This window comes from Vitis vinifera, chromosome 1 (assembly GCF_030704535.1).
Source record: "Vitis vinifera cultivar Pinot Noir 40024 chromosome 1, ASM3070453v1".
In the NCBI taxonomy this organism is placed as follows: domain Eukaryota; kingdom Viridiplantae; phylum Streptophyta; class Magnoliopsida; order Vitales; family Vitaceae; genus Vitis; species Vitis vinifera.
In genome coordinates this window covers 14,965,520-15,037,608 of record NC_081805.1, presented here as the reverse complement: position 1 = coordinate 15,037,608, position 72,089 = coordinate 14,965,520, and the positions used below count along the sequence as shown (strand labels likewise).

The 72,089-nt window shown below is 36.9% G+C and overlaps 1 protein-coding gene across 1 annotated transcript; it reads right to left on the bottom strand.

Moving 5' to 3' along the window:
- Positions 1–15,192: 15,192 nt before the first annotated feature.
- LOC104878192 (putative pentatricopeptide repeat-containing protein At5g40405) lies at positions 15,193–44,614 on the bottom strand. The gene is made up of 2 exons (XM_010648094.2): positions 44,507–44,614; positions 15,193–15,483 (listed from the first exon to the last, which is right to left on the bottom strand). The coding sequence occupies exons 1-2, from the start codon at positions 44,612–44,614 to the stop codon at positions 15,193–15,195; spliced, it is 399 nt and encodes a 132-aa protein (XP_010646396.2).
- Between the last annotated feature and the right edge of the window lie 27,475 nt (positions 44,615–72,089).

Below are 72,089 nucleotides of genomic sequence, written 5' to 3'. Positions count from 1 at the left end.
TTATATTTTATTTTTTCCCAAATTAATTCCTTTTATTTTAAAATAAAATACTTTTCTCAAAAAATCATTTTAAAAATATATTTCAAAAACTCATTAGAGTCCTCAGGATCAAAATCTCCTTATTTATTTATTTAAAAATAATATGCAACCATATCTTGTTCGGTTTGCATCCTTCTCGGTTTTTAACAAAAATTTTGGTTTTGAACAAAAACACGAATCAAAGCTTGTGGTCCCAAATAAATGGGATAATTCTAGGCTAAATTCGTGTATATTAATTTGGGGAATTGGTGAAACCCCTACATAAGAAAATCATTTCAAAATTTATTTTTGTTGCCACATTTGACACTTGTTGAAATCACGTCTGTCTATTTTTTTAGGAATAATATACAAGATGTATGTGATAATTGATGATTCTGTATACTTTGATCACTTTTGCTATGCTAATTAGATAACGAGCATGCTAGGATTTCTATATTTTATTATTTGTTATCTAACCCCTTACAACTTGAGGAAGCACGTTACAAATTATCTATGCTATCCAGGTATGTCCTCTATCACCTACTTTTTGAATTCTGTGAATATGCTTGTCATTGTGAAATAATGCTTATGTCTAATAATGCTTGAGTGTTCTGATATACATGTTTCATTGTTTGATTATTTCCAATAAAATACATGTTGGATGATATATTGTTTAAATTAACCGTTTATGTTTTATGATAGCGCTTGAAGAGCGGTTCAAGTACGCACCCTAACTCTCCTTTATTGTGATTTGATCTTGTTTAGCATGCAAATTTTTTTGAAATCACCTAGCCTACTTAGGTATCCATAATTAACCGATTAATTGCCATATTCCCCTTAACTTAGTCAGTAGAGACCTTTATAGGGCTTAGAGGGGTGCTACCTTTCAAAGGTACCTTCCTAATAGGTAACCTGATCCCTGGACTTAGACTCGGGTTTTTCAAAGACACGTTTTTCCAAAAATTATGGAGTCATTTTTTGGGGTTTTATTTCTTGTTTTATTTTCCCTTCAAAAATCAAACAAAATAAGTGGCGACTCCAACTTTTTTTTCAAAAAAAATCAATTTCTCACAAATAAAAAGCGAGTCTCGCCGATCGAGTGGGGACGCACGTGAAAAATGCGGGTCCACAGTAAGTTGCTTATGAAATAATTGTCATCATTAGGATTGAGTTGAATGCATGTCACATAGTTATTGTGTCTGAAGACATTAAGACATTCATCTTGCCCATAATAGTTTGGAATACATGATTTTGGCCAGAATATCTCTACTGACAGCTGCAGAATCTGAACCAAACCATTTCAAAAACCAGGTATCTCTTGGTCACTAATTAAACCATGTCTCTTTCTACCTCAGATCAAGACCTTCTCCTTATACGGAATAGGGAGTCCTCATGATAAGATCACAGTAATTATATATCTTCAGCAGGGTCATTAGCAAAATTGTCAAAGCACCTTCTGATTCACTATCTGAAGAAGTGCCCGGGTCCGAATCACTTGATGAAGAGCCTAAATCACTATTGGAGGTACTTGAACTACTGCATCCATTTACTCTTTAATCTGGGATTGAGAGAGCCATCTCATTCCAGGAATAATTGTCCAATAAACATGTCATCCTCAACGAATTTTGTATCAATATTCTCTTTAAGGCATTCATTCCCTAATCTGTTCGGCAATGATATTCTCCCTAGATTCTTCAATAATATATATTACTGCAGAATCTAACTTGGCTAAATGCTTCAAAACTTTAACAGATTCGGAAAGGTCAAATGCAACCTTAGATTGCACTGTAGCATGAGTGATAGGAGAGACAAAGAACTTCATCTTACGACTGGATGACAACAACTTCCTTCTCATTAATATTTGTGACAGTATTCTGAATCTTATGCAAGATAATTCCTAAACCCTCTATTCTGAAATGTAATGCCTGCTTCATAATACTTTTCTGATCAAGCAACTCCTTCAATAGGCTTTCAAATCTTGAGAGCGGTTGGATGAGCATCGTCTAACATAGTGGCTTTGGCCTCGAAGATTTCGCTCCAAAATTTACCATATCCAATACTCCCATGTATATCACTGCACCAAGTCCTAAAAGAGATGAGGACCTCAGCAATCTGGTCTACAGAATTGTCACACCCCAAATTTTTTATTTTTTTATGATTATTATTATTTATTCTTCAACTAAAGAATTGATACTCAAATACAGTATAAGTGCTCTCAAAAATTTAAATGTTGAGTTCCTACTTGAATTTGTTCAAAAAAAGGATATGGAAAACCTGTTATAAAGAGTACATCCTGTAATAAACATTGTGACTATTGAGTTAACAAAATATGTTTTGTTTCACAAAAGAAACTTGTACAACATTAATTTACATATACCAAACCCCATTGTTTACTATGGGTAGCCCATACTACAAGTGTATCTAACAAATATATACATTACATCATTCCAACAAAAGGTGTAGTCTTGATACAAAAGGCATGGCCTCAAAAGACTTTCAATATGAGCAAACAACATCCAATCACAGTAAAGCATTGCTCAAGCATTCTTTCCTGCATAGGTCTTCTGACCTGCATCTATAGGTGGAAGGAATAGGGTGAGTTCACAACTCAGTAGGAAAGTTTATAACCATCCTAAGTATACCCTCAAAAACCTTGAATTAAACGTTTAATAACATGCATGATAAACATTTCATAACCATTAACAAATGTGTAATCATGTCAAACATGTATGCATGTGTTTGTTGGTTTCATCATTGCTTTTCCCCATCCATCCTTTCACAACTGATAATTTGCTGACTCCCAACAATCTACACAGCAGATATCAATGCTCCACAAGACACTCGATCAATATAATAATGACTATTTTGGGACATCACCTAAGGGCAAGTCATACCCCGTGTCTTTTGGGACTCATACCCAAGGGCAGGACCAACCCCGTGTCTTTAGGGACTAAAACCCAGGGGCAGGACCAACCCCATACACCCACATCGGAGTGTCTTCCTCGAGGGCTTTAGGGACTTTCACCCAAGGACCCACGGTCCCACATAAACAATATATCAAATGATAAGGCCTGTAGCATCACATAAGCACTTCGCCACCAATAAATTCTCTGAATATGATCTGTGATAATTCCATATCCTTCTTGCAATGCAATCACACCATAAACCATTTCGACAACACAAAACCACGAATCTTCATACCAATATACGTTCCAACATCATGGTAACATTTCCATGCAATAAACCGAGATGCAATGACACTTTAAAAGATTTTATGAAATCATAAAAATAACATAAAATTCCAACAAATAATTCAAGGAAAGAAATCAGATACACCATAGAATAGCATAAAATTCCCTACCTTACACCGACTTCCTTTTTGTGTTTCTTCTAAGTAGGCGATCTTTGCCTATTACGAGGAACTGAAATGAAACAACATAATTTAGGCTTCCTAACCATGAAAATTTATATAGTTTATTGTTGCAAATTTTTAATTCTCACATTCTCTAATCTATATCCTACATGTTTTCAGATCAAATTTTAAATTGAATTAAACAATATTTACAATGCATATTAATTTCCCTAATTAATTACCAAACACTAATTCTTTTGATTTTCTTAAAGCCCAACCTATTAACAAATCCCAAGTGTCCAAATAACCCAATTCATCACATGTTTACTAATCTATTTTTCAATCAAACCAAATTAAACAAATATTTATGCTGATCTTACCATTAATAAAATACTTTAATCTTTAATTAACTGTGATTTTTAACTAAAACAGGTTTATAGCTAATTATACTCAACTTTTACACAATTTTTACCGTTAATTCTATTCAACATACCATTAGGAACCAAAATAAACGAAAATTACAAAATTAAACAACTTGCTTACCTCAAATCTACACTTTCTCTCTCTAGATTCTCTCTCTAACCCAAGTTGCTGCAGGTGAAATGGTGCAAAACGAGCTGCAGCCCCCTTATAAAGGGGTCTCCAAGCACCCAAGCATGAGGTGGCAGCCCACATGGCTGCCACCAATCACCTAAGTAGGAGGTGGCATTCCACTAACTCCAATGTCCAAATTTTGCACTTTAGTCCTTCAAGTTATCAAAAATAAAACCCATAATTGCCCATTAGTCCTTTAGGTTCTCATAACCCTAATTAGTCCCTAAGAACCTAATAAGCATGCTTAGGTCATTAACTAATCCCACTTAACCATAATCAAAGTTTAATTCATAATTAAATATGATTAGCACTAAACTAGTTTTAACATCTAATTAAGCAAGCTTAAAGTTAAGTACTAAAATAATCATTATTGCCTATTTAATTCATTAGTACTAGGTGTTACATCCTCTCCCCCTAACAAAAATTTCGTCCTCGAAATTTACAAAAGCGAACCTGTAAAGAGTTCCGGGTACTTGTTTCTCATATCTGATTCCAACTCCCATGTAGCTCCTTCCACTCCATGATGATCCCATGACACTTTCACTAGAGGTATGGTTTTGGTTCGGAGTACCTTCTCTTTTTTATCTAAAATCTGTCTCGGCCCTTCCTCATACGTTACATCTTCTTGCAAATTCAAATCTTGCCAATCTAGTACATGTGTGGTATCAGGCTCATACTTCCGCAACATGGAAACATGGAACACATCATGTATACCTGATAGTTGTGGCGGTAAGGCTAATTTGTATGCTACCTCTCCAATCTTTTGAAGGATTTCAAAGGGCCCAACATATCTTGGAGCAAGCTTTCCCCTTTTTCCAAATCGAAATACGCCTTTCCTTGGTGTTACACGTAAAAACACGTGATCTCCTATCTGAAATTCTAGGGGTCTCCTTCTGTGATCGGCATAACTTTTCTGTCTACTTTGTGCTGCCAATAACCTATCACGTATTACTCGAATCTTGTCAGTAGTCTCTTGCACCAATTCTGGCCCAATCAGACTAGCTTCACCAGATTCCATCCAACACATAGGAGATCTACAAGGCCTCCCATACAGTGCTTCATATGGTGCCATTCCAATACTGCTTTGGAAGCTGTTATTGTACGCAAATTCAATCAAAGGTAAATGTTCCACCCAATTTCCTTTTAAATCCATCACACATGCTCGTAACATATCTTCTAAAATCTGAATAACTCTCTCTGATTGCCCATCAGTTTAAGGATGAAATGCCGAACTCAATTTGATTTGAGTTCCCAAGGCTTTTTGTAAGGACTGCCAAAACTGTGATGTAAATCTAGGATCCCTATCTGAAACAATAGAGAGTGGTACCTTGTGCAACCTCACAATTTCTTTCACATACAATTTACTCAACACAATAACTGAATCAGTGATTCTCATTGGTAAGAAATGTGCTAATTTCGTTAATCTATCAACTATCACCCATACATTATCCTTACTTTGGAGAGTTCTTGGCAACCCTGTCACAAAGTCCATCGTCACATGATCCCACTTCCATTCTGCTATAGGTAGTGGTTGTAACAACCCTGCTGGTTTCTGATGTTCAACTTTCACTTGTTGACATGTTAAACACTTGGAAACGAATTGAGATATATCCCGCTTCATACCCTGCCACCAATATTGACGCTTCAAATCATGGTACATTTTAGTTTCTCTAGGGTGTACTGTGAATCGAGTATGATGAGCTTCCTTCATTACCTCCTCCTTCACCTGAGCATCATTAGGAACCCAAAGTTTATTCAAGAAATGAATCCCACCATTAGAATGTATGTTCTAACCTTCTACTGCATCACCCGCCATGATTTGAGAGCGCATGCACTCTAACTTTTTATCTTTCCTTTGAGCTTCAATAACCTTCTGCAATATTGTTGGTTGAGCTACCAAAGTACAAAACATGCACCAGAATCATGTACATCAAAGCAAGGATTGAATTCACTGATGTAATCATACATTTTCCACTCATAAACCACCAACCCAGATAACACACATTGAGCCTTTCTACTTAGGGCATCAGCAACCACATTAGCTTTTCCTGTATGATACTGCAAAGTAAAGTGAAAATCTTTAAGGGTTTCCATCCATCTCCTTTGCCTTGCATTCAGATCTTTTTGAGAGAAAATATACTTCAAACTTTTGTGATCTGAAAACACTTCAAAATTTTCACCATATAAGTAATGTCTCCATAACTTTAAAGCAAAGACTATTGCTGCGAGTTCAAGATCATGTGTAGGATAGTTCTACTCATGGTTCTTCAATTGCCTAGAAGCATAAGCAACCACTCTTCCTCTTTGCATCAAAACACATCCCAAGCCATTTTTTGAAGCATCATAATAAACTGTATATCTTTCGCCACTAATAGGAGTAATTAGCACTGGCGCTGTTTAACAGTCTCCTTTTTAGCTCTTGTAAGGATTCTTCACACCTATCATTCCAATCAAAGTTCACTCCCTTGCGTGTCAATCTAGTCATTGGGCAAGCAATTCGAGAAAAGTTTTCAACAAACCTTCTGTAGTACCCAGCTAGCCCAAGAAAACTACGTACTTCAAAAACATTCTTGGGTCTTTCCCACTTTGTCACAGCTTCCACTTTTGTTGGATCCACTGAGATACCCTCTTGAGAAACCATGTGCCCCAAAAATTGAATTTCTTACAGCCAAAAGTCACATTTCTCCAATTTGGCATATAACTGGTTTTCTCTAAGTGTTTGAAGTGCCATATGCAAATGGTGACCGTGCTCTTCTTTACTCTTAGAATATATCAAAATATCATCCACAAATACCACCACAAAATGATCCAAATAAGGCCAATAGATACGATTCATCATATCCATGAATGCAGCTGGAGCATTAGTTAACCCAAACGACATGACCACAAATTCATAATGCCCATACCTTGTACGAAATGCAGTCTTTGGAATATCTGTTTCTCGTACCCTCAACTGATGATAACCAAATCTTAAATCAATCTTTGAAAAATAGCAAGCCCCACATAACTGGTCAAATAAGTCATCAATCCGAGGTAGCGGATATTTGTTTTTCACAGTAACTCTGTTCAATTTTCTGTAATCCACACATAACCGCAAGGATCCATCCTTCTTCTTTACAAACAATACTGGAGCACCCCAAGGTGAGGTACTAGGCCGAATAAACCCTTTAGTTTGCAACTCCTGCAACTGAATGTTCAATTCCTTAAGTTCAACTGGAGCCATCCTATATGGAGCTATTGATATTGGATCTGTACCTGGATACAATTCAATAGAAAAATCCATCTCTCTATGAGGAGGTAAACATGGAAATTCTTTAGGAAAAACATCAGAAAATTCACAAACCATTGGAATACAATCTATAGTTGTCATCTTTTTGCCTTCTCCCTTCAGATTAAAAAGAAAATAGTGTCTGCCATTCTTTCTTGACCACTTGTCATCCAGGTTTCGAATTAGAGGAATAAATGTAAGCCGTCTATCACCATAGAAACTCATATATGAACCAGAAGAGGTTTGGAATGTTACTTTCTTCAAATAACAATCTAACACAGCATGATGTCGGGCAAGCCAATCCATCCCCACAATTACATCAAACGATGAAATATCAAGAAGAACCAGATCCATTGTAACTTCAAGACCCCCAATATAAAGTACACAAGCATGACATACCCACTTGGTTTCCACCTTACCACCCATAGGAGTCTCAACACATAATGAACAATGTAGGGGAACAAATTCTATGTCTAGCATGGAGGCAAATGATGCAGAAATAAAAGAGTGGGTAGCTCCTGGATCAAATAAAACATGTGCCCAAGTGCTAAAATATAAGAGCATACCTTCCACCAAGGCATTTGACTCTGCATTTTGTGACCCTATTGCATAAAATCTCCCTTGTTGTGCTTGCTCTGGCTTCCCTCCAGGCTTCCCTTGTCTAAAGTTTCCTTCCCCTTGAGGTTGCCTTCCTTGAATTTGTGGGTTCATCTGCTGAAACTGTCGTTGAGATGGCTGGAATGCAAGTCGTTGAAATTTTGGGCACTCTCTCCTTAGATGTCCCACCTCACCACATTCATAACATCTCCTTGGTCCCTTAGCTGAATCTGTAGCCCCATTATACTGCTCTTGTTTTCTAGGTTGTTGTTGGGGATGAGTCATTTTCAGGCGCTTGAAATCCTGTTCTCGTTTTTCTGAACCACCAAACCTAGAATTTTTGCTTCTCAACCTTTGAGCTTTCTCCATTTCCCTTTCTATAACAAGAGCCCTTTCCACAACCTCACTGTAAGTACGAAGCATGAAAGGAGCAACCTGTGCTCTAATGTTCAATCTCAACCCCTCTTGGAATTGTTCAGCTCGCATTTGTTCATCTGCAACCACATTCGGAGCATATCTAGATAGTTGTGTAAATTTTGCTGCATATTCAGTCACTGTCATGTTCCTTTGAATCAAATGTATAAATTCAGCTCTCTTTTGTCTTCTAACGGCCTCTGGAAAGTAATTAGATAAAAATAGCTCAAATTGCATCCAAACCATTTTAGTTACATCCTGAGTAGTCTTGATCATATCCCACTAGTTGTCTGCTTCATCCCTCAACATGAAGGAAGCTAAAGAAACTCTCCTTTCCTCGGGCATTGCCATTACATCCAGTATTTTCTTTATTTCTTTCATCCAATTCTCAGCTTCAAGAAAATTAGGGCCACCCCGAAAGCTTGGAGGATTCAATGCTTTAAATTCCCAAATCAAGCTCACATTCTGGCATTCTGAACTAGCAACTGGATGTATTATAGGTCTTCCCTCAGTTACATCACCATGAGATATTGGAGATGATCTAGTTGTCCGTTTAGGCCTTGTGGTTAATCTGTCCCTTCCTCTAGGCATTTTCTCTTAGAAAGGTATACAAGGATTATTATTATCAATACATCACCTTATAAGGGTTATTCATAAAATCAAGCACCCTTAACCAATACAATCAAACCACTCAAAGAGGCAACATGATCTCAATTATTATAGCTAGGCATATTCAATACAACAAGGAATGTCATCAACACAATAAAAACATAAACCTGACATCCATCCTTTAAGCCTTCACTTAATATCAATATATAATACACAATAAAACAATGTCACAATAATAATGACTCTAGTGCTTCTATTGGGCTCCCCACCTATTGTCCACAATAGGGATCTAATCCCTTATGCTCTGATACCAAGCTGTCACACCCCAAATTTTTTTTTATGATTATTATTATTTATTCTTCAACTAAAGAATTGATACTCAAATACAGTATAAATGCTCTCAAAAATTTAAATGTTGAGTTCCTACTTGAATTTGTTCAAAAAGAGGATATGGAAAACCTGTTATAAAGAGTACATCCTGTAATAAACATTGTGACTATTGAGTTAACAAAATATGTTTTGTTTCACAAAAGAAACTTATACAACATTAATTTACATATACCAAACCCCATTGTTTACTATGGGTAGCCCATACTACAAGTGTATCTAACAAATATATACATTACATCATTCCAACAAAAAGTGTAGTCTTGATACAAAAGGCATGGCCTCAAAAGACTTTCAATATGAGCAAACAACATCCAATCACAGTAAAGCATTGCTCAAGCATTCTTTCCTGCATAGGTCTTCTGACCTGCATCTATAGGTGGAAGGAATAGGGTGAGTTCACAACTCAGTAGGAAAGTTTATAACCATCCTAAGTATACCCTCAAAAACCTTGAATTAAACGTTTAATAACATGCATGATAAACATTTCATAACCATTAACAAATGTGTAATCATGTCAAACATGTATGCATGTGTTTGTTGGTTTCATCATTGCTTTTCCCCATCCATCCTTTCACAACTGATAATTTGCTGACTCCCAACAATCTACACAGTAGATATCAATGCTCCACAAGACACTCGATCAATATAATAATGACTATTTTGGGACATCACCTAAGGGCAAGTCATACCCCGTGTCTTTTGGGACTCATACCCAAGGGCAGGACCAACCCCGTGTCTTTAGGGACTAAAACCCAGGGGCAGGACCAACCCCATACACCCACATCGGAGTGTCTTCCTCGAGGGCTTTAGGGACTTTCACCCAAGGACCCACGGTCCCACATAAACAATATATCAAATGATAAGGCCTGTAGATCACATAAGCACTTCGCCACCAATAAATTCTCTGAATATGATCTGTGATAATTCCATATCCTTCTTGCAATGCAATCACACCATAAACCATTTCGACAACACAAAACCACGAATCTTCATACCAATATACGTTCCAACATCATGGTAACATTTCCATGCAATAAACCGAGATGCAATGACACTTTAAAAGATTTTATGAAATCATAAAAATAACATAAAATTCCAACAAATAATTCAAGGAAAGAAATCAGATACACCATAGAATAGCATAAAATTCCCTACCTTACACCGACTTCCTTTTTGTGTTTCTTCTAAGTAGGCGATCTTTGCCTATTACGAGGAACTGAAATGAAACAACATAATTTAGGCTTCCTAACCATGAAAATTTATATAGTTTATTGTTGCAAATTTTTAATTCTCACATTCTCTAATCTATATCCTACATGTTTTCAGATCAAATTTTAAATTGAATTAAACAATATTTACAATGCATATTAATTTCCCTAATTAATTACCAAACACTAATTCTTTTGATTTTCTTAAAGCCCAACCTATTAACAAATCCCAAGTGTCCAAATAACCCAATTCATCACATGTTTACTAATCTATTTTTCAATCAAACCAAATTAAACAAAGATTTATGCTGATCTTACCATTAATAAAATACTTTAATCTTTAATTAATTGTGATTTTTAACTAAAACAGGTTTATAGCTAATTATACTCAACTTTTACACAATTTTTACCGTTAATTCTATTCAACATACCATTAGGAACCAAAATAAATGAAAATTACAAAATTAAACAACTTGCTTACCTCAAATCTACACTTTCTCTCTCTAGATTCTCTCTCTAACCCAAGTTGCTGCAGGTGAAATGGTGCAAAACGAGCTGCAGCCCCCTTATAAAGGGGTCTCCAAGCACCCAAGCATGAGGTGGCAGCCCACATGGCTGCCACCAATCACCCAAGTAGGAGATGGCATTCCACTAACTCCAATTTCCAAATTTTGCACTTTAGTCCTTCAAGTTATCAAAAATAAAACCCATAATTGCCCATTAGTCATTTAGGTTCTCATAATCCTAATTAGTCCCTAAGAACCTAATAAGCATGCTTAGGTCATTAACTAATCCCACTTAACAATAATCAAAGTTTAATTCATAATTAAATATGATTAGCACTAAACTAGTTTTAACATCTAATTAAGCAAGTTTAAAGTTAAGTACTAAAATAATCATTATTGCCTATTTAATTCATTAGTACTAGGTGTTACAGAATCATCAATAGAAAGTGTGGCTTCATCAAAGCTGCTGACTTCAAATTTTATGGAAGATGAAGAGAACGTATTCCTGTGAGCATCAGACTCTGAATTGTATGAAAACTGGATTGGTGATTACTACCCAAAGAGTGCTATTTTATACCTTTAATTTAATATCTTTTAAGCACTTTTGTGTAGTAATTCTCCATCTTTATTCCAATTGGCATGTTAAGGACCTAGCAATGACTTCTAATCATATTTGTGGCTAGTTTTAGTGTTTTGACAGCCTTTTGGATCATTAAGACAAGCCAAGTAAAGGAGAGAACCAAAGAGAAGCAAAGAGGAAAAGCAAGCAAAGTGAAGAGAAGCAAAGAGGACAGCAGCTGCAGTCTTCTTTCGCACTTTTGGAGCACTTCCCGAAGTCCATTTTCTACATGCTATATACCATTTCAAAGCTCAGGAAGTCAAGAATCCAACGCTTCAAGCCGTGTATGATTTGGAGCTGAAATGAGGAAGATATGGCCTTCGGAAGACAACCACTCCAGGTTGTGCGAAAATTTCGCACGACACCTTGTGTTGTGCGAAATTCGCACAACACCTTCAAAATTCGCATAGCCCATGCGTGGTGCGAATTTTGCTCTGTTTTTGCCGACTCCACTTTAGATATTTTCTTATGTATTTTTTGATGTAAATTCCTTTCTTATCCTTGTAACTAACCAATCACAAGCTTTTGCTTTTGTAAAGACTATATAAGGGGTGGAAATCACCTCTTGGCAGAGATGAGAGGTGTTACGTTTTGACACTTAGAAAATATAGAGAGCTCTCTCGTTTCTCTTTTCTCTTTGCTATTTTATTTTTCTTGGAAGCCAAACAACCTCTGAGGATGTTTTCCCAGAGGATGGGAGGCTAAACTTTTGGTTTCTTGGAGTGAAGGAAGCTAGGTGAAAAGTCCAAATGAAAAGGTGGAAAGCTTTCGTGCATTAAATTCAGGTAGTTGGAGTTCATAAATGGCTTCTAAATCCAAAGTTTTGCTTTAAATCCCTTAGAATCACTTTGAATGGCCAATACATGGTAAGCTTCAGGTCTCTATGAATGCTTATTGCTAGATCCATATCAGTCCATTAGCTATCATGTACGAGCCATTGGAAAGTGGTTCAAGGTGAAGACCCTTAGTGTCTTAAGCCATTAATGGACCTTGACTACCATTTCTATTGACTTTTTATGGATTAAATCTTCATTGTCAAACCTATACCGGTTCGGGAAATAACTATAGGTTAAATCCCCAATGCGAGGAGAAAAATCCGGAATTTTCCACTTTGCATTCTGAACTTGATCCTAGCAACCCTTAGCTCCGGGAGACTTTCTTTATTCCATTTTCACTTAGTTTATGTTAGTTTAGTTTCAAACACTTTCAAAACAAATTTTATTTTCTTTTTAACTTTAAGTTTTTGATAAAGGAAATCATTAAATTCAAATTCTAATCTTGAGTATATCACTAGTAGAATGAAAACCCATCCCAGAGTTCGACCCTAGAGCCACTATACTATAGTAGCTTTGCTACGCTAGTATGAGGTCATAGGTTTTATAAATGTTTTTGATTAAATGACCCAACTGGAGTTTCACGCGAATCAATTGGACTTTTCTTTAATTGTGCAGACGATGTGACTAAAGTATCCTCCCTACTCCATTGAAATCCTTTGTTAGTTGAAGCTTTTAAGAGATGTCCTTCAAAATAATTTGACAATTGAATCTTTGGGATGATGTGGCTAGACTTTGCAGTGGAATGTCTTCGCTTGGGAGCATGAGTAGAAGTAAGACATTCAGCAAGATGCTACAAAGTTGTATAAGCACGTTTCCAATCGCCTAAATATAAATTCATCATGAGCACCTCAGGATGATAAACAGGCAAAGATCCACATAATTTCTCTGCAACTTCTAGTATACTCCAGAATCTGAGCTTGGCACTAGAACCATATTTCATTCGAGTCCTTGCTGCAAACAAACTGCTAGATAGATGGCCATTCATATTCATGTTAATAGGCGGCTTGGATTTGCATTCGCCTTTGTTTCTGAATCTTTCACAGTGCATTTTAAAGACATTTGGCCACTTGTATCTGCATCATTATTTTCCCCCCTTCTCACATTCAAACTAGTTTTGGACGACAAAAGTTCTTTCCCTTCAGTTCTGTCTTTCAATAGAGCAAATACGATAAGATTCCCAAAAGTCTGATGACCAACAAACGTCCCCAGAATTCCCTCTTTCGTCTTGCTTTGAATCCCCATCATTAGTCTCTACCAATGAAGCATGAGCCCTATTAATTGTAAAGCAATTTTCTGGTAGCTGTAAAGGAAGTCAAAACTGATCAAACCATTCCATGTCCCTTATGAGCAGATTTTCCATAACAAGGTTATGAGAATCCTCTGTACTGCCAGTAACTTCAGAGCCTTCATGCTCTCTTTGACAATGACTTCTGATTCACTTCAAAATTATCACATACTTCTGAGCGTTTGAAACATGAATCGTGACCTTCAAAACCCTTATCACGACAGAGATCACCATCCTCATTGTTACCTCTTTCACTGCACATCTCATTTAATAATTGGTGTCGTCGTCCTTCGCCACTGTCATGACCTTACCTCATCAATTTTACCAGTACCAGGGTAGCTTCCATCTTGATGACCAGTATGAGATCAGTAGCAGGTAAGAACTCTACTTGATGTGTAACATAAATCACTGTTTTTGAACCCAAGAGACCAAGCAAACATTCCTTAAAGAGATGGGTTCCTGTATGAGCACCCACAACAATGAAAGGATCATCAAACAGATAAATATCAGTGTTTTGGTAAAGTGCACGTGCAATCTGTATTCTTTGTTTCTGGCCACCACTCAAATTGATTCCCCGCTCACCTATAACTATTTGATCACCAAATGAGAGAACCTCCAGGTCCTTCTTCAAGTAACATGCATCAAGGACCCTTTCATACCTTTCTCTGTCCATATCCTTACCAAACAAGATGTTCTCTGCTATCTTGCCACTCTGTATCCAAGGAGATTGAGCAACATATGCCTTTGTTCCACACAACTTAAGGATACCAGATATCTTAGGCACCTCTCCCATCATACAGGAGAGTAAACTTGACTTACCTGAGCCTACAAACCACAAACAGCAACCCTCCTGCCACAACACACCCGTAAATTAATATCCTTCAGCGTTGGATTATGGGAAGATAAATCCCAAGAGAAATTCCCATCCACTATCTCAATTGCTATACCAAAACTACCTTTTGGAAGCCTCTCGATGACATCACTTTGTAGGTCATCCAGACGAAGAAATGATGTAATTCTGTCAAGGGAAACTTTAGTCTGAGCTATCATTGAGATTAGGTCAGGAAGACTATAGATGGGTTGTTGAAGTATTCTAAATGTTGCAAGTGAAGATAAGATCTTCCCTGATTCAAGCTCATGTTTTTAAGAATAACTTCTATAAGTAAATTCCAAGCAAGTTTATTTTCTCTGAGAGAAACCATATCCTCGGTAGATGACTTTTGCCAGTCAAGGAGATATATGTAGCCAAAGAAGCACTCACTTGATTTTTCAAGAAACATTTGGAATGTCATGGCATGAGGATGCCAGCTATGTAATGACCCTGTCTTCATAAGAAAATTGGCCGCATCCAATATATAAATAAGAGGAAATGCTTTGGCATTATAGGACATGAAGCCTCTGAGTCGAATGGATATCTCAGAAACTCATCCCTCTAAGACGATGCCTTGCCTTTTCATTGAATTGAATAAACTCAACGTCTTTCTTGACTGCCCGCATTACACATATCCCAAAATCATTACATTCCATGCAATAGGGCCCTTGTAGGGCCTTTTATCAAACAACTTCCGAGCAAAAGTAAAATCTCTCATCTTGACACATGCACTGATCATTGCAATCTGACACAGCAAATCTGGCTCACGAATTGATGAGAACATCCAATAGCAAGCAGCTAAGCCACCCAATCCTGCGTACATGTAAATTGAACCACTTTGAACATGTGAGTCATGCTCAAACCCATATTTCAGAACGGCACCATGTACAGATGAACCAGTCTTGTGTGCTAATAGCTGAGCAGAGGTACGAACCAAGAATGTGAAAGTGTAGTTATTAGAGGCCAGATAGCCAGCATAATGAAGAATTCTGCTATAGAAGTGAAAGCTTTGATGAGGGGCTGAACTTTTGGAGTGGGCTCTGATCAAAGAGTTGAAGATGAAGGAGGTTGGGTTCTGAGAGTTGTGACAGAGGCTTCATTATAACTTCAATCCTTGACTGTTCTGTGAACTGAAACTATCACACGAAAAATGCGAAGTTGGATGAACCACTCATCACTAATTCCCCGCTCAATCACCCTCTTCTGTTTTCTTCTCAAATCCAACCCCCGATTCGCTCAAAGACAATAAATAGAGGCCCTGGCGATTCTGTGATAAACAATTGCAAAACTCCTCCGCCACATTCGAATCCTTAAAATCCCATTAACAAATCAATCACGGTTCAGAATTCAGTAATAACATCACTAAGTGCAATAGAGAATTGGATTGTTTGAAGAAATTGTCGGGCTTCTCAAACAAAATGCCTTCTGAAACATCTTTGCTATCATTCCCAAATTCCGTAAATAGTGGAGCCAAGTGATGCTAAGTAATGTGTTTTGAAGACCACGGTGTTGTGTAAGGGATAGATATACCGTCGGAAGACTAGACACCATTAAACTATGGCAGTGGCTTGAGCAGAGCTTCAGTCTTTAATTTTTCCGCCAATTATCAGCAGGTTCCAAAATTTTCCAGTATCCTATGAGTTAGAGCCGTCACATGAAAGATACAGAGTCGGATAAACCGCTTATTATCGATGTCTACTGCAATTGAAACTTTGACTGAATTCAAGAGCCACTCAATCTTCGTCGTCAACCCACAGAAACACACCGGAATACACTGGGATTGCTGCACACCTCATCCCTTGTGCCAGCACTTTTGACATCCTCTTGAAACATGCCCCAAGTACGCAAAGACTCGAACATCGTACGAGAAAGGAAACATAGAACATAGATAAAAAAAAACATAAATGCAGAGAAAGGATGAGCAGAAAATATAAATCAACATTGATAGCTCCATTTCATATGTTAATCCATGGGCTGGATAAGGGGATAATAAGGAATAAGATTTAAACATAAACAGAGCATTGATCAAATTTAGGCATGAAGTCACATATTTCAGCAGGCATCAACGACATATAAAGGAATCAAAATCAAAGCAAGGCAAACAAGCAAGCAACCAATCTCAACAAAACAACTTGTGGCCCTTTTCTGTCCACACCAATCAACAATACATTGAATAATTCAGAAACGACCAAATTGAGAAATCAAATATGGGTAAGAACACTGAGAGTAACCAGAAGCGTACCTGGACAGTCTTAGCTGCCATCACCCCCTTTCCCAGTTCTCGTGTGCTTTTCCACAAAGACAATAAAAAAATCCCCCTAAAAAAAAAAACTCCTCTGATCCAAAAAGGAAATCCCACTTCCTTTCTTATTTTTTTCCTTTTGTAACCGATTCCCCATGGAAATAATATATGTGCTATGCCTCTAAAAACAAAATCTCCTTTTTTTCAAAATTCTGTTGATTCTCCTTCCAAATAGATGGCGGTCGTTTCCTCATGCCCAAAAAGCCAAGAAATATGATTTAGAAAACTTGTAATAAAATAAAATAAAATAAAATAAAATAAAATAAAAATAATAAATAAATCCATACAAGCCACACAAGTCATGTAGGCCATGCAATCATGCAAGTTATATAAAAAGTGGGTTTAAAAGTGCTTAAGTGTGCCTAAGTGAACTAAGCCCAATGAAGTGTCTAAGTGGGCCTAAGGTGGCACCTAGTGGGCAAAGTGTACCTAAGTGGGCCTAAGGCGTTTAGGAAAATGCCTAAGTCTAAATTAGGGCTGCCAAGGTCATAATGTGGAGTCGGATAAACCCTTCAACCAAAGTCTCCAAGGTGGCTCAAAAAAAGGTAAGTAGTATGAGTAGCAATGGGCCACCAAGGAACTACTATGGAGCACTGGAAGTGAATTTAAAGACATGTGCTAAAGGGACAAAATTGAGGGTTTACACTTACCGAAACCTAAAGAACCAAACAATCAAGAAATCAAACCTAAACAAGTGTCTAAGTGATCTATTCTGAAAAAAAGTGCCTAAGTGACCTAGGGTGAATGTGTGCAAGTTGGAAGGTGTTTAGGATGTTTAGGATAGTGCCTAAGTCTAAATTAGGGTTGCCAAGGGTCATAATGGGGTTAGATAAATATCTCAATTAGAGTATCCAAGATGGCTCATAAAAGATAAGCTACATGAGTAAATGGGCCACCAGGGGATTGTTGTAAAGTACCAAACAAACACATAATAGGACATGTGCTAGAATGACAAAATGGAGGGTCTACACTAGCTCTCTAGCAGCCATTGTCTTTCCTATTCCACGAGTGCAGGGAAGAGCATGTTCTGAAATGGAGCCTGATGGGATCTCCTTTCCCTGTCTCAGAGCTTTATTTATGAAGGGGGTCCAGTAAAATAGTTTCCACTAACACTATGTTCCATTCCAATTTTGATTAAAGTATTAGGCATATCAACATATCCTTTGTAGCTTGCGGACACAAGTGCACGTTGAGTCACAAAAGATACTATCGTCTTTGAGCTAGTTAATAGTTCTGCAACTCTAGCCTTCGAGTAGCAGTAGTAGTGGCAAAACCCCAAAACCCATTATGAAACCCACTCGGGCTAGCCATTATAGTGTTGAATGCTCCACAGCCATTTCTACTACTCATTACTGATGGAAGATCTCTTGTCATGAATCACAGAAGCTGGTAAAACAATAGTATGAACATAACCCAGCTACTAATCCTACTGAATTGTTTCATAATAGCCTGTTGTTGCTTTGCAACCTTCTCCTTAGACCCATTAGCTTGTTTTTTCAAAACATCCATAATTGCTTTGCTATTCTTTAGCTTGTGGAGAAGAGCACTCAAATGGTGTCCAAATCACAAACAAGAATGCATAAAATAAATAAAAATAAAAATAAAAAAAGGTCCTCAAAGCCCCATATCATGATTTCTCAATGAACTTAAAAGGAAATTGATGGAAAACCCAAAGAATGGGGTTATAATAGAGACAAGGAAGCAAGAGATGTCTGCATATTCACACACAAAACCATATAAATAATAGACGAAATTGTATATCCATACATAAATCAGAAGACAACATCTAATAAAATGACAATAAAACAAAAATGAAGAACAATATGATAAATGAAAATGAACAAGGAACTCAAAATATCCATACCTGGAAAGCTCCCCTCTACTTCTTTCTCTTGTTGTTATCCTTCTCCCTTACTCTCCTTCTCCTTTGCCCAAAATCAAAAAGCACAAAAAAAAGGATATCCTCCGCCCTCTCTGATGTCTCCTCTTTGTATCCTTTGATTCCCTCTTCCTCATTTTCTACTGGTTTTTTTTTATCTCCTTTTTCAACAAACCTCACCAGCCCAAGAAAAAATGCTCATTCTCTGTTGGTTTTCCCTTTCCAACAGAGAATCCCATTGAACTTCCTCTGTGACCCCAACGAATCTAAAAAAAAATGAGAATCTCCTTTGCTCACAATTTTCTCTAAACCTCCTACCTAGAAACCTCATCTAGGGAAACAACCCCACAACTTCCCAAAAAAGTCTCTTTTCTCCTCTTCTCTCTTTAAAACCCACCAACTCTTACACTACTCTATTTCCACCAACTTTGCTACCACTCTCTCCTAAAGTGCACCTAAATGGAATGAACTAAATATGCATTAAGATGAACTATCCTAAAGTGCACCTAAACTAAAGCACAACTAAGAATTTTCCTAAAATGCAACTAAGTATTTTAAACCCGAAATGCAACTAAGTATGTTAAACCCGAAATGCAACTAAGTGAGCTAAATTAAAATGCAACTAAGTGACTCAAATTAAATGAGTTAAACCTAAAATGCAACTAAGTAAGCTAAGCTAAGAATGCAACTAATTGAGCTAAACCTAAAATGTAATCAAGTGAGCTAGACCAAGTGAGCTAAACCTAAAACGCAACTAAGTAAGCTAAGCCTAAAATGCAACTAAGTGAGTTAAACCTAAAATGTAACTAAGTGAATTAGACTAAGTGACTAAGTAAGCTAACTCTAAAATGTAACTATGAGAACTAAACTAAGGTACACCTAGGGTTACAATTAGGATCTATAAAAATCCCTCAACAATGAGTCTCTAAAGGTGGCTCCAAAATAGTATTCACTGAGTGATAATGGACCAACATGGGATGACTATAATGCAATGAGAGATGAAAGAAAACATATAAAATAACATGTGCTACTAGGACAAAATGGAGAGTCTACACCCACTTTGTTGTGGATTGTATGGAAAGAGAGGAAAGCTACGATTTTTTAAGATACTTGGAAGACACTTGAGATGATAAGAGACTTGCTTCATTTCCATGTTTCTTTTTTAGCCTAATGTACTGAAGTATTTAAGTCATTTCCATTAAGTGTAATTCAACTTAATTATCTTTCTGTATTTACACCCTAAGGGTGGGCTTACGTGGTGAGGTCCCTAGTTGAGTTTCAGGAGTTATTATACTTGTATTTTGGTTCCTTTTGTATAGTTCTCCATGTAAAGCAAAGGTTTCTTTGGGTTTTTTAATCAGACTTGTATTTCATGAGGAGGATTTCTCATTCTTCTCATATCTTTATTCACTTTAATTAATTCATCTTTTCGTTCTAATAAAAAAAAAAGGTTCAACAATGAGACAAATTTTTTTAGGTACTTGTCCTATCTCGCCCCATTTAGATATTTAATTAAATAAATATTTAAAAAACAGAGGTCATGCGAGTAGTAGAAGTCCTTAAAAGTTCAAGACAGTAAACCTGACATTTAAGCTTCTTACCTATCAAAAAAAAAAAAAAAAAAGATATAAAAGAAATTTCAAGCAAAAAACATATAATAATTAAAATGAATTCCAAGATAAAAGAATCAAGAAATGAAATAACAATACATCAATCATATTCTTTCAAAAAACAAAAGCCTTTTGCAATAACAACTTGATTCTCTCTTCAAAAATCAATTATTTGGCTGGTAAAAAATTGTTCATTCTCAATTAGTTTAATCTTCATGAATTCAAATTATGATGATTAATTGTTTGATGTTTTTAAAAATAAAAGTTTTAAGAACTCATGACAAAGTCATAATAAAAACATATTACTTATTCAAAATTCAAAGAAAAAATCAAGAATCCAAAAGAAATTCAATACAAGAAACATAAAATACATTAGTTAGTTTCCACTCCATTAGGGTCTTTTAAGAAAATCAAATCCTTCATGTCAATGACTTAGATTCTCTTATAACTTGATTGACCTGCTTGCCATGCCTCCACATCTCACATTCTAAGAAAATTCAAAGTGAAAATTTTATGAACCAAAAATAAGTTGATAAAAAGAAGTACAATATCTATTCTAAATTCATTTCAAATTCAAGAGTCCAAAAAGGAAAAAATAAAATTGAAAAAAGAAAGCATATATACCTCTTTGTTGATTCAAAGATAACTCCATTAGGTTCTTTCAAGAAAAGAAAAGATTTTTGTATTTTTGTGAACTCAAAATCTATTTTCCATTTGTAGAAAAAAATTGTTCTAAGAAACTCATCTTCTCCTATGGGAATCAAATCTCTTTCCCACAAAATCAATTCTCACTCTCACCCCCTTTTCTATCTTCTTGAAATTTCAAACTTTTAAACCATTATACCAATAACTATTGCCCAAATAAATATAAATTGCCTTCTCCTTGTAGGGAACGTCAATCAAAAGCCCAATCAATTGTCAACCCCTCCAAATCTTTCTCACTTTCATAGAATTTTTTACCTATAAACTATTAAGTAACGATTAAAACTCAAGAAAATTTAGATAATTAAAATTTTTGTTCACTCCCAATTTAATAAGAATTAGATAATAAGATACATTTAAGATGTTAGTATAAAACCTACATTTAAAGAGTAGAAATTATAAATGTGATTAATCAACTTCACATCATAATAATATATAGATTATAATATTATTAATTATATTTTTAAACTTCTTTTTAATATGACTACTAGACCAAAGAATTGTTGTCATGAAACTAGAGAGAAGTCCATTTCCAGGGATTGTTCTTCCCTTGATCTTGAACGGTAAAATAAATCCTATCAGAAAACGTTAATTAAAGAACAAAATAAAGAAAATAGGAAAAGCACCATACCTATCAAATGGCCTTTGTTTAGTTGGTAGCTCTAAAAGCAGCACTCCAAAGCCATCTACATCACTCTTCTTGTTATCAATTCCAGGGTTAGCCATGTTCAAGTGCAATGTAGCCACTATTTCCAATAGCCATCTTAGAAGCCTATTGCATTGGAGATTATAGTCAAAAGGTGAGTGTTTATTTTTCTTTGTCCCCCCTTAACATGAGTCACTTGTGTTTTTACTTTTCTTAAGCTTCTTTTATCCAAATATACACCAGAACTAACTCATGGAAAAAAACTTACAACTTAAAGATTTTGTGAAGAGAAAACAGTTACTTTTCAAACTTATCACTTTGAATTCTTCAAGGGTTGGCAAGATTTAATTAAAATTAAAAAATCCAAGAAAATGTCTACTCAATGAAATCACTAAATTGATCTCTAAGAGTACTTAGCTTTAGTTTAACAGTGTTGCATCTAAGCAGCCTTAAAACAACTAGACTATGTCATACATATGAGGAGGAAACTCTTCACCAAGATGTTGGCAGCCTTTAGGTCGCTATGGACAATAAGAGGTGAACATATAGATTTCTTGAAAGGAAAGCAACATTTATCATGGAATCCATATCTATTGCTATTTTTGCTAGTGAAATCATGCGACGCATGCAAAAACACAAAATATAGTTTGCTTGGGAGCATTTTACCTAAAAAATGAAACCATATAAAAAATGAACTTGATAACGAAAGTGCATTCCACCTAAAATAGGAACTATATAAAAAATGAATTTGATAACGAAAGTATATGCAATGCTTACTTCAAAGTATGAGCAATTAATGTTGAGGGCAATGTTGAGTTGAAGGCTCCAAGAAAGGGGCCCGTATGCTTCACAGTGCAGCACATCATTAAGAGAAAATTTTCTAAGTAAATCACACACTAAGGAGATGTTCTCCATGCTCTACACAATACCTAAGAAGTGCTTACAACTTATTGCAGTTTGGATTACATCCTAGTGTTTGCAATCATGCTTACAACAAGAACAATTGTTATAAAACTAACAAAAGCATGGTCATCTACAAAATAGCATGATAGTTTAAGGTTAACTCCAAGAAGATGATTGTTGTTCCCAACTAATTGAAGCTCTGCCATAGTGTAAAGTTTTGCATTTGCTGGGATTCTAGGTTTCTTAGAGAAACTTTTTTTGGAAGAAATTTTCTCAAATCAAACATTGCAAATAGTAAGAACCTGCCTTGACGTAAACATTGGTGGAGGACTTAGAGCCAAGATTTGTGGGCTCTCTTTTACTGGAATAGAAGACCATTGAATGACTAGGAAGGAGGTAACCACAAAGCAAACTCATTGTCCCTTATAGGAGAAGCTATACAACATCATAAATGGATTTAAATGCATTAAAATGTAAGATATGGTGAAACTAAACAATAGCATGGTTCCATTGAAACCTTTCGTAATTGGTAGAGTTCCAAAATTGGGATAAAAAATTTTAATTCCAATTGGAGGCAAGCAAATAACAGAAAACAGTATTAGGATATTGAGAAATTCCCTTAAGGCTAAATAAAGCCAAAAAAATAAGTACCCCCATCGTAATGGATGGGAAGCCAAAAAGGACATTACTATACTCAACAAAAAGTTGCATCTGATTTTTCACATATACCTAAAATTCCATAATCTATCTATCATTTCAGCAATAAAGCAATCAAATCTAATAATCCATAGTTGCTATATAATAGTACTATAGATCATCAATAAGTATATAAATAAGCTAATAAGATTTCACCTTCAATTGTTTGGACAATAGTACCATGGGTTTTCCAAGCTTTTTTGTTTTTGTGTAAGAGCTTTTGATTAATGCAAATGACAAGTAGGAGTGTTTCACAGCTTACCAATAGAATTCCTCCACCAACAACAAAAAGTTACATCTAATTTTTCATAGAAATCTAAAATTCTAGAATTTCTCTATTAACCTTTAAAAAATAAGGCAAATGAATCTAACAATCCATAGTTAATGTATAAAAGCATTATAAATTATCGACAAGTACATACATAGGCTAATAAGATTTCACCTTCGATTGTAGTAGATGTAAAACAATACAACGGGGTTTCATTGCTCTCCAAACTTTTGTGCTTTTGTGAATGAGCTCGATTAATGCAAAGAGAATTCATAATCATTTTTCTTGAGCCCACATGTGTCGTGAGTTTTATTGAATTATTTGAATATGTATGACACCCTCACAAATAACCTTTTTTTTATAAAAAAAAGAACATTGAATATTATTAATTTTTTTAAAAAAAAATTTCACTTTTAAAATTTCAAGCAAACTGATTTATGAAAGTACATACCTTCAGTTTAACTTTGTTGTTTGTAAATGACCTTAAAACAACTAACTTGTGTCATAGATATGAGGCGCAAGCTCTTGATCAAGGAAGATGCTAGTGGCCTTCAAGTTGCAATGAGCAAGTGGAGGTGAACAAATAGAGTGCAAATAGCTGAAAGCAAAGAAACATTTAGTATGGATTCCATATTTATTAATCATCTATCGCATGCAAAAACATAAAATGTGGGAAATGTTAGTGTATTTGCATCACTTTTCTCTAGTTTTATCATATCACATGATTTACTCTATGGTTTGCTTGAGAACTTTGTACCTAAAAAAGGGAATTGTATAAAGAAGTAACTTATTAACAAACTATATGGAATACTTACTTGAAAGCGTGTGCAATGCTAAGGGCAATCCAAGGTTAGAGGCTTTAAGACAAAGGCATGTATACTTCACAATGCAGCACATCATCAAGAGACAAAATTCTTACGTAGTCATATACAAGAAGACGTTTGTCCATGCTCTACGTGATACCCAAGAAGTGTTACGATGTTTGGATGCCTCAATCTGGTTGCAGTCCATATCACATCCAAAAATTGTTCTTCTTCATGGAGAAAGAGTGAGACTACATCTATTTTTTTTAGTCATGATCTAAAAAAGATAAAGGAACGTAAGTTTGTTAAGTTCTTTTTTCTTAGGTAGTACCTGGCCGTCAAGGAACTCTGCTTTTTAAGTAGAATGAAGGGATCCTTCTCCAATAAGGCTCTTTTCATGGAAGTTGTTTATAGCTAATTAAATGGAAAACAATAATGAGGTTATCTACTCATAACCCAGGATGATTACCAAAAAAATGACCAATATGTAGCAAATAAAAATTGATCGAAAAACAAAATACTAGAAATTCTGAAAGATTTTTCTAACACTTCCATTTTTTTATTAATAGGGGAATATCCATCAGCTTCTCTACCACGAATCCCACACTAACTAGACATGTTTGAACAACCAAACCATCAAGTTGAGAGTTGCAATCTCAAGCTAGACACCGTTTGATCCGATAATCCTAGTTGCTCAAATAACCGGATTACACAGGATGTTTAAAAATACCTTCTAGGTAGAATTCTAAATTAAGGCTCTAAATAGATTAACTGAATCATCTAGACAGATTAGATCAATGATTAAATTATGCCACTTTCCAAATGCATACAACAACATCACACTAACCCTAGTTACTAAACCTATTACAACAAAAAATCTTAGTGAAATACATATATTTTATGCTATTATGAAAAAAAATTCCACATGCTCAGTAATACAAGCATCAGAGAAAAGAAAAGATTCCAATTATGCTAGATTATACTTGGAAAACCTCTTTCTTCTACAAGGAGCACCATTTTGATCTATATAACATGTTGCACAATGGTTTATTTCAAGTTGCAACAAAAAAGAACACATAACATAGCTTAATAAGTCTAGCTAATAGAACTTGTCCACTTGCCAAGCAAACAGAAAGATTAGCCATGAAGTTATCTTCTAATTAACCACTTCGATGGTTGTCCATCACACCCCATCCTACAACTTTAGAGTTTAGTGCAGCTCAATGGATTCAACCTGCAATTCTATGGATAAATATTAGATATGATCAAGATCAATATGAAACATTTTATTATGATATATGATGATGATCAACCATAGAACAATTCCCAATAACTATTGTTGTACAACTCGTCTCTTGTTTAGATATAAAATGACACTGATTTTCTTGGTGAAATTTAACTCATAGGAAGTTAGTTATAGTACGAGACAAAAATCACAACCAAGGAACTTGTGCTTTCTCCCATTTTTGTCATCTTAATGTGTTCTTGTTAGCTTTTTTTATTTGCTTTGATTAAATAAATATAACTACTAAAAGTCTTCAGCTCTAGAAGAAATGTGATTCTAAAACCATCATGTCATTGTATGAATTTGGCTAGATAAAGCTTTTTTCAAATTCATAATTTGTCACTCATAAACTTTGAAGATCAAAGTAGACTCCATATGATAATAATTGTAAAAAAAAACCAAAGAATTGAAGTCACATGGATAAAGCTAACATTTTTAGGTGCTACTATTTGCAATCATGCTTGCAACTATAATAATTGTTCCAAACTAAGGACAACATGGTTTGTATACAAAATAGCCTAACAATTTAATGGCAACTCCAAGAAGATGATTGTTGTTTCTAGCTAATTTAAGCTTAGCCAATGTAAGGTTTTGCATTCACTAGGATTTTGGGATTTTTGGAGAAACTTCTTTTGGAAGATATTTTCTCAAATTTGACATGGAAAGTAGTGGCAATCTGCCTTGACATAAGCATCAGGAGAGGATTGAGAGCCAAGACTGTGGGCTCTCTTTTCTACTACGGTTCAAGACCATTGAATGACCAGGCAGGAAAGTAATCAAGGAGATAACTGTGCTCATTGTCCCATAAAGGAGAAAGCTATACAACATGAGAAATGGATTTAGATGCATTAAAATGATAGATCTAGTGACATTGAATGAGAGGACATGATCCATTGAAACATTTTGCAATTTGGTAAAGTTTCAAAATTAGGATTCAAAGTTTTGATTTCAATTGAAGGCAATAACCAACAAAGATATTAGAATATTGAGAAATTCTTGTGGGTTGAATAAAGCTAATAAAAGAGTTACCCCTTGTCGCAATGGATAGGAAGAGAAAAAGGATAGTATTGTAGTAAACAAAAAAGTTACATCTAGTTTTTCACACAAACTTGAAACTCCAAAACCTCTCTACCATCTCAGCAATAAGATTTCACTTTCAATTGTAGTAGTTGGAAGATAATACATATGGACCCACATTTTTCATGTGCATTCTCACTTAATGGTGTGACTCATTAAAAAACTAATTTTTAGAAAAGATTTGGAATCCCCACTTATTTTTGTTTATTCTAAAGGGAAAATAAAATAAAAAAGTAATCCCTAAGTGTGGCTCCTGAAAGGAAAAGACGGGTTTTTGAAAACCGAGTATGGATCCAAGAGTCAAGTTACCTATCGAAAATATATGGTGATAAACTCTAGCACCCTTCTAAGCCCTAAAATTAGGTTTCTGCTAATTAAACTAAATCAAGTATGACATCTGATCAGGGAATCAATGGAAGCCAAGAAATGATTGAATAATGAAAACAAATCATGCATAAAGAATAATTAGACAGAAGGAATGGGAGCGTACCTTAACGACGAACGATATGCACTTGCATGAGAAACAAGGTTAACTGAGATTAACAGGTAGAAAATAAGATCATGTGTATCACGGAATAGGTCAAAGTTAATCAAATATAAAACAATCAGTCTAGCAATGGGAATCAATAAGCAAAGGAGAAAATCATGCATGGTAAATCAACAAAAACACACCCATGAATAGTTAGGAAATCGAATAAATCTAAATGTATAACCTGATATTCATGCTTAGTTAAAAATCCAAAAATAATGCAAGAAAAGAAGAAAAATCATATGGTAATGAGGAAGAATAATGAATCCACAACAGTCATACCTAAGAAACACCTCTTGATTGAAGCCCACTAAGCTTCCTAGCTTTCCTCTTTCCTTTCCTTCCTAATAAAATCCCAACTAGCTCCCTTTCTTTTTCCTCCTCTCAATTCTTTCCCTCCGAAATCAATAAAACTAGTGTGGTCCCCTTCTTCCCCCTCTACCCAGAAGACCTCCTCAGCCCAAATGAGAATCTTCCCCCTCTTTCCTCTAAAACAACCAGTAAAAAATCGTCTCCTAATGGTTCCCCCTGAAAGTGTCCTCTCTTTAAAACAAATTCTCTGTCAAAAATCACAAAAAAAAATTAACTACTTTGCAGCCCACTCAAATGCCACCTGTTCTCTTTGATGCCAAAAAACAAACCCACAGCTAGCTAAGAAAATGTCTCCAAAAAAGTGTGGAAAAGGAGAGTCCCCCCATAGCCTACAATGGGGGTTTACAATGCCATGGGCTTTCACTGTTCTCCATGCTTTTGTGATTTTGTGCACAAACTCGATTAGTACGGAGAGAGTTCATAATCAAATTTTCAGAGAGACTTCATTCGTTGAGAAAAAAGAGTAAATTTGTAAGAATAGTGAGTGAAACTAAATAAAATAAGGGTTTTGAACTTACCTCTAAGGAAGCTTTTAAAGAGAGAGGGGCTAAGAACGAGAGTTGAGAGTCGGGTTCTTGAACTGGTTTTACATTGATGTTGTTAGCTCAATATACTCTCACTTTTTAAGTTGTTTAGCCTACGCATTCCATAAGTTTTATTGAATTATTTGAATATATAAGACCTCCTTACAAACAACCTTTTTAGAAGTAAAAAAGAAAAAAGAAAAAAGAAAAAAGGAAATATTAGTCCATGTGGAAGCCTTACTCAAATATTTAAGAGGATGATAAACTTGAACTACTGCTCAAAGATGCATGTGTACCAAGAACACTTGTTGTGCATGCAATAATGCACTCTTTGAAGGGGTTGAGTTAAGATAGATGAGAGTTGGAATCAATTTTTTTTAACATTGTTTAAAATCATATGCAAGTAAATAGAAAAAAAATGTGAAGAAAAAAACCATATCATTGATCTCAAGCACAATGCAGAGACTTTTTAATCAAATCAAAATATTCATTTCAAGCCTAAAGTCATTTGATTAAGTGTTCTTCCCAACGTAGAAATGAGAAGACAAAGTTGTAAACAAATGATCCAACCATAGTTTTCATGCCTGTGACAAGATTGGTGGAACCTAAAAAGAAAATCCTATTAAAATGGTCAAATCATCATAAGCCCAGGCCTTCACATTTATGGTATAAAACAAGAATCTACTAGCAGAAATATGTCTTTAGTAAGTACGAAATTTAGAAGTTCAAGGAAAGTACTTGAAGCAGTCCCCAAAAGTTCAAGGCAATAAACCTAAAATTAAACATCCTTATCCATAAAAATAAATACAAAAATAAAAAAGATCCAAAAGAAATGTTAAGCAAACAAACATATAATAAGTCTAACAAATTCCAAGATAAAAGAATCAACAAGCAAAATAACAATACATCATTAGATTCTTTCAAGATAACAAAAAACTTTTTGTAACAACAACTTGATTTTCTCTTTAGAAATCAATTATTTTGGCTAAGAAAAAAAATTCACTCTTAGCCAATTTTATCTTCTTCAATTCAAAGTAGGAAGATTAATTGTTTGATGTTTTTAAAAAGGAAAATTTCAAGAACTCTTCAAAAAGTTAATAAAAATATAGTACCTACTCAAAAAATTCAAAGAAAATTCAAGTACAAAAAGAAATTTAATGATTTAGTCTAAAAAAACATAAATACCTCCACATTCTTTCAATAAACAAACCCTTTTTCCAATGAAGCCTCTTTCCAATGAGATCTCTATCTCATTCAAATTTCCTGCAGTAGATATGATGAGATCTAGCTTATTATAGGCTTCCTCTGGCAATGACATTATGTAAAGCAAAATCAGCAGCTCAATTTGGGGTTCCCCATTAGATGAGATTTTGAAATATTCAGAATTCTAGTTGACACATCCATTGTAATCCAATCTTCTCCACAATGAAAGTCTTCCTCTACTATGCTAACTAGAGAACAGAGTTGAACCCCGATGAAGTATTAGTTCAAGATCAATATTCACTAAATCATTTAGATTATCAGGTTTTGTAAGTCCACATAAACTCTCCTCTAAATTGTAAGAAACATAAAATTCAAGGAAAAATCAAGAATCCAAAAGAAATTTAATATAAGTAACATAAAATACCTTAGCTAGTTTCCACACAATTAAATATTTTCAAGAAAATCAAACCCTTTGTGCAAATGACTTAGATTCTCTTGTAATTGGATTGACCCTGTTGCCATGCCTTCACACCTCACATTCTAAGAAAATTCGAAGTGAAAATTTCATGAACAAAAAATAAGTTGATAAAAGAGTACAATATTGATGCTAAATTCACATTGAATTAAAGAATCCAAAAACAAAAAAGAAAGTTAATAGAGGAAAACATATAATACCTCCTTGCTAATTAAAAAATAACTCGATTAGGTTCTTTCAAGAAAACAAAGGTTTTTCGTATTTTTTTGAATGTTGGAATTTATTTTTCACTATTGTAGATTGGTATCATGCAATGGAAAAGAGTACAATTATTTTAGTTATTTACTTTTCCTTTTTTTTCCTTCTTGTATCGTGGGTCCCACTAACATGTATATATATACCCAAGTCCAATGTGTATTATTAATAGTTTTTAATAACAAAAATTAGGGATTCTCCTTTTTCTCTCTTTTCACATGGTATCAGAGCTTAAGGAGAAAAAAAACCTAATTATTTCAGGTTTATATGTGAATCAATTTTGGGAAACCTTTTAGTGATCGTGTTTCATTCCGATCACCTTCCCCATCTCTTAAAGCTTTCCGGTCAACCGTATCGCCGTCAGAAAACCCTCACTGCCGGCAACTTTTTCCGGTGAAGTCTTTTTCCAACACCGACAATACCATTAGGTGCACAAGGAGGAGATCTTCAAGTTTTGTCAAAGCACTGGAGGGAGAATCTTAGTCAAGGGAGAATCTCAGTCATGCGCCAACCATGCGCGTTTCTTCTCCGACGGCCTGAACCTCACGCGCCGGTGCGTGAGGGCGCGTGGAGCACTTTTCGGCAACGTGCTTCCACCTCCAGTCTCGCCTGACGCCGTCTAGCCACTCTCCATATGTGCTTGTGCCATCTGAGCCCTGCAAGTGCATTTTTTTTTTTTTTTGGGTTTTTGTCTCCGCTGGCCCTTTAAACAGCCTTTCCAACGACCTCCAGTGACTTCCTCTCCACCCCAAGCCCTGCACGTGTCTTAGGAAGTGTTCTTCCACCCTTCCAGTAGTGCCACATTTGTTTTTCTTTACTATTTGGTCTCTCACAGCCGTGGATCCTCGATTTTTCTTCTTTCAGCCACGATTTGAAGTCGTATTAGGGCTCTTTTCGATCCAAACATATTTCGTTCTCCATATAAGTAGATATGGCTACTAAAAGTTCCATTTTTTCCTCTGTTATATTTGGATCTCCTATGATTACTTCGGAGAAATTGGTTGGTAGTGAAAATTATTTGTCCTGGTCTGCCTCTGTGAAGCTTTGGTTTATGGGTCAAGGTTATGAGGATCACCTTGTTACACAGGAGGCGAATATCCCTGAGGTTGACAGACTACAATGGAGGAAGATAGATGCACAGTTATGTAGTGTGTTATGGCAATCGGTTGATCCTAAGATTCTACTTCATCTTTGGGCATACAAAACATGCTTTAAATTTTGGAATCAGGCGAAAGGGCTATACACGAATGATATCCAATGTCTTTATAAGGTGGCTTCTTCTATTGCCAATGACAGACAACAAGACATGGATTTATCTACTTATATTGGCCATATTGCCTCTCTTTAGGTGGAATTCTTGACCCTGATGCCTCTTACTACTGATGTTGGGGATCAACGAACACAGATTGACAAGTTCTTCATGGTTCTTACGCTTATTGGCCTCTACCCAGATCTTAAGACCGCCGCGATCAGATTCTTGGCAGTTCCATCCTTGGATGATGTGTTTGCCCTCCTCCTCCGTATCTCCTCCACTCAGACTTTGCCATCTGATAACACTTCAGATTCTTCTGTGTTAGTTTCTCAAACTAACTCTTGAGGAGGATGCAATGGTAACCGAGGTAGAGGACAACGTCCTCATTGCACCTATTGCAATAAGCTTGGCCACACTCGTGATCAGTTACATGGGCGACTTGCCCACACTGTCCACATGACCCAGTCATTTGATCCTTAGCCGCCTCAGCCTCCGAGCTCCTCCACATCTCAGGGTATTTCTCTCACTGATAGTGAGTATGATGACTATCTCTGCTATCAGGTCACCAAGTCAGCTTTTGTTACTTCTGTTGCCCAGACTGGTAATGCTTCTGCTTGTCTTATCCACACATCTTCTCTTGGACCTTGGATTCTAGATTCTAGCGCTTCTGATCACATATCTAGTAATAAGGATCTTTTCTCTTCTATTACTACTACCTCTGCCTTACCTATTGTTACCTTAGCTAATGGTTCTCAAACTGTGGTTAAAGGCATTGGTTTAACACATCCTCTCCATTTTCTACCTCTCACTTCTGTCCTTTATACTCCTGAGTGTTCCTTTAATCTTATCTCCATCAGCAAAATCACTCGTACTCTTAACTGCTCTATTAATTTTTTTGATAAATTTGTGACCTTGCAGGATTGGAGTACAAGGAAGACAATTGGCATAGGACGTGAGTCTCAAGGCCTCTATCACCTCACCTCGCCTTCAACTCCTACAATTTGCATTTCCACTGATGCTCTCCTCCTCATCCACAGTCGCTTGGGCCACCCTAGTCTATCCAAGTTCCAAAAAATGGTCCCTTGTTTTTCATCTTTGTCGTTGCTTGTGTGTGAGTCTTGTCAGCTTGGGAAATATACTCATGTCTCGTTCCCAAAGCATTTGAATAATCGGGCAAAGTCTCCTTTTGAACTTGTCCACATTGATGTTTAGGGTCCTTGTTGGACTGCGTTTACTTTAGGATTTCAGTATTTTGTCACTTTCATTAATGACTATTCTCGATGTACTTGGTTATTTTTAATGAAAAATCGAGTTGAGTTATTCTCTATTTTCCTGAAATTTTATGCTGAAATCCAAACCCAGTTCAATATTTCTATTTGTGTGTTACGCAGTGACAATGCCAGGGAATATTTTTCTGCACCATTTACTTCATTTATGTCCCAACATGGGATCCTTCATCAATCTTCTTGTGCTCATACTCCTCAACAAAATAGGGTAGCTGAACGTAAGAATCGACATCTTGTTGAGACAACTCGTACTCTCCTTCTCCATAGTAATGTTCATTTTCGTTTTTCGGGGGATGTTGTTCTTACAACATGTTATTTGATTAATCGTATGTCCTCATATGTATTACACGATTGCCAAAATCATAAGTGCTTCCATTACATTCCATGTGCTTGGTATATCTGATTAGGTGAGGTTTTCAGATTTGAAGCCAACAGAACTCTTTTTCATCCAGACCGACCAATGGATAAGATACAAATCAACACAACACATCGTCTGGTGCACTCCACTCTGAACAAGCGAGAGCTGGTCGCAATCCTTCAGACATCATAACTGTTGTATGTTGCTGCTTAGTGTAGTTCATTTCGAGCATAGTGTGAGCTGCGTAGTAGCCTGATCAGAGGAGGGTGGAATCTCAGAGCTTCCTTATTGCAAAACTAAGTTCACTGATTCTCCCATGCATAATTCATTCTCCACCAAAACAACTAAAGGCTCAACTTTAAGTTCTAAATACTTTTTTTTTTATAAGAATATGATCCTCTTTGATGTCATCAGATTCTACAGGCCAATTTTTATTGGATGCTCCAAGAAATTCCAGAGGTTCATGTTCAATGTTCTCAATTTCATCAGTGACCCACATAATTGGTATGGGTAATCCCAACAAAAAATAGTGAGGAGTGTCAACCACTATTGCAGAATCAGTTGGGTAACTTGTAAGCCAAAGATAATTAGATTTTATACTAAGATTTGGAAAGTCAACTTGGTATTGATCTCTAATTTGAGGAAGGACCTTCGGATTTCCAAAGGCATCACATATACCAGTGGGTTCTGAAGACAGTGACTGTGCAGTAGATGCGTCTTCAGTGCCATCTTCACTGTGATTTATTTTAACTAAATACATCTCCTCCATTCAACAGCCCAAACCCATTGAAACCCACATGCAGAAGCCAACCTCAGAAAACAGGTTTGGTCGAAGAGAACTGAGCTTTCATGGTGAAGAAGTTTTTGCAAGTGATCGACCTTTACCTGTCTGAGTAATATTGTTGCGTCAATTCCAATCAAATTTCCCTTAGATTCAAGTAGAGGATCTCTGTTGTTCCCAGGATTTAAGATTGCATTTAAGTTCAAGTGACTTGAAGCTTTTTGATAAAAACTCGAAGGTATAGTTATCATCGATGTAGAGCTAAAGGCTACTAGGCAAGAACAACTCTCTAGTTGATTGATCTCATTCAACAACCTGTTTGAATCCCACCACTCCCCCACTTTTTTTATTCCTCCATAATCTTTTCTTGGAGTAAGATAAATGGAGCACCCTATGAGAAATGCCTTGGAAGTGAATAATGAATCTGGAGGCCCCTAAAAAAAATAAAACATGGGATACAACTTTATACTCTTTACTTTTTCCTTTTGCAAGTCTTAGAGACTAATTCAGAAAGATCATTTACTATGAAGTATGCGTATGACTACCAGACACTAACATTGCCACTACAAAAAAAAAAAAAAAAAACCAACACAGTGATTTCTGTTCTCCAAGTTGTTTGTTGTTCATCCTTTAACTGGTGCTTGTATGCTGGGCAATTCCTGATAGACCCCACTTGAACCTCCACAGGTACTGATGTATCTACATGATGCTGATAATACAAATCAACATATTCAACATCAAGACCCTTCAGGCTAGCCTCACAGTAGATGCGCACACATTCTGGAGTACCTTTTTACTAACATAAGTTGCATTCTTTCATAATCGAACTTTGCAGCTACTTGAGCTTCTTCACTTGGCAGTTGCTTTAAGGCCTTACCAACCAGAACTTGATCAACATTGCCTAGGAGTGGATGGAAAGGAGTTGTTAGTGTGGAAGCTAGAGAGTGGTACCCATATTGTCAGTTTGTCTTCTTTAATATCATAATTTCTAGAACTGGAATCTGCTTCAACAGGCTCTGAATTGGAATTATGAAATTCATTGCTCTCACATCCACAAGCAGAATCACTAGGTGCAAGGGGATTAATAAATTCCTCAATTTCCAAATTCTGAATCAAGAAATAGCTTTTGTGGTATTAAGACCACAAAAAACACACTTTTCTCAGCAACCAAGCATGAGACAAGGACAAAGGCGAATTGAATCTGAAAGAAGACTTATAGGAATTTGGTGTGCCTCTTCATCAGAATTAATAGAAATAGAGGATTATGATTGAATAGCTTTGCTTTACCGAGTGCCTTAGAAAGAGTGAACTTTATTGATGTATCTGCAATGCTAGTGCTTCCAAATGATGACCTAAGGGCGAATGGAACAAATTCTGCTGAGAGTTCCTCATTCTCACCCAATCCGTCATTGCTAGCCATTAAGGCCATTGTGAAAATCGAAGGGACTGTTTGTACTGGTTTTGAGTCCCTTCTGATATTACCATGAATGTTGAGGGACAGTCACAAAAGTTCTCAGCTTTTAAAGTCTTGCCATCAGATGACTAAAGTGATAAGACTCAAAGAATGAAATCAAGTAAATCACTCTAGACATCTTAATCATGGCTTTTGCATTCCTGGACATAACCCTCAATCACTAAGAAGTGATGCAAAAAAGGAGAATCTCATGTCTTAGACATGATAAAGCTCCATCTTGTTCGCCAGAACCATCATGAATCATTGAATAGGGTAGAAGCCTTTACTGCTATCACCATTCAGTGCTATTGGTTTTTAACCCTTTCTCAATCAAATATTTGACAATTGCAAAACTGGCTCTGATGGCCTCTGATGCATTAGGCAAAACCCTGAGAATGATTGGACCAATATTTCATGCAGTCCATATCTGCAAAGGACTCTGCATTTCACTTGAGAAAATTCTCAAGAGACCTCCAAGCCATTTCTACATTTCCTCTAGTGCCACTTCTCGCCAGCTGATGAAGCATGTGCAACACAGTCCTCTAATAGAAGGCACAAGTTTCTATTTCAGTCTCTGACAGCTTTGGTATGGTTTAATATGGAGCAGAGACTAAAACTAGGCACCAGCAACCTACAAAAATTGATAATATCGAATCCTTGAAATATTAGCAATTCGCTTTACTGCATAGATTCTCAAGTAATATGAAAATTCCTGATTATGGAAAACTGTAAGACCTTCCTTTACACTGAGCTCTCACTCTGTTACCAGTCCAATTGTGAGATTACTCAGGACCAATAATCCCTAAAATTGTTGTATAATCTACAACTGCAACAGTTTCTGAAGATGCCAAGACAAGCTTGGGATTGAAAATATTCGAACTTCTGTTTTCCACGGGTTCCATGTCAAAATCTGGAATTGCCGCAATATTGAATGGAGCCAAGACATACTCAAGACTGAAAATATCTTCATCCCATTTCATTAGTTTCACTGCTGGCAAAGATATATTCAAGCAACAACTCCATACCTGGAAGCAACTCTTTTCAAAATTCAAGTACAAAAGATAAATTAACCTCCCCTCAGATCTTTCCATACTTGAATTGTGATATTTACAAAGGAGAATTCTTCATGACAATTTGATTACTACTCAAAACATGCTATTTTGTAGCTTGTAATTAGCTCTTTTAAACACCCTTGAGTAGTAATTATTACCTTTTAACCCAATTAACATGTTAAGGACCCTTGCAATCGTTTCTAACAATTGTGTTAAGTTTTGGTGCTTTTTGATAGCTTTATGCTCACCAAAGCAATTTAAGAATGAGGGAGAGCTATTTATAGTTCATGGCAAAGCTTTTGAAAGCTTAAATTTATGAAGAAATCAAGCTATTGAGCCTCATAATCCTTTGCCTTATTCGTTCAAAGTATACAAGGAAGAAACAATGGAGAAGAGGAAAACAGGGGATGAAAACAGGGGACACAGCTGCAGTCTTTCATCGCACTTTTGGAGCACTTTTCGAAGTCTATTTTTTACATTATATATACCATTTCAAAGCTCAGAAAGTCAAGAATCCAACGGTTCAAACCATGTACGATTTGGAGCTGAAATGAGAAAGATATGGCCTTCGGAAGACAACTGCATCAAGCTGAGGGACAATTTCGCACACCACTGTGCAAGGTGCGAATTCCTCAGTCCATTGTGCGAGAATTTCGCACACCTCAAATCAAGGTGCGAAATTGGAACTCCAGCGTGCGAAAATTGGATATTTTTGCCGACTCTTTTTCTTCTGATATTTTTGTGTCTAAATTTCCATTTTCTCCTTGTATTCAACCACTCATGTAATTCCTTAGTTAGGAAGTATCCAAGGAAGGGTAAAATTACCTTCCTATATAAATTCTCTTGTAATCACTGAAAATCATCTTCGGAGCTTTCTCCAGGAGACCAACTGATGTAAATTTGATACTTAGTGAAATACAGAGATCTCTTTTGTTTTCTTTTTCTCTCTTCTATTTTCTATTTCCTTGCAAGCCAAACACCCTCTGAGGATGTTTTCCCAGAGGATGAGAGGCTAAACATTTAGTTTCTTGGAGTAAAGGAAGCTAGGTGAAAAGTCCAGATTAAAACATGGAAAGTTTCCGTGCATTAAATTCAGGTAGTTGGAGTCCATAAATGGTTTATAAAGCCAAGGTTTTGCCTTAAATTCCTTTGAATCACTTTGACTGGCCAATACATGGTAAGCTTAAGGTCTCTGTGGATGCTTATTGCTAGATCCATATCAGTCCATTAGTTATCATGTACGAGCCATTGGAAAGTGATTCAAGGTGATAGCCCATAGTGTCTTAAGCCATTAATGGACCTTGACTACCATCTCTAGTGACTTTTTATGGATTAAAACTTCATTGTCAAACCTATACCGGTTCGGGAAATAACTATAGGTTAAATCCCCAATGCGAGGAGAAAAATCTGGAATTTTCCACTTTGCATCTGGCACTTGAACCTAGCAACCTTCAGCTCCGGGAGACTTTCTTTCTTACACTTTTTACTTAGTTCTATTTGAGTTTAGTTTAAATCACCACTTTCAAAACAATTTTATTTTCTTTTAAATTTCAAGTTTGTGCTAAAGGAAATCATCAGAATCAATTTCTAATTTAGAGTCTGTCACTGATAGACTGAAAACCCATCCCTGAGTTCGACCCTAGAACTACTATACTATAGTAGCTTTGCTACGCCAGTATAAGGTCATAGGTTTTATAAATGTTTTTTATTAAAAGACCCGGCTGGGCAACGAATCAAATGGCGCCGTTGCCGGGGATGGTGCCACAATACAGTGATACAACCTTTTAGAGGCTACTTGTGATTTTCATCACAACCAGGGTGAATTCCTTTTTCACTAATTTCATTTTCTTTCTTTTTCCTTTTGTTAATTTTATATTCATTTTCTTCCTAACTTTAACCTTTTCTTTAGTTTCCTTTTGTTTTTACTATATAGGAATTGTAACTTGTGCATGCCCTATTGGATTAGGGACCAAGAGGGAAGATTAGTAAGGATTGAGAATCCTTAAGACACAGAGTTGGATATCTGTGTAAATATCATGGACCCTCCACCAGAGGATCAGAATTCTCAACAAGGTCAAGGGGGTAATCCCAATGCATACCTATCCATGAGGGATAGAATGCATCCCCCAAGGATGAGTGCACCCTCATGCATCCTGCCCCCACTTGAGCAGTTGGTTATAAGGCCCCTTTTTGCGCCCCTCCTACCAACTTTCCATGGAATGGAGAGTGAGAATCCATATTCTCACATCAAGGAGTTTGAGGAGGTGTGTAATACCTTTAGAGAGGGAGGAGCTTCAATAGACTTGATGAGACTCAAGCTATTCCCTTTCACTTTGAAGGACAAGGCAAAAATATGGCTTAATTCTTTAAGGCCAAGAAGCATAAGGAATTGGGTTGATCTTCAGGCTGAGTTTTTGAAAAAAATTTTCCCCACTCATAGGACCAATGGGTTGAAGAGACAAATCTCAAATTTTTCTGCTAAAGAAAATGAGAAGTTCCATGAATGTTGGGAAAGGTATATGGAGGCCATCAATGCTTGTCCTCATCATGGTTTTGATACATGGCTCTTAGTGAGCTATTTTTATGATGGAATGTCTTCTTCCATGAAGCAAATTCTTGAAACCATGTGTGGGGGAGATTTTATGAGTAAGAATCCTGAAGAAGCCATGGACTTTTTAAGTTACGTGGCTGAGGTGTCAAGAGGATGGGATGAGCCCAACTCAAGAGAGAAAGGAAAGTTTCCCTCTCAACAAACCCAAAATCCAAAGGCTGGAATGTACATGTTAAGTGAAGACGTGGACATAAAAGCTAAAGTGGCAACAATAGCTAGGAGGTTGGAAGAACTTGAATTGAAAAAAATACATGAAGTCTAAGCCATTTCCGATACCCAAGTCCATGTTATGCCATGCACCATTTGCCAATCATGTGATCATGTGGTAGATGAGTGTCCAACCATGCCAGCTGTGAGAGAGATGTTAGGTGATCAAGTAAATGTTGTGGGGCAATTTAGGCCCAACAACAGTGCATCTTATGGAAACACCTATAATTCAAGCTGGAGAAACCACCCAAATTTTTCTTGGAAACCAAGGACACCTCCATACCAACCACAAGGCCAAACCCAAGTACCTCAACAACCATCTTCAGTGGAGCAAGCCATTGTAAACCTGAGTAAAGTCATAGGTGACTTTGTGGGTGAACAAAAGGCAATTAACTCCCAATTGCATCAAAAGATTGAAAATGTTGAGAGCTCTCAAATAAAGAGAATGGAGGGGATGCAAAATGATCTATCTCATAAGATAGATAATATTCAGTACTCCATCTCTAGGCTTACCAACCTAAACACAGTGATTGAGAAGGGAAAATTCCCCTCTCAACCAAGCCAAAATCCCAAGGGTGTTCATGAAGTTGAAACCCAAGATGGTGAGTCTTCAAATTTGAGGGAGGTTAAAGCTGTGATCACTTTAAGGAGTGGAAAAGAGGTTGATCAACCCCTGCCTAAGGTGGGGCATGATGAAGAACTCATATCAAAGAGACCCTTGATTAATGAGAGCAAAAGCCAAGAAGAGAAGAGTGGGAAGAAGAGTGCATCCAAATCAAGCATCGAGGAAGAACCAAGGATAGTGATTAAGGAGGATATGATGAAGAAACATATGCCTCCCCCTTTTCCTCAAGCTTTACATGGAAAGAAAGAAATCAAGAATTCATCAGAAATTCTTGAGGTTCTGAGACAAGTGAAGGTGAATATACCCTTACTTGATATGATCAAACAAGTCCCCACATATGCAAAGTTTCTAAAGGACTTGTGCACAGTTAAGAGAGGTTTACAGGTGACAAAGAATGCATTCCTCACTGAGCAAGTGAGTGCTATCATCCAGAGTAAGTCCCCAGTTAAGTATAAAGATCCGGGATGTCCCACCATATCAGTCAACATTGGAGGGACACATGTGGAAAAAGCTTTATTAGATTTGGAAGCAAGTGTGAATTTGCTCCCATACTCTGTGTATAAACAATTGGGACTAGGAGGATTAAAGCCCACAACCATGACCCTCTCCTTAGCTGATAGGTCGGTCAAAATCCCAAGAGGAGTGATAGAGGATGTTCTAGTTCAAGTGGACAAATTCTACTATCCTGTGGATTTTGTGGTGCTTGATACTAGTTCCACTGTCAAGGAAGAAAATTATGTACCAATCATCCTAGGGAGACCTTTCCTAGCTACCTCCAATGCTATTGTTAATTGTAGGAATGGGGTGATGCAGCTCACATTTGGAAACATGACATTGGAATTAAACATATTCCATTTATGTAAGAGGCATCTTTACCCTGATGAGGAGGAAGGATTTGAGGAGGTGTGCTTGATCAACACTTTGGTTGAAGAGCACTGTGACAAGAGTTTAGAAGAGAGCTTGAATGAAAACCTGGAAGTCCTTGAAGATGGGTTCCCTGAACCCTCTGATGTGCTAGCCATTATGTCTCCTTGGAGGAGACGGGAAGAGATCTTACCACTGTTCAACCAGGAAGACTCTGAAGGAGTTGCTGTGGAGGACCCTCCAAAGCTTATTTTAAAGCCACTTCCTGTGGGTTTGAAGTATGCATACTTGGAGGATGATAAGAAATGTCCAGTGGTAGTTTCCTCAACCCTCACTAGTGATCAAGAGGATAGTCTTTTAGGAGTCCTCAGAAAATGTAAGAAAGCCATAGGATGGCAAATTTCTGATCTTAAAGGGATTAGCCCTTTGGTGTGCACCCACCATATTTATATGGAGGAAGATGCAAAACCAGTGAGGCAACCCCAAAGGAGACTGAATCCTCACATGCAAGAAGTGGTGAGGAATGAAGTTTTGAAGCTACTTCAAGTTGGGATCATATATCCCATCTCAAACAGCTTGTGGGTGAGTCCCACCCAAGTAGTCCCAAAGAAATCTGGAATCACTGTGATCCAGAATGAGAAAGGGGAGGAAGTCTCTACACGTCCTACCTCAGGATGGAGGGTGTGTATATACTATAGGAGGTTGAATTCAGTGACTAGGAAGGACCATTTTCCATTGCCTTTCATGGACCAAGTCCTTGAGAGAGTCTCAGGACATCCTTTCTATTGTTTTCTAGATGGTTATTCAGGGTACTTCCAAATAGAAATTGATTTGGAAGATCAAGAAAAGACGACCTTCACTTGTCCCTTTGGTACTTTTGCATATAGGAGAATGCCCTTTGGTTTATGTAATGCTCCTGCAACTTTCCAAAGATGCATGCTAAGCATCTTCAGTGATATGGTGAAACGCATCATGGAAGTTTTCATGGATGACATCACTGTATATGGAAGTTCTTATGAGGAGTGTTTGATGCATTTAGAAGTTGTTCTCCATAGATGTATTGAGAAAGACCTAGTGCTAAATTGGGAGAAGTGCCATTTTATGGTGCAAAAAGGAATTGTCTTAGGACATATCATCTCCAAAAATGGCATTGAGGTAGATAAGGCAAAGGTGGAGCTGATTGTTAAGTTGCCACCTCCCACAAATGTTAAAGGAATTAGGCAATTCCTTGGACATGCCGGGTTCTATAGGAGGTTCATTAAGGATTTCTCAAAAATCTCAAAACCTCTGTGTGAGCTTTTGGTAAAGGATGCCAAGTTTGTGTGGGATGAGAAGTGTCAGAGAAGTTTTGAGGAATTGAAACAATTCCTCACAACTGCATCAATAGTGAGAGCCCCAAATTGGAAATTACCTTTTGAGGTAATGTGTGATTCAAGTGATCTTGCTATTGGGGCTGTTTTGGGGCAAAGAGAGGATGGAAAGCCCTATGTGATCTATTATGCAAGCAAAACTTTGAATGAGGCTCAAAAGAACTACACAACTACTGAGAAGGAGTTGTTGGCAGTAGTTTTTGCCTTGGATAAGTTTCGTGCTTATTTGGTAGGGTCCTCTATAGTGGTGTTCACTGACCATTCTGCTTTGAAGTACTTGCTAACCAAGCAGGATGCCAAGGCAAGATTGATAAGATGGATTCTTTTGCTCCAAGAATTCAATCTCCAAACCAGGGATAAAAAGGGGGTAGAAAATGTGGTAGCTAACCACTTGTCCAGACTTGTGATAGCACATGACTCACATGGTCTGCCTATCAATGATGACTTCCCTGAGGAGTCTCTCATGTCAGTAGATGTAGCTCCATGGTATTCTCACATTGCAAACTTTTTGGTTACTGGAGAAGTACCAAGTGAGTGGAGTGCTCAAGACAAGAGACATTTCTTGGCTAAGATCCATGCCTATTATTGGGAGGAACCTTTTCTTTTCAAATATTGTGCAGATCAAATTATAAGGAAATGTGTTCCTGAGCAAGAGCAATCGGGAATTCTTTCCCATTACCATGATAGTGCATGTGGAGGTCATTTTGCCTCCCAGAAAACAGCTATGAAAGTGATCCAATCAGGCTTCTGGTGGCCCTCTCTTTTCAAGGATGCCCATTCTATGTGCAAGGGATGTGATCGGTGTCAAAGGCTTGGTAAGCTAACACGCCGAAATATGATGCCCTTGAACCCCATCTTAATAGTGGATATCTTTGATGTCTGGGGTATAGACTTCATGGGACCATTTCCAATGTCGTTTGGACATTCCTACATCTTGGTAGGAGTGGATTATGTCTCTAAGTGGGTAGAAGCAATCCCATGTAGGAGCAATGATCATAAAGTGGTACTTAAATTCCTCAAGGACCACATCTTTGCAAGATTTGGAGTGCCAAAAGCCATTATAAGTGACGGGGGAACCCACTTTTGCAATAAACCTTTTGAGACTCTTCTAGCCAAGTATGGGGTTAAGCACAAGGTAGCTACACCTTATCACCCCCAAACAAGTGGCCAAGTTGAGTTAGCCAACCGAGAGATCAAGAATATATTGATGAAGGTGGTTAATGTGAATAGGAAGGATTGGTCTATCAAGCTCCTGGATTCCTTATGGGCTTATAGGACAGCTTACAAGACCATTCTAGGAATGTCTCCCTATCGCCTTGTTTATGGCAAAGCGTGTCATCTTCCAGTAGAGATTGAGTATAAAGCATGGTGGGCAATCAAAAAGCTCAACATGGATTTGACAAGAGCCGGGTTAAAGAGATGTTTGGATTTGAATGAATTGGAGGAAATGAGGAATGATGCATACCTCAATTCAAAAATTGCAAAAGCAAGATTGAAAAAATGGCATGATCAGTTGGTAAATCAGAAAAATTTTACCAAAGGACAAAAAGTTTTGCTTTATGACTCTAAACTTCATCTCTTTCCAGGAAAGTTGAAATCCAGGTGGACGGGTCCTTTCATAATTCATGAAGTGCATCCTAATGGAGTGGTGGAAGTATTCAATCCCACAGGCAATCAAACCTTCAAAGTTAATGGCCATCGTCTCAAGCCATTCATAGAGCCTTACAGTACAGACAAGGAGGAGATCAACCTCCTTGAACCACCACAACTCTGAGGGAAAGCAGGGTATCATGGGCTAAATAAGTCCATGAATTTTTTGTTATAGTTTTATAGTTATATCATTATTTTTATTTCTTTTTATTATAATTTTTCCTCAATCTTAGTTTATTTTGTCTTAATTCAAGTCAATTTTGATGATAAATTTCAGAAAAAAATCATGAAAGATGGGGAGAACTCTTCAAAAGCAAGACAGGGGAGTAAAACCAAGGAAACAGAGCACCTGATTTCAAGGTGCGAAAATTTCGCACACCCCAAGACCAAGGTGCGAAATCCTCGGTCCAAAGGGAGCCATTTTCGCACACCCCAAAACCAAGGTGCGAAATTTTGTTCAAGGTGCGAAAAATGATTTCAAGGTGCGAATTCCCTAAAAACCAATTTCGCACACCACTGTGCAAGGTGCGAAAATTTTCGCACTGTGCGAAACACTCTCCTGGCACACGAGTGCCATTTTCGCACACCTCAAGCCACTTTTCACACCGTGTGAAACAAGGTGCGAAAATTTCGCACACTTGATTTCAAGGTGCAAAAATTTTGCACACCTCATTTTAAGGTGCGAAATCCTCAGCTAAAGGGGTGCCATTTTCGCACACCTAATTTCAAGGTGCGAAATTTGCAGGCCAAGGTGCGAGAATTTCGCACGGTAAAATTTTAAGTTCCAAAAATTTTAAACGGACTTTTAAATTAAAATTTTACCCCCGAAATTGTACCTAACGTCCAAAAACGACTTTTCGGTTGCCTTGGAAAATTTTAAAACATCAAAAACCCCCTAAACCTCATTCCTATATAATCCCTTGAAGACCAGAAGCTCAAAGGACTCCCCCACGAACCAGCTGAGAAGCCTCTGGAATCCCAAACAGTCGCCCACCTCCATTTCGGCCATGGCGAAGACTAGAGGAGGCCTTTCCGGCTCCCCATCCTCACCGACACCTCGACCACATCGAGCCGCCATGGGAGCCGCAGCTTCGCCACCTGTTCAGGCCCCGGCCATTCCCCCATCTGAGGGGGAAGCCCCTTCTCAACGCCGATACCCCACCAGGAGACCACCCGCGGACCCTGTGCCACCTGCCGACCAAGCTCAGAGACCTGCTTCTCGGCCCCCTGCCAAGAGAACCAAGTTCTCGGGTCCTGGAGAGTCATCCCATGCGCCTCAGACAGAGCCGCCTACAGAGGAGCCTCGGATTCCTGTGGAGATTACCCCCGAGACCCTTATCAGGCGTCCCATGATAGCCGGACCACCGATAGAGGGCAACTTGGATTGCAGAGATCGATCCTTCCACTCCGAGACCTACTTTGATATAGAGGCCCTCAGACAGCAGCCAGAGCTTAGAGATTCATTCCGACTGCTGCAGAGGTATCACATGGAGAATCTTCTCACTCTTAGGCAATTCTACTATCCCAGAGTAGTTATAGATTTTTATCAATCTATGACTACTCGTGGCCTCCGCAATCCTACCCTCATCCAATTTACCATAGACGAACGCTAGGGTGCCATTGGAGCTCGCCACATTGCTGAGGCCCTCCGTATACCTTATGAGCCTGTGATTCAGGCAGATTTTAGGGAGTGGTCCTCATTCTCTCAGAGCGACATGGTCCGCATTTTGTCCAGGGGGACTTCTACAGCATCAGTGTTGACTAGGAGAGAGCTTCCATCTGGGATGCTCCTTATTGATGTGCTCCTGTGTGCCAACCTTTTCCCCCTTCAGCACAAAGTTCAGAGGCGAGGAGCTATACTTGAGGCGTTATTTAGGATTTCTGAGGGCTATTTCTTCGGCCCTCATCATTTGATTATGACTTCTCTTCTTCATTTTGAAGAGAAAGTCCATCAGAAGAAGCTTCAAAGGGCAGATGGCATTCCATTACTATTTCCGAGGCTCCTCTGCCAGATTTTAGAGCACCTGGGCTATCCTGAACAGCCCCGTCTTGAGAGGCGCCGCCATTGCCGAGAGGACTTCTCTCTCGACAAATGGCATCACTTGGTAGCCTACTTTGCACCCCAGGGAGCCCCAGCTGTGCCTGCACCTCCAGAGCTACCCCAAGATGAGCAGATGCCTCAGGCCCAACAGGATGAGATTCTCACAGAGACCACACCTCCTGCCCCTGCAGCACACCCCTCAGAGCATATTCCTGAGCCTATACATCCTATTTTTCCTATCACTTCGGGTGCTCCACCAGTCATGCCAGCTACCCCAGCACCTCCTCCTTCATCTGAGCCCACTGTCACCGTTTCTCTTACGGAATTCAGAGGCTTAGAGCGTTCATTGCGGACACTGAGCACTGCTCAGGATTCTATTATCCACCAGATGGCCACTATTCGGGCACACCAGGATCAGATCATTGCTACTCAGGCCCAGCATACCACGATCCTTCATCAGATTCAGCAGCATTTGAGTTTGCAGACACCTTTTGGGCATGATAGGTCTGCACCATCCGAGCCTCTAGAGCCAGATACGGAGAGCTTACCAGCTGAGCAGCCCATACCAGAGGAGGAGATCAGAGCAGAGCCATCACATGACACCCCTCATATTTGATATTTTTATATTTTACTTGTTTTTTATTTTAGACTTGTAAATCCCATCCTTTGCATGTGTTATAAACTGGGATTGGAAGTATTACTTGAAATCATACATTGTATATTTCTTTTACAAGTAATATATATATATATATATATATATATATCCTTTTTGATTATATTCCCTTTTCTCATTACTCTTTTGTCCTTGGAACATGTGGTTTAAGGTACTCCATACCTCCTTTACACTCAGACTTTGTCTCACTCAGGAGGTACCACTTCCTTCCTTTATTTTTAATCGCTCTTGAAACATTGAGGACAATGTTCAACTTGGTTGGGGGGAGAGTTGAGAAAGGAAGTTTTGTGTTAATACTAAGTTATTTTGGTATTTTTAGTTGATTTTTGCTTAAAATTTAAAATTTTTAAAAGTTTTTTTAATAATTCTCTATGGTTGTTAAAGATAATTTCTCAAAAATAAAATAGGATAAGTCGAGTTTTAACTTAATTATTTAAGTCTTAGAGTTTGTTTTATGCTTTCAAAGTTGATAATCTATTGAAGCCTCTTTGATTTAGAACTTTCTTCTTCCATTTCAAGCTTTACACACACTGTGCACATTAGATCCCGGATATATGATGTAAAACTTTCTCACCTTCTAAGCTTAGAAAAATTTTGACTTGGTTCATTACTTAACCTCTCTTTAATAGTGTTGGGACACCTCATAAAGACCAATGAGTCTTTGAAAAAAAAAAAAAAAAAGAAGAATAAGCTTCTATTCTTTCCTTGAAACCTAAGCATGATCCGAAGGGGTAGCGAAAGCCTTTAAAACCCGATGCCCTAAACCTTGATTGGTTGGGAGTCATCGATCCTCTGCTTGCTACATAGGTGAATTGGTTAAGATTAGTGAGTAAAAAGAATTGTGAATAAGAAGGTGCGTTCCTAACCTATTAAGAGTTGATTAATTTTGCCAATGTTCGAGAAAAGCTTAGGTTGGAGGGTGAGGATAGTTGTATATACTATATCTGGAAGCTAATCTCGTTAACACTTAGCTTATTATGGAAGAGTTTGATTTGGAACCTTGAGAGTAGAGATTCTTTTGATACTTAATTGCATAATCTCCACTCTTTGTACTTTTTGTTTAAGTTTTAAACTTTGATAACTCCTATTGCATTTTGAATCTTCATATCTTTAGTTAGCCAGGTGAGATGAGTTTGGATATCAGTCATGCCTCTCAATTATTTTTTGGAAATGAATTGCATGACCTCTTTTATGTATATTATTACGTTTGCTTAGTTTTTCTCTCCTTAATTGCTAAGGGACTAGCAATATGTCGGTTGGGGGGAGTGATTACTACTCAAAACATGCTATTTTGTAGCTTGTAATTAGCTCTTTTAAACACCCTTGAGTAGTAATTATTACCTTTTAACCCAATTAACATGTTAAGGACCCTTGCAATCATTTCTAACAATTGTGTTAAGTTTTGGTGCTTTTTGATAGCTTTATGCTCACCAAAGCAATTTAAGAATGAGGGAGAGCTATTTATAGTTCATGGCAAAGCTTTTGAAAGCTTAAATTTATGAAGAAATCAAGCTATGGAGCCTCATAATCCTTTGCCTTATTCGTTCAAAGTATACAAGGAAGAAACAATGGAGAAGAGGAAAACAGGGGATGAAAACATGGGACACAACTGCAGTCTTTCATCGCACTTTTGGAGCACTTTCCGAAGTCCATTTTTTACATTCTATATACCATTTCAAAGCTCAGAAAGTAAAAAATCCAACGGTTCAAACCATGTACGATTTGGAGCTGAAATGAGAAAGATATGGCTTTCGGAAGACAACTACATCAAGCTGAGGGACAATTTCGCAAACCACTGTGCAAGGTGCGAATTCCTCAGTCCACTGTGCGAGAATTTCGCACACCTCAAATCAAGGTGCGAAATTGGAACTCCAGCGTGCGAAAATTGGATATTTTTGCCGACTCTTTTTCTTTTGATATTTTTGTGTCTAAATTTCCATTTTCTCCTTATATTCAACCACTCATGTAATTCCTTAGCTAGGAAGTATCCAAGGAAGGGTAAAATTACCTTCCTATATAAATTCTCTTGTAATCACTGAAAATCATCTTCGGAGCTTTCCCCAGGAGACCAACTGATGTAAATTTGATACTTAGTGAAATACAGAGATCTCTTTTGTTTTTTTTTCTCTCTTCTATTTTCTATTTCCTTGCAAGCCAAACACCCTCTGAGGATGTTTTCCCAGAGGATGAGAGGCTAAACATTTAGTTTCTTGGAGTAAAGGAAGCTAGGTGAAAAGTCCAGATTAAAACATGGAAAGTTTCCGTGCATTAAATTCAGGTAGTTGGAGTCCATAAATGGTTTATAAAGCCAAGGTTTTGCCTTAAATTCCTTTGAATCACTTTGACTGGCCAATACATGGTAAGCTTAAGGTCTCTGTGGATGCTTATTGCTAGATCCATATCAGTCCATTAGTTATCATGTACGAGCCATTGGAAAGTGATTCAAGGTGATAGCCCATAGTGTCTTAAGCCATTAATGGACCTTGACTACCATCTCTAGTGACTTTTTATGGATTAAAACTTCATTGTCAAACCTATACCGGTTCGGGAAATAACTATAGGTTAAATCCCCAATGCGAGGAGAAAAATCCGGAATTTTCCACTTTGCATCTGGCACTTGAACCTAGCAACCTTCAGCTCCGGGAGACTTTCTTTCTTACACTTTTTACTTAGTTCTATTTGAGTTTAGTTTAAATCACCACTTTCAAAACAATTTTATTTTCTTTTAAATTTCAAGTTTGTGCTAAAGGAAATCATCAGAATCAATTTCTAATTTAGAGTCTGTCACTGATAGACTGAAAACCCATCCCTGAGTTCGACCCTAGAACTACTATACTATAGTAGCTTTGCTACGCCAGTATAAGGTCATAGGTTTTATAAATGTTTTTGATTAAAAGACTCGGCTGGGCAACGAATCACAATTGCTATCCTTTTGCATCATTGCTGAAGAAAATCCCAACCAAAGCATTGATATGTGCATTGAAGACTCCATCAACAACAACGGGCTTTTCTTGGCATCAAGAGAGACAAGCTTACGCATTCAGAATGAAATGGAATAGTGGTGTCATTAGGCAATGGGAACTTCATTCTGCTACTGTGCAAACTGCCATTAAAAAAAGTGCTTTTGAGTTCTTATGAACAGTCTTGCTCTTTTCAGTCTTGCTTGTTTCAACAACTTTAACTGAAACAGTATCTCCCACAGCAACCTTGTCATCACAAACAATGGCTTACTTGTATAGACTCTCACCATTACAAGTTCTTCCTACAAATTCCCCACCAAAGCATCATTCCCAGACATGACTTCATTTGGTGTTGTTACATTGACGTCCACCACTGCAACTTACTCTCCATTAGTAACACATGTACGTCCATCCAAGGTTTTCGAATCAGCAAGTCTTACACCAAGTTGGCATTAGCTGATATGGTCTTCGAGCCACTGGCATTCAAGAGAGTGGTGGACTGAACCATCCCATGTCCATACAAGCACTTCACCGAAAAAGGGTTATAGGAATTTGGCCTGTCTAATATAATGCCATCAATGGAATCAATAACCTTGCCAAAATAGTGACACTCCCTCAAAATTTGTGGTCCAGAGCAAGAATAGAGACCACAGATTTTAAAAAGGGGACATATCCAGAGGATCATTATGTCATTGAGGAGGCAACATGACCTTTCCTTCCTTTTTAATAATGACCCAGTAGAAACAGAAAAACCTGGATGATGCAATTGAAGACTTGCTATAAGCCACTGGTTTGAAGGACCATCAACACTTAGTCATTGAAGGCTAGTAGCATGGCCAAGGTCAAGATATAAATTCAGAAGATCAGAGAATTAGGATTTAACACTCCATCAACATTCCAAATCTTTATTCCCCATGATAGTCTCAACTCTCCCACTCCAAGCATTCCAAAAATTGCTACTTAACAAAGAATGGGTACCAAAAAAAAAAAAAAAAAAAAACGAACACAAGAAAACAAAGTGGAGACAGGAAAAGACTAAATAACCAAACCAAGCCACATTCCATTGTTTTGTCAATGGGCTTGAAAACAGGTGGGGACATCAGAGAACAAGAGCACAATTCTTAGATACCAATATTAGTAATAATTCTATGCATCAGCTATTAACAGTAGAGATTAAAAAAGACCACAGTGAAAACCAAAAGAGAGCATGCACATATTTAAACACACTTCAAGTGAGTTGTGTTCTCCCTCTCCAAAACCCACCAGAAAACCAGTGAACTTGAGTTCTCCTTCTCCCCTCGAAATCAATGAAAAATTCCTCTCTTTTTCTCTACATCCTCCTCCTTTCTAAATGGTTTTCTCATCTCTCTAAAAACCTGCCCCCTAGAATCCAAAATTTTCCTGCTGAAAAATCAGAATCCCCACTTTTTCCTTTTTCTTTGCCGCCTCTGTCCAGATCCTCTCTCTTAAAACGTGGACTGAATCCTTAGCTCCCAAGATCCACCATGCTGAATCCTTACTTACCCAAAATGTCTTCTCTATATAGAAGGGTCAGCCTTGTGTTCAAGCTTCTGCCAACCAAACTCCTCCAAGCCATGCCTAATGGCAGTAGTATATAACTTGGGATGCCGAAATCTTGAATACATTTCTGAACCGAAACCAGTAGGCCAATAGCAAAGCTAAACGTAACTTCAACAGTATATAATAAGAAAAAAATGGTAGTCTCGCTTCAATCTCTTGCGGTTTCTGGAAGATTTCTTTTCTTTATATCAATCAGATATTCAATAATTTTGCTTCTATGTCTCTCTCCTTTCAATCTTGTGGCCTCGATTTTGGATTCTCTGGAATCACCACGAACCTCCTTTCCAATCCCATTTAATGGCCTTTGCAGCTTGCTGCCTCTACTTACATTAGCTCTGGTCTAAACATCCAAAAAATCAGTCATGTGAAGCCATCCAAGAGTAGGCTTGGTGACTTAAGGATTCTTACCTTTGCAATTTTTTAGTCTTTATGTTTCAGTTTCAAAAAATTATTTATAACAGACATTGCTTCAATACATTGGAAAGAGGTCTAAGACGGAGCTGCATGTGCACCCCCAAGTGGCTCAAAGATGATCTCATCCTTGGCTTGCTCTATATGCCACCTCCTGTTTATGTTCCAGGAATTCTTGATGGGAGTGAAACTTCATTCAATTCTGATTTCAATCCAAATTCCACCAGATGAGATTCCATGTTTTCATCAAACAATATATCGCGTAACTCTAAATCACCTTGGGGCATGGGGTAGTGGTCATGGTGAAGATAGCAAAGTTCCCTTCCAATTTCAATCTCTACTTAGTACTTGGATGCCTAATCCTTTTTCATTCTTATCTTCTCAACTAGATTTCCATCAAGCAAGTGATCATACAAGAGATATGTCACATGCTTATTACAATAGAAACCCAATAGTCTCATCAGATTCTTATGTCTTGCATTGCCCATTCAGTTTATGAATTCTGGCGTAGTCTTCACTCTCTCTACTTCTCATGCAAAATCATTTTAAGTGAAACAACCAAACATAAAGAATGAGAACATGCTAGTAGTTTTACCCTCAATGAGACCAACCTTACAATGTACCAAAGTTAGTCTGTAGTGTCTTTTGTGGTATTGATGTGATCAACAAAACCATTTTTAACAAAGTCAGCTTCACCTTAGATCCCAACTTTCTCAACAAAGGTTTGCCATTAAAGACCTTTCAAGTCTTTATTTGATGGTACAAGTGAGGGCTGCAAATCTTCTGGTACCATTTCAACTTGTGAAGTTTGAGATCCAACCTGTTGAAAAGTCAATATGTAAGTTGCCAAGGGTAATTAAGAAAAGCAAGAGTCAGAAAATATAATTAAAGACATGAATAAGACTTGTCACAATTGTATCTAGAGTTTAGTTGTCAGCCATTGCAAGATCATCTAAAGGAAAATTACATTATGGTTTAAGATAAAAAGGAGACTCTTGTTTTTTTGTCCACGCTGATGTAAATGTGTCTTATAACAAAATTTCAAACCGTAACAACCTTGTTTTAGTTCACTTCTTTGGAAGTAGCTGCTTCTACACTGGCATCTATGTCACTTTACATGCTACATAATTCACTCATGTACAACCAAACTTGTATTCACACGAAGCAAAACAATATAGTCGATATTACTTACATGATTACTAAAGGGGTGTTTGATAAAAGAACTCATCACTGAAAAGTGAAAAAATAGATAGATTCCACTTTTTAAGTCCTTTCAATAACACAAATTAAACCAATTAATGTTATAAAAAAAACCACAAAAAAACTATTTAATTTGTCTATTAAAAAAGACCTGACAAATCTCTTAAAGCAAAACACCACAAGCGAATTCTAAAAGATTATCTTTATTATTCTATTTTTGTCATTTTCTATAGAGTAAAGATTTTTATAATCTAACTACAATTTATCCTTTTTTGAATTAAAACATTTTTATTATTAATTTTTTGATATAGTAAAATTCACATTCTGAATTAGAAATGTACTCTATCAAGAAAACTTGGTCAACAACCCTTTTTCCACTACCAAGTCCTTTTGCTTAATGTTCCCCCTGAACTTAAACTCTACTGGTTTTCAGATCCAACCTTGTGGATCAACTTTTCAAATGCCCAAGTGTTTTTGCTTTGGCGCACCCTCTAAACTTGATACACTGCTAAACATCAAAGTTGAATAATAAAATATAATAAACACAAATAAATTTCTTGAAAGAATGCATTAGATAAAAATCTAAGGGTGTCTCTAATTGATAATATATGGAACAAGCATATCCTAACCACCGAAGCCTGATAAGACCTACCTAACTGGTATGCATAATTTGAGCTCCAGAAAGTGCTCCAAAAACGTGTCCAACAGTAGCAAAATGGGGTGCGGCTGCAACATTCCCGTTCAACTTTGCACAGTCATCTTCAAACGACCATAACTTCTTCGTTTCAACTCCAAATCGAGCACCGTTTGAACCTATGGACTCCTGACTTCCCAAGCTTTGAAACGAGATATAGTACGCATGAAATGAACTTCGGGAAGTGATCGAAATGGGCCCAACAGTTTCCGTAATGGGGGTGGTGCGAATTGCTCTGTTTTGGCTTTTCTCCCCTGTTTTCCCTTGTTTTCACCATAACTTCGATTTTTGCAAGCATCATACCTGCATGAACACTTCAAAAATCATCTTAAAAAAATATTAAAACTAAATTAAAGCTAAGAATTCAAACTAAAACATGCATAATTTTAAAGAAAGCATAGAATTTAAATGAAGCTGATAGCATGTACCCCAAAAAGAAGATGAACTATTTAGCTCATTCTCACTCACACACCCACTTCATGCTGAATTCCCCCTGGATCCCAAACAAAATTGGCATCCTTCCCATTTGGTCCAAGGGAATTCGTTTCTCTTCTCTTCCCTGGAGAAGTGGATGCTTTAAAGGGTTCAAGTAACCCTTTGTCATCTTGAACCTTATGATTTTCAATGGAAGGTTGGTCCATAGAGTTGTCATAGCAATCCCCCACCAAAGTGTCGATCTTCAACACTTTCCTTGATCTTTTTGCATTGGTTCCTTGAAGGTTATGGTGGGGTTGAGGAGGAAGCTTCCTTTTCCCCCTTGCTATGTCGAGATTGGTGAGCTTCTCAATGGAGTCTTGAACTTTTTCTATCCTTAGTGATAGATCATTATAAACCCCCTCCATTCTTACATTTATTGAACTCTCCATATTATCAATCATTTCATTAAGATGAGAGTTGATCTTTTGTTGCTCACCTACAAAGTCCTCCATGACTTTGCTTATCTTCAAAATGGCTTGCTCCAATGAAGATGTACTCATTGATGGTTGAGGTTGAGGTTGGGTTATAAGGTTGGGATGGTTTATATACTCAAATTAAGTTGGCATGGCTTGTGGTTGTGCTTCAGTATGCACATTCCTCAATTCAAACTCTTCTATCCTTCTAGCCATAGATGCTAGCTTTGCCTTCATGCTCATGTCTTCATTCAAAGCATACTTACTACCCCATTGACTTTGTTGAACTTGCCTTTTCCCTAATTCAATTCGATCCCTCATGGATAGGTATGCAAATTTGTCCTTCTCATAATCATAATGAGAGCTTTGATCTTCATGTGGAATTTCCATTTCTAAAAAAAATGATATTCAACTAAGGCTCTTTTCTTCAACTTGTACCAGGGTTCCCTCTTGGTCTCGAATCCAACAAGGAAATGCACAAATTGAAATTAAAACAAAAATAACAGAAAAGAGAATAAAAAAAAAAAAATTTAACTAAATAAAAACTAAACTAAAAAAAATTATAAGAAAACTCACTAAACTTGTGATGAAGATCACAAGTTACCCTTACTGGTTGCTTCACTGTGCTTGTGGCACCTTCCCCGGCAACGGCACCATTTGATTCGACTCATGGTAGCTTAGCTTTAAAGGCGTATCAACAAAATTTATACCTTGAATACTATTACTAAAGTAGCCAAGCTACTATAGCATAGTGGTTCTAGGATCGTTCACTGGGAAGGGTTTTCGCAAACACAAGTGATATTCAAATTAGGAAAATAGGTGATTTTCTTATGGATGTTAGCTTTAAAAGAAAATGTAAATGTTTTAGAAAGATTTAAACTAATCTAAGCTAACATTAAACACTAAAATGAAAGGGTGTAAAAACAAGTTTCTCAAATATAGGATAGCTATGCTCTGGCTCTTATGCAAATTGGAAATCTCAGGATAGGCTCCTCGCGTTGGGGTTGCAACTATGGTGATGCTTGCTTCCCGAACCGGTATGGATTTAGCAAATCAAGTTTTAATCCTTTAAAATGGCAAAACAGATGGTAGTGAATTTCATCAATGGTTATTCACCTGAGACTTCCTTTGAATGGCTCGTAAGAGATAACTAATGGTCTAAAGCCAAAAGCTTACCAAATATTGGCAACTCAAAGTCATTCCAAGTGATAAACTCACCTTTCAATGGCCATCGAAATTGGTTCTAACGGATTAATGCAAAACTTGGAATTGAAAACCTCACCTTCCAATAGCTCGTAGGAGATAACTAATGGATAGAAATCCAAAAGCTTATCAAGTATTGGTCGTTGGAAGTTGTCCAAAGGAAATAAAAACCAAACTTTGCCTTAATGAACCTTTAATGAAAAACGTCTACCTTACCTTCCGGGTGCGAGAAATTTCCATGGGATTGCATCCAAGCCATCACATAACATCCATACTTTGAGAAACTAAAAGTTTTAGCCAATCATCCTCTGAGGAAAAGCCCTCAGAGGTTGTTTGGCTACTAAGAAAATAGAAATATAAAGAGAAAAGAGAAACGAGAGAGCTCTGTATATCACTAAGTGTAAAACGTAACACGCATGTTCTATATATTCCAAGAGGTGATTTCCACCCCTTATATAGTCTTTACAAAAGCAAAAGCTTGTGATTGGTTAGTTACAAGGATAAGAAAGGAAATTACATCACAAAATACAAAGGAAAATATCTAAAGTGGAGTCGGCAAAAACAGAGGAAAATTCGCACCACGCATGGGTTATGCGAATTTTGAAGGTGTTATGCGAATTTCGCATAACACCTTGTGTCGTGCGAAATTTTAGCACAACCTGGAGCGGTTGGCTTCCGAAGGCCATATCTTCCTCATTTCAGCTCCAAATCGTACACGGTTTGAAGTGTTGGATTCTTGACTTCCTGAGATTTGAAATGGTATATAGCATATAGAAAATGGACTTCGGGAAGTGCTCCAAAAGTGCAAAAGAAGACTGCAGCTGCTGTCCTCTTTGCTTCTCTTCACTTTGCTTGCTTTTCCTCTTTGCTTCTCTTTGCTTCTCTCCTTTACTTGGCTTGTCTTAATGATCCAAAAGGCTGTCAAAACACTAAAACTAGCCACAAATATGATTAGAAGTCATTGCTAGGTCCTTAACATGCCAATTGGAATAGAGATGGAGAATTACTACACAAAAGTGCTTAAAAGATATTGAATTAAAGGTGTAAAATAGCACTTTTTGGGTAGTAATCACTAACTGCATGATAGTAAGTGTAGCTTCCAAAGTTACGTGTTGAAAGTTTCACGTATAAACATGTGGCTCGTTAAGAAGATTTAATTGTTGGAATAATAATAAAAAAAAAGTCTCAAATAAACAAACAAAATAAAAGATTATAAAATATAATGAGTGGGGCCTTAAGGCCTCACTCAAATGGTTGGGATGAGAATAGGAAGTTCAAGGTTTTATCAAAAGAGGAGAAACTATTTTTCTATAGAAAAAAAAAAAAAACAAAAAACAAAAACAAAAAAAAAATGGCATCTTTAACTAGATTTTGAGAAATGAAGTTACACTTGAGTTGTTTGTTCAACTTTGTTTCCATGCTTACAAGCTTAACTTAGCATCCCAGATTTCTAAAAGATGATTTTGATGGGATTTTACTTAAGAAATATGAGTTTGTTATGAATTTCCTATTGTTATCACCAATAAGGTTGTCATTTTTCCGCTAATGCAGTGGCCAAATACTCAACTTCAAAACATAAATTTCGCAGTTCATTCCAAGTCCTACTAATTAAAATCTTATTAACAATCTTCTATAAAGTGAACTAACATTTTAGAGAGTACTGATCATTTTTGAATCTTCTCAAAATCTGAATCAATATTTCCCAGGAGCATCTAAAAAAAGTTGTGCTTGTCCAAGACTCATATTTTTCATTAATTTAAACTCCATAAGAAGAATTTTCATGCTCTTCTATGCTTAACTTAATCATGGCAATCAATAATACCGAAGGGCCTCAAACATGAGTTGAATCTATTTAGAAAAAGGTACAAGTTACACTCCAAAAGGAAGAACAACTGGTATTAGGACGTTAATCCAGGATGCATCTTTCCTTTAAAAAATTGAATATTACAAGATTTAGCACCAACCTATCTGACAAGAATTAACTATACTCACTCGAACATATTCACTGCTTCAGTGCTTCAGGCTTTTGCTATAAACTCACAGTAATCACATTTAGCATAAACTACTTATTAGTTGATAATGTAAAAAACACAAAATTCAGCTACTGAATCCATCAAAAACTGAATTTCAAGCATAATTAATCTACAAAATGATGAAATAATCAAGAAACAATAGTGTTATTTTGTTATTGCATTCTAATGAGCTGATGCATGAAAACACATTCAACTCCAAACATTAGCTATGCCACAGACATATTTTATGATATATCTTCAATTATTTGCTCAATAATCACCACACCAAAAAATGAAGATTGTTTATTGATGAAAAATTAATCAAGAATGCACTGGTTAGAACATAATTTAATCAATCAACATTGTCTACTATATGCATACATAAACAAGTAAAAATGGGTATAAAAACTCCTCCCAAAACCAAATGAGAACTCTAATATTCATCATTAAGCATACTCACTGCTGAACTCCTCAAATGAACCCACATTTTACCATAGAAAAAATTATTCTTGAAGAGAAGTCTTGAGTGTCAAGTTCATGGACTTCAGTAGTACAGATATTGCTCATACATATAAAGTGGAGGTTCTCCATTTGGCATTACCTATTTCCATGGTAAGTGAAACCCCACTGAACTATCAAAGTCCTTAATAATTCTTAAATTAAGATTAAAATTGTCCATTTGAAGATATAGACACATTAATCTATAGCAACCAATGAATCAAAGTTAATTCAAATCTTCCAAATTAGTCAACATAACTCATAAATCATAACCTTCGTGTAAAAAAAAATGAAAATTACCATCAGAAGCTACATGCTATCCACAAGGTCAAAGTGACAAACTAGAGGAACCAACAGTTCAAGTAAATGCACAAATGAAGACTCATTTATATCTTCCATCTCAGAATTGCTTTTTAACTCAAACAAAGTTTTGAATTTATTTTCAAGATGTCTACAATATCATACAATCGCTGGAACAATTTTGGAAGCGTCATAAATAGATCAAATCGAATTTTCCTTTTAGAGATGTAGTAAATTGAACAAGCTAACAATAAAAGGTTTTTGAAAAATGATTTTATGTAGGGGTTTCACCAATTCCTCAATTGATATACACAAATCTAGCCTAGAATTATCCCATTTATTTGGAACAACAAGCTTGGATTCATAATCCTTTCAAAATCAGAATTTTTATTGAAAACTGAGAAAGATGCAAACCTTAAGAAAATGAGATTTCGATTCTAAGGACTTTAAATGAGTTTTTGAAATACATTTTAATGAGGAACATTTTGAGAAAAGGTTTAAGGAAAGGAATTATTTGTAAACAACAATACACAAGGATCAAACATAGGCAACCCAATGGAAAATAGAATTTCAAAGTAAAATTTTTAACAACCAACCAAACCAATATGGTGAGTAGGGGCCAACCTTCATGAGTTTCCAATGGCCTCAGAAATCCAAATTAAACTAAGGATCATTAAAGCAATGGGCAAAGTATTTTAGATTAAACAAACTAACAAGATGTTGATTCATGAACCAACCACTAGGATTCTAAAAGCATGTAAACTGAAATAAGGCCAACAAAAAACTAACACAAGACTAATGAAACACATAAGTATGGGAATATAATTATGTAAATATAGAAACATGAACATACAAAACTTTCTAATTAAACACATGAACTAATTAAGGATTAATTAAAAACTAAAATTAGCAATTCTAGAACATGGGCAAGACAACACAAGAATTAACTAAAATATTGAATAGCATATGAGCTAAACTATGATCAATCAAGAATTAAAACTAACAAGCTTAAACACATGGAAATGGTAACATGAGATCAATTAAAATAAATTAACTAGAATTCTAAAAAACACTCAAACTAAATATGATGAATAAAAAAAAACTAAAGTTTAACAAACTTAAAAATATGAAAACAATAATTTGTGATTAACTAAAATTTCACAAAACTCAAACTAAATATTGATGGATCAAAATTAAAATTAGCGAACTTGAAAGCATCCAAACAATAACACAAGGTTAACTAAATTAATTAAATATAATTCTAAGCATACAAAATTAATATTGATTCACGAATTAAAAACAATAAACTTGGAACATGAAAATAATAGCATGAAATCAAATAAACTAATACTAAAATTCTAAAAAAAAACACATAAGCTACATAAGATGGATCATCACTAGAATTAACCATTTTCTAAAACAAGAATACCATAATATGGGATCAATCAATAATTAGACAATCAACAAACTAGAAATTATAAACTAAATTATGAAATCCTTAAAAAAATTGAATAACTAAGAATTATAAAATGAATAGTGAGATCATAAAATTTTAAGTTGTCACTTCTCATTGGCTTATTAACTTTAAAACTCAAAACATCACATTTATCAACTTTAAAGCACTAACATGCACATGCACATAACCACACATATCATACTCTTTGGATTTATTAATTTAAAAACCTAAAACACTAACATTCACATGTACCAGGCCACACATCATACTGCTTTGATTTATTAATTTTAAAAGCCTAAAACACTAGTATTCACATGCACATGGCACACACATCATATTCTTTCATCTATTAATTTAGAAACCTAAACACTAATATTTACATGCACATGACACACATCATATTGCTTTGATTTTTTACATTAAAAAAAAACCCTAAATACTTACATGAAATATTGAATTTTAGTAACTAAAAAAAACAAAACTAAAACATGAGAGAAAGTAGGTCAATGGAAAAACTAAAAAGGTAGATCAATGGAAAAACTAACCTATGCGGGCTGTTGCTATATCAAAGTGGTAGCCTTGATTTACTGCAATGGTGCGTTGCTTGTGTGGAGACCTCTTGTGTTGTGAGTGGGCTCCAAATTTTTATTGTCGTGATGGATGCCTTCTTCCACCTGCCTGCCCTCAAACGGTGTCAATCACCGCACCAAAAATCTGTTGAATCCTCATTTGAAAGTCCCTAGAATGCCCCCATTCAAAATCACCAGCTTGTGCATCCTCTAAAGGCTCCCCCACCTTGAAAACGTGTCCTCCATGTCCCTAAATATCCACTGAATGTGGTTCAAAAATACACCCCAAATTCCCTTGGAACCGTATGTAGAATCTCCTTGAGACGTGGCTTTAATATTTATCTTTCCAAAAAACATATTATCCATGTCCTAAAATATGAACTGTATGTAGTTCAAAAACCAGACCAAATTCACTAGAACCGCACTCAGAATCTCCCCTCGACCAGCTTTCCAAAATCCTCCAATCTTCCTTGGCCAAATATCTTATTCCTAAATGAACTAAAAGTTCCAATGGGAGATTCTATGAAGATGTTTTGTGACAATCAAGTTGCCATAAGTATCGTTAAGAACCAAGTTTATCATGATCGACCAAAGCATGTGGAAATAAATTGTCATTTCATTAAGGAGAATATAGAAGAAGGGACGATTTCATTGCTTTACACTCCAACAATTCTCCAAATAGCAGACATTCTTACCAAGGTGTTTTTTAGAACCAACTTTGAGGACTTGAGATCCAAGCTAGGAATGATCAACATTTACAATCCAGCTTGAGGGGAAGTGTGGAAATCCGGAAGGTATAGTTGTGCATACAGTTGTACCACATACCTGTACCGCCATTTGTATGGCTAGTTGTTATGGCTGCTATACCGCATATAGTTGTTTCTTATTCTAATTTTATTTCCTAATTTTATGAAAGACTTTCTCCTAAAGTCAAGGATTAGATTTCTTTTTTAAGGCAAGATGACCTCAACTAGTCATGTATAAATATTGATGCAATAATCAATTTGAATAAAGAGAAAAAAATAAAAAGAATTTTTTTTAAAAAAAAATTCTCTCAAATTTCTTCATATATAATCAATCAATATCAATCAAGAATGACAAATAGAATCAATAATCACATACATTGGGCCCCCTAAGGCCCATATTTATTTGTATGAATTTATTCCAAAAAATCCATTTTTCTAATAATCATGGAGGACGGATCATAGAAATATGGATGAATTCCATTATTTTCGAAATTGGAGAATGTATAAAAATGAAAATTGAGAAAGACAAAGAAATTATTTAAAAACCAAGATAAATAAGAAAATGCATGTCAGAAGAAAATTTGACCGCAAATAAATTTATTACAAACAGATTTTATTAATTTGAATATGTCTAAGGATGAAATTTAAAATCTAGGAATATTTTAGTTGAAAATGGATTTGAAAATTTAATTCAAAATTATACATTCCCAAAGAAAGAAGCATCTGGAAGAGGAGAGTTTGCATGTGGGACCTCTCAACACAAGTGGCATGTGTGGGGTAAACGGATTTGGAGAGTTGTCTTTTGTCACCATTTTTCTTGTAGCTATCTTACTGAGAAATCACTCTCTGAGATGTGGTACTGGAGTGGAACCCACAAGCCAATATCTAGTGCAGTCAATAACCAGCTTGAAGAAATTTAGAGTCACTTCCCACTTCATCTCCAATAGAGCCAACATGTAGGAAGTGATGGACATCCCAACAAAATGTGATAAGAACATGAATACCTTGGTCAAATTATATCTTATTTCTGAACCTGAATTGTGATGACCAGAGAACAATTGCTGTCTAGAACTTGGAGAGTTTCTCATCTGATGGAGCCAAACTGAAGACATCCTCCTCTATACATCCTTCTTCAGCCTTAAAGGTATCCCTCAATTTGCCATTGATCTGAATCGGCTGGACGATGATGAGGTCATTTGCATGAGCAGGATACGCCTTAGGAAAAGTCTCGTAGGTGAAGGAGCTTTTCTATCCAAGGAAAAACCAAAACTCCACAACCGTGAGGGGTGCACTGGAAACTTCTATTCTAGTACTTGTGGTGAATTGTGGTTGCACCAGTGTGGAATCCATAATGGAATATGCTGCATTAGAGTATGGACATCTTGTCTGTTTCGACATCTCAAGAGCCATAAGCTATGCTATCCTAGTCTTTGCTTCTCCAGCACCAAGGAACAAAAATTTGTGATAAGCCAAAGTACCACTAGATAGCTTCAGTGCGGCAAGAAGCCTTGCAAGAACCACAGATGTTGTTCCTATCACCATTGCAAACAAGATGAGTTGTGTCGTATCTTGTAAGTAGCTCAAAAGCATTACGATTTGCAGAATCTTCAAACTGTATAACTTTTTCTCCATAGTTCTGCTTGATAGCGGACATGAACTTATGCAGAAATTCAGAGTATTCCTTCCCAAGAAGAATGCCCAGCAAGTAAACAATTAAGAAACAACTAGCTTCATGTTGAATAACCTTGTTATGATACTTCAGACTGAAAGTATGTCCAACTTTATCGAAAACCAAGCTGCAGGTTTCTTTCTATAGAACCAAGAGTTGTATCCATCTTGTTAGAACCTGAAACTGAAATGTCCAGATTTTATGCCAAAGTAGATTCCAAAGTGCACCAGGCTTTTCTGGTTTTTAAGGAGTAACTCTGGTGCAGTTCATCAGAGCTCAAATTATCATACTCAAGCTGATGGCCAACTTTTTTATTTTCGGGAACTACTTCTGCGCTTGACAAAGCTGCTTGATCTTCTTGAACTTGCTCACTTGCAGTGTTGCTTGAGAAACAAGCTTGATCTTCTAGGACTTTTGCATTTGGTACATTGCCTGAGATAGAAACTTCCATCTCTCCATTAGTTTTAGTCTCCTGCTTTGCTAGATATTCAACAACCAGACTAGAGGTGGCCGCATTAGTTTGTTCAGAAGACATATTTACTGATGTGGCAGAAGGGGATGAAGTAAACTGCACACTCGGTGCTACAGGTGTTGCAGAACCAGTTCGTGACATACCTGGTATAACAACTAGATAGGTGGAAAATGATGTAGTTGGCAAGCCAACACACTTGTAGTGTACATTAGGATGAGCTCCCACAAAATCCTTGTTTTGCATCTTCTTTTCAGCGATCCTCATCAGATTTTTCAAATGTGAGTAGAGGATGCTTTTGGAATATAATCTTTTACTTAATTTTCTGCCATAAACCAAGAAAAGTGTATTTTCACTACTACTGTTTGCATTGCTGCCACTACTGAGAGAGACAACTTCTATACTCCTCCCACATCAACTCCACAAGATTCTTGCCCACATAACTGAAGTTTCTGAAAGTTCATGCTTGCTCAATGAATTCGTTGGAAGGGAACTTTGAGTATATGTCCAGATGAATAACCACCTTGCATTCTTTGGAACCCCTTGGAAAACATTGCTCAAAGGATGGAATAGATTCAGAGTCAGTAGCCACAGGATCAGCTGTGTGCTTCCTTTTTAACCTGTACAAGATGGTTCACCATACGGTCGTCAAAATCCACTCCTCCAAGATGGGTGTCTCTAGCAGTGGCCTTCACTTCAAAATACATCAAGATGGGTGTCTTTTGAACCTTGCTGCTCAATAATTTGAATATTCCAATCCCTAACTGATTGAGAATCAAAAAGTAAATTTGAGTTTGCTTTTGAAGCATGATTATCTGTAGGTAATCCAACATCTGAATTATCACTGCAAAATGCCTCATAATCATAAAGATCACTGCCAACATAACCACTGCTTTCACTCAGTTTGCCACTAAGTGCACATTCAAGATCATCTTCAGTGTTGGGATCGACTTCATTTTCTGCGTCATGGTAACCATTGTCTCTCATGTCTATATTTTCATCATCTATTGAATCTTCACTCCCATTGTTTTCAATCCGAGAATCTGCTGGAATAGAGCACCTGTGTAGATTGTCATCATAAAAAAATGTTCTCATACTCCTCCAAAAGAGTAGTAATGATGGCTTGAGTATTATTAGAGCAGCAAGAAGCTGAGCAGAGATCACTATTCATGTCAAAGTCATCCTCCATCTATGCTTTGTCAAGCACCAACTCTCAAAAGATTCCAATGCTCTGAACCTCTAACAAATGTCTTTCATTTACGGACATGCTTTTGTACTGAAATTCTGAACAAGCAATGATAAGCATTAAATCCTCTTGAAAATGAGCCACTTGAGCTACCATCATCCACCTCTGCATGCGATATACTTGTCAAGGAGGATTCTAATAGGTCTCCCATAATAAATTCAAAGCTTAAGAAGGCAAGCAATTGCAGTGCTGGTGGTCATTCTTCCTCTCTGTTGTCCTTTGAGGGATCATCTTCATCACTAAGGCCTTTAGCTTCCTGATGTGGGCTGTTGGGAGGGGAATCAGACAAAAGGCCTGCAGGTCTCAGAGCTTCTTCAATCTTAGGATCAGTAGAAAGTTCATTAGTTGTTAGTTCTGATCTATTGGTAGATTCAGTAAGAAGCAAAGGATCTGATTCAATGGCTCTTCTAGATTTGCTGTTATCTGAACCTAATTCCCTGACTCTACTAGATTTGCTGCTAGCTGAATGATGAAATGGCTCCTGGGAACACAGATTCATGTGTACTAGCCTGCTGTTTGATCTATTGGCAACCTCTCTTTCATCGCGTTGTTGATTAAAATGACACCTTCATCTTTCAGTTCACTTTCAGCCAAGTTTAACTTGGCAAGACACTGTTTTGCTGCAATACAGGCTACTAAAGTAGAAGAAGCTTCAACTGTAATATCATTTCCAGTCATTTCCAAAACTTCAAGTGAAGGAGTAGACTTCTTGAGAGCATTGACAATAGCTTTTGGCCCTCTCATTTTCCAAGGTACTTGTTAAATGAAGGTGAGCATCAATGATTTTTTGAGCAAATGAGGCAATGTCTCTTCAACAATGTGATGATCTAGAGTCCTTTCTTCATCTGACTTAAACCCATATTCTCTAGAAAGAATCCACAATACAAACAAAGCTCCATATACCCATTGATCATGCAAGTTATGCTTTACCTAGTCCAAAAGCCTAGCCCACTGCTCAACTTTTCCCACGATGAAACTGAATGAGGCCAAGACTTGGCCAAATCAAAGGAAAAGACAAATTGACGTTGACTGGGCAAAGGAGAAGAGATAACATGTTCTGCATGGTTATAATTTGAGATACCATGACTTTTGTTAGAGATTTCTAAACCAGATGAAGTCCTTTATCTCCACAGATCTCCCTTGTACAAGTTCCTCGAGCTTTAGACTTGCTTACATCATCTTCAATCTGTGTCGAAGCATCAGTCGCTCCGGCACTCTTATAAATCTTGTGCTCAGTCAAGCTTAGAGAGCCATCCCAAGAAGAGTCTTTCGCAACTGTGGACCTTGGAATTTGTGTACACAGAGAGGGTACTTCCAGGAGCATCAGCGAAAGATACTGTCATTGTCAATGACTCCTCTGTAGAAGATGAGACTAGCATCCTATCCACAAAATCCATGAGAGGATCATTATCTGCTTCAGAACTACGAGAATCTCTTGTAATTGATTCATTTTGTTGTTCATCTCTAGAGAGACTGATGTCACTTTGTTCATGGCTTACATTTAAAGTTTGGCATGCTAAAACCTTGTAGTTCTAAGATCCCACAGCATAATTTTTACATCATAGGATGCAGAAAGCAAATAAAACCATGATTTATCTTGCCACTTGCAAGTCGAAATCCATGAAGTGCATGATAAGAACTGAAAGATAGGAGTCAAAGTTCCCAGTTTCTGAGGATCCCATATCCTAAGAGTGGTGTCTGAGCCACCGGTAGCAATGAGAGCAGAACTTTCACCTTCAACATCAACGTAGTGGAGGACCTTCCCACAAAACAAGTTCTATGAATCCTTGCTCGCCTCAATTCCCCTTTTTCTAACAAAATGGTCCAATGATGCTGATTAAATTTTTTCATCTTAAGGTCAAACCATAGATGATACACAGTGTGTATGCCCAACAATGGTAGATACAACCTCTCCCTTTTCGGACATAAATGGAACCAAGGACCTTTGTTGCTCTAGGCTAAAGTTGACTTTCAACATATCTGTTTATTTCTACTCAACAAAAAACTTGTTTTTCCTCTGTTGATCATTGATATTACTCCTTGAAGAATACCTAAAGTACCACCCAGAATTGGAAGAAGAGCAAACAACAAGCCCATAGCACAGTCCTGTAGAATAAGAGTGCTAACTGTAGCCTGACCGTGAAGAGCACTAATACTATTTCTTTCCATCAAAAATCTCCAAAACCACTGTTGTTGAAGACATGGAGAGGAATGCACCAATAAGTACCCCATCAGAAGGCTTTCCAAGACCATGATATGTGTGCCCGACAACCCCTTCACTTTCTTCAGGATGCATTCTTTGCTCATTCTTCAAGTTGCTGCAATTTTCAATGCTCAATCTTTGAGGCTGGGGAGGGGTTTGGGCAGGCATGTTGTAGTATGAAGTATATTGAAAACTTGGAAGCACCCTTGGGTTCTGGATCCAAATTTCCCATGTCTCAACCACTTGAGGCTTTGACATGGACCATTTATGGGCAACAAACAGGAGAGTGTCGGCACAAGAATTGTTCATTTTATAACTCTTCCTTGGATGGATAGTTTTGTTTTGCACAATCTCAATTTCCAAGGCATTCAATTCTCGATCCAAAACTTGACAGAGATCCTTGACATCACTTTTGTGAACCTTTTGCCACAAGTGAGCACAGAATATTTGAAGCAATGATATTTTATGGGTTACTTACTATGGAATGTGGAAATCCCGTATGATTTAGGGGGTGATTTGTAGGATATTGTGGTAGAAGATTGAGGCCCCAATTAGATATGATATTTAGGCTAAATGTTTGTTTTGATTTTTATATTTCCATATTTTTCTCCCTATGTATATGTTAAATAAGGACCCGATGATGTAAAATACACACAATTGAATATACAATTGTATTATTCTCAGTTTCTACATGGTATTAGAGCATAGCTTACTCTAAAACCCTAATCAATCCATGGCTGGCCAAAAAGGAGACAGCCATGAGTCCAGTCAATCAGCAACCTAGGAAAGAGAGTCAGAGATAAACTCCTCCATGGGCTCGCCCAGTGCATTCAACAACTTCCCACTCCATCTTGCCATTGAAAAATTGAACGGTAAGAATTACAGAGAGTGGGCACAGGCAATCAAGCTTATTATTGGCGGAAAGGTAAAGCTAGGGTTTCTTACTGACGAGACTCGGCGACCACCTCCGACCGATGCAGTAGCATCCCAGAAATGACAGTCCGAAAACTCCTTCATCACCTCATGCTCGATCAACTCCATGAAGCCAGCCATTGGCAAAACGTATATGTTCCTCCCGACAGCAAAGGATGTGTGGGATGCTTCCCAAGTCTTCAAACTCAAGACACCACTCTGGCAGATGAAGCAAGGAGATCGAGAAGTCACGGAATACTACATCAAGATGCTAGGTTTGTGGCAAGAGCTCGATCTCAGCTGGAAAGAGGAATGGGAGTGCACGGGTGACAATGTGCGATTAAAGAAGAAGATGGAGAACGAAAGAGTCTTCGAGTTTCTAGCGGGGCTGAACCGCGAGCTTGACAACGTTAAGAGCAGAGTTTTCAATCGCCGGTCGCTACCCTCCATCTGAGAGGTCATCTCTAAGGTGCGACATGAGGAGAGCAGAAGGAAAGTGATGTTGCGGGAACATCTCACTTCAGGGCCCGAGGCTTCAGCACTTGTAACTCATGGGCCTCATGCTAGATCTAGACCAAGACAGTCTAAGAGGACTTATTGTGAGCATTGTAAGAAAACGAGCCACATTAAAGCCACTTGTTGGACTTTACATGGCAAGTCCACAGATTGGAAGCCTAGACAGCCCAATAAAGCCCATAATCATCATGCCTCCACCAAAGCCCAGGCAGACAAAACACCCACAAAAAATCATCAGTCAGCTTCTAGTGTGGGGTTTAATTCCGACCAGCTTGCGAAATTATATGAGCTTTTTTCTAATTTCCAAGCCTGTAGCCAGTCTTCTACTACTCTGTCCTCTGGTTCTTTAGCCTACAAAGGTACCTTTCTGATAGTACCTAGCACCATGTCTCATACTACTCCCTAAATTATTGACTCTGGTGCATTTAATCATATGACTAATGATCATCATTTATTTTCTACATACTCTCCTTGTGTCGGTAATTTAAAAGTAAAAATTGCAAATGGTACTTTATCCCCAGTTGCCTGGCAAAGGGAGTATTCGTATTTATGAGTCTATTACTCTCAACCCTATCCTACATGTTCCTAATTTATCTTGCAATTTGCTATCTAATAGTTAGTTAACCAAACAGTCTAATTGCTTAGCTAAATTTCTACCCTCTCATTGCGTTGTTTAGAACCAATCATCGGGGAAGATGATTGGCAGTGCCAAGGAACGTGAGGGGCTATATTACTTCGACGAAGCTAATATGCGTGGATAGTGTCTTCCTATTGTTTGTAATTCTGCATCTAGTCCTAAGGAAAGTGAACTTTTGTTATGGCAGAATTACTGGCAGTATAACCAAACTAAAGAAAAGTGTAATAGACAACGCAACATTATCATAAGAAAACAAAGAAATCAACATATTGAAAATTAATTTTCCTAGTACACACATACATTCGACATATAACAGCTAAACATATAAGAGAAAATTAAAGAACAACGAGAAATTTGAGAGAATAGGGAATACGGAGGAAACTTACCCAACACCTATTTCCAAATAAACTTCTCTTGTCCCCCGTAAACTTGAAAATTCCACTCTTACGCCTATAGAAGGCAGAGAAAAGAGTAGAGATCAAATGTAACAACAAGAATCAGAAAATTACCACTTAAGGCATAATGTCATTAAAACCAAATCAAATTATTATGATATAACACAAAAGAAACGAGCATTAGAAAATGCAACATGAAGCTCTAAAACAATCAAATAAATCAATGGATCAAAAATTAATTCTCTAATACATATATGCAGTCAACAAACAACACCCAAAGATAAAAGAGAAGAATTAAGAACAGTGCGGAATAGAAGAGAATAGAGAATACGTAATAAACATACTACAGATGTATCTCCGACGAATCTTCTCTTGTCCTCGGGAAACCTGAAAAATTCAACCCTTACGTTTATAAATGGTAGGGAAAGGAGTAGAGAGCAAATGTGAAAACGAGATGAAGAAAATTACCTCTTCAAGCACAATGTCGTTGATAGGAAATCCACTTATTTTCACACGAAACTAAAGAAATTTGTAATCGACAACGGAACATTATCACAAGAAAACAAAGAAATCAACATATTGAAAATTTATTTTTCTAGTACACACATACATTCGACATATAACAGCTAAACATACAAGAGAAAATAAAAGAACAACGAGAAATTTGAGAGAATAGGGAATACGGAGGAAACTTACCCAACACCTATTTCCAAATAAACTTCTCTTGTCCCCCGTAAACCTAAAATTCCCAATCTTACGCCTATAGAAGGCAGAGAAAAGAGGAGAGATCAAATGTAACAACGAGAATCAGAAAATTTCACTTAAGGCACAATGTCATTAAAACCAAATCAAATTATTCTGATACGAAACGAAAGAAACGAGCATTAGAAAACACAACATGAAGCTCTGAAACAATCAAATAAATCAATGGATCGAAAATTAATTCTCTAATACATATATGAAGTCAATAAACAACACCAAAAGATAAAAGAGAAAAATGAAGAACAGTGTGAAATGGAAGAGAATAGAGAATACGTAATAAACATACTACAGAAGTATCTCCGACGAATCTTCTCTTGTCCCGGGGAAACCTGAAAAATTCAACCCTTACACTTATACGTGGTAAGGAAAGGAGTAGAGAGCAAATGTGAAAACGAGTGAAGAAAATGACCTCTTAAGGCACAATGTCGTTGATAGGAAATCCACTTATTTTCACACGAAACTAAAGAAATTTGTAATAGACAACGGAACATTATCACCAGAAAACAAAGAAATCAACATATTGAAAATTAATTTTCCTGGTACACACATACATTCGACATATAACACCTAAACATATAAGAGAAAATTAAAGAACAGCGAGAAATTTGAGAGAATAGGGAATACGGAGGCAGCTTACCCAACTGCTATTTTTAAATAAACTTCTTTTGTCCCCGGTAAACCTGAAAATTCCACTCTTATGCCTATAGAAGGTTGAGAAAAGAGCAGAGATCAAATGTAACAATGAGAATCAGAAAATTACCACTTAAGGCACAATGTCATTAAAACCAAATCAAATTATTCTAATACGAAACGGAAGAAACGAGCATTAGAAAAGGCAACATGAAGCTCTGAAACAATCAAATAAATCAATGGATTGAAAATTAATTCTCTAATACATATATGTACTCAACAAACAACACCTAAAGATAAGAGACAAGAATGAAGAATAGTGCGAAATGGAGGATAATAGGGACGACGAAATAAACATATTATAGAAGTATCTCCAACGAATCTTCTCTTGTCCCCGAGAAACCTGAAAAATTCAACCCTTATGCTTATAGATGGTAGGGAAAGGAGTAGAGATCATATGTGAAAACGAGATGAAGAAAATTACCTCTGAAGGCACAATATCGTGGATAGAAAATCCACTTATTTTTACACGAAACTAAAGAAATTTGTAACAGACAACGGAACATTATCACAAGAAAACAAAGAAATCAACATATTGAAAATTAATTTTCCTAGTACACACATACATACGAAATCTAACAGCCAAACATATAAGGGAAGATAAAAGAAAACCGAGAAGTTTGAGAGAATAGGGAATACGGAGAAAACCTACCAACCACCTATTGCCAAATAAACTTTTCATGTCCTCGGTAAACCTGAAAATTCCACTCTTATGCCTATAGAAGGTAGAGAAAAGAGGAGAGATCAAATGTAACAACGAGAATCAGAAAGTTACCACTTAAGGCACAGTGTCATTAAAACCAAATCCAATAATTCTGATACGAAAGGAAAGAATCGAGCATTAGAAAACGCAACGTGAAGCTTCGAAACAAACAAATAAATCAATGGATTGAAAATTAATTCTCTAATACATATATGCCGTCAACAAACAACACCCAAATATAAAAGAGAAGAATGATGAAACTTGCGAAATGGAGGGTAATAAAGAATACATAATAAAATACTACAGAAATATCTCCGACGAATCTTCTCTTATCCCTGGGAAACCGGAAAACATCAACCCTTACGCTTAGAGATAGTAGGGAAAGGAGTAGAGATCAAATCTGAAAACGAGATGAAGAAAATTACCACTTAAAATTAATTTTCCTAGTACACACATACATTCGACATATAACAGCTAAACATACAAGAGAAAATTAAAGAACAGCGAGAAATTTGAGAGAATAGGGAATACGGAGGAAACTTACCAAACACCTATTTCCAAATAAACTTCTCTTGTCCCCCGTAAACATGAAAATTCCACTCTTAATCCTATAGAAGGTAGAGAAAAGAGCAGAGATCAAATGTAACAATGAGAATCAGAAAATAACCACTTAAGGCACAATCTCATTAAAACCAAATCCAATAATTCTGATACGAAAGGAAAGAAACGAGCATTAGAGAACGCAACGTGAAGCTCTGCAACAAACAAAGAAATCAATGTATTGAAAATTAATTCTCTAAGACATATTTGCAGTCAACAAACAACACCCAAAGATAAAAGAGAAGAATGATGAACAGTGCGAAACAGAGGGTAATAAAGAATACAAAATAAACATACTATAGAAGTATCTCCGACGAATCTTCTCTTGCCCCTGGGAAACCTGAAAAATTACACCCTTATGTTTATAGACGGTAGCGAAAGGAGTAGACATCAAATGTCAAAACGAGAAGAAGAAAATTACCTTTTAAGGAACAATGTCGTTGATAGG

Excerpts from the sequence above, each read along its gene's own strand:
- LOC104878192 (XM_010648094.2), bottom strand. The coding sequence starts at position 44,614 with ATGGCCGAAATGGAGGTGGGCGACTGTTTGGGATTCCAGAGGCTTCTC. Across the intron at positions 15,484-44,506 it reads AGGGATTATATAGGAATGAG|CTATTAGCACACAAGACTGG; the intron begins GTTTAGGGGGTT and ends ACCTCTGCTCAG.